General features: G+C 39.3%; 2 protein-coding genes across 2 annotated transcripts; both read right to left on the reverse strand.

The window, feature by feature from the left end:
* Positions 1–27,333: 27,333 nt before the first annotated feature.
* Positions 27,334–28,253, reverse strand: LOC132601587 (uncharacterized). The gene is made up of 3 exons (XM_060314669.1): positions 27,965–28,253; positions 27,678–27,884; positions 27,334–27,629 (listed from the first exon to the last, which is right to left on the reverse strand). Exons 1-3 carry the CDS (start codon positions 28,251–28,253, stop codon positions 27,334–27,336), a joined length of 792 nt encoding a protein of 263 aa, XP_060170652.1.
* Positions 28,254–28,433: 180 nt separating this feature from the next.
* Positions 28,434–29,036, reverse strand: LOC132601588 (uncharacterized). Its single transcript, XM_060314670.1, has one exon. The coding sequence runs from the start codon at positions 29,034–29,036 to the stop codon at positions 28,434–28,436; it is 603 nt and encodes a 200-aa protein (XP_060170653.1).
* Between the last annotated feature and the right edge of the window lie 43,053 nt (positions 29,037–72,089).

Genomic DNA, 72,089 nt, shown 5'->3' on the forward strand with positions numbered 1-72,089 from the left:
GTAGAAAATTCTGCGGTTCGTCAAATTGACACAGCCCAGCGTCAAATGGTAACAGTGACCCATATTTGACTGGGCAGTTCTACGGACCATTTTGACGGTCCGTAGGAATTTATACGGCCTGTCAAAATGGGCGCAGAATTGCCCGACGGGAGTTTAAGTTCCGCTTTATATAGTTCGTTCCACTTCATTTGCACATTATTTTACCAAACCAGATCCAAAGGCTCTCTAAAATCTCTCTCTTCCACTCTATAAACTAATCCAAGCCAAAATCCAAGAGAGATTAAATATCAATAAGCAAGAATCAAGATACCCATGTGCTAGAGGTCTTGCTAGGGTTAATAAGCTCCAAGAATTATTTGGATATTGAAGCTAGGGTTTTCATATAAGTTGATAGCTTGCTCCAAAGCTCATTCTTATGAGATAGAAGGTTATTTTTCATACTTATTACATATTATCAAGAATGTTTATTTGTTGAACAACTTGGGTAGAAGGAAAAAGTGGAAGATGAGTTCTAAATGTAGTTTTTATGAGGTTTTTGAGTAGTTAGATAACTTGAGTTATGATTCTTAGTGTAATATGGGTATAATATTGCTATGGAAAGTAATAATGGTGATGAAGACTCATTAAATAAAAATGTGCAAAAATGGGTATGAAGTTGCTAGCCTAAGTTGAACACGAGGATGAATTTTGAAGGCTAAATCGAATGTGAATACTTGATTATGATATTGTGGATATTATGGTGGTTGTATGGGAGTTGTTTGGTGATATAGTGGAAGTTGACGAAATAGGGGAAATGCTGTCCAATTTTCTCTAGCTTTAGTCATGTATGTTAAGCTATCGATTTTCTAATGATAGCATAACTCTAATGAAGGTAGAAACGTGAGCATTGAAGGAGAACGTGCAAGTGATAGAATAGTTGAACAGAAAGGTATGTAAGGCTAACCCTTATTTCATAAGGCATGGTTCTTTGGCCAAATATCTTATCTTCTATGAGCCTATGATATCGTCCAAATGATTCTGTCTTTAAAAGCTACTAAGCTCATGATTCTCGATATGTTACCATTGTACTAAATTCCTCATATGACGATTAATCCTCTAAGGATAGATGTAATGAACGATGATAGTAAGGATGCTAAAGATGCTTATGAGCTTTTATGTATATGTGTCTATGTATGACTATTCTGAAACCCCGAGCTTATATGGCTGGGTAGAATATATATGTATTGCGCGCACACCACTGCAGGTAGGTACGGATAGCCCTGAGCCTTGGTAGGGCCAGGTAAGTGTAACCCTGAGCCTTGGCAAGGCTAGGTATGTATAATCACCAAGCCTAGCTAAGGTCGAGTACGCGAAACACCGAACCTTCGTGGTCGGGTATGCTATGGAAATGATATATATATGAATATTAATATGTATGTGAATATGTATATAAATATGATTATGGATACAAAATGTAAATGAGTACGGATACGAGTATGGATACGGATATGGATGTATGTACACAATCACGCATTAGAAATGGAAAGTCCCTATGAAAAGCAAGTAAGTATCTATGACGTTGGATCTACCACCTCCCATCTTATGCTATTTCTTATGTTGCTTATTATGCTTCTATAGTGATGTTGATCATGCTTTACATACTCAGTACATTCTTCGTACTAACGTCGTTTTGTTTGTGGACGCTGTGTCATGCCCACAGGTGGCTAGGGAGACAGACTTGATCCATAGCTTTATTACTCAGGGACTACATAGTGGAACTCCATTTCATTCGGAGTTACAGCTTTTGGTATTTATTCATTTGTGTACATATTTATGAGCATAGCGGGGTACTGTCCCGCCTACATGATATGACATAATCTCCTTAGAGGCTCGTAGAAATGTGTATATGGTTAGATTTATTTGGCCTTGTCGGCTAGTCTTGGAAATGTGAAAGTATGATAAGAGGTGCCCGGGTTGGTTGGCATCGGGTGCCCGTCGCGGCCCTCCAGTTGGGTCGTGACAAAAGTGGTATCAGAGCATTTCTGTCTTAGGGTGTGTCTACGAGCCGTGTCCAGTAGAGTCTTGGTTATGGGTGTGTTGCGCGCCACACTTATAAATAGGAGGCTACAGGGCATTTAGGATGGTTACTCTTCTTTCATATCTAAGATCGTGCGATAGAGCTAAGTCATAGGAAATGAGATTCCTTATACTAACCCTTGATTTCAGCGGAAGAATAGTATCGACGGAAGGAAGCGAGTGATGATATTGGAAGTTACATAGGTAAGTCACTTCGTTGAGGCTACGTTATCAGAATATGTATTTATATTATAAAGGATTGGTTGTCATGAGGTAAGTCAGTGTAAGTACGACCGAGGAATTGCTTAAATGTATCTCTTAATGATAAATTCAGTTATAAGGTTTTGAATTAAACAAGTTGAATGAATTAGTACAAAGGTAAGCATCGGTAAGAAAGATGTGTGTCGAGTAAGGTAAGAATATTGAGGTATGATTGAGATGTAAAGCTGAAGAACGAAAGGGAAAGTAAATAGGAATGTATAACAAGGCAGATCGCTAAAGGATCAGGTATACCTCGAGGTGTGATATATGAGGTGAGTTTTGACATCTTTGTACTTTCACTTGAAATTGGGAGCCCTGTGTAGCTGAGGTATGTCATATGTATATATTAGCTCGGTGAGGCATTATTGGTATTTGCTGCGTGCAGGTTTTGGTATAGTAAGAAATATAGAGGAAACTCCGCCGAAATTTTCCTAGAATCTAAAGGAAATAAGATATAAACTTGTAATATGTCCTAATGGGAAAAGATGTTGTGCAAAAAGTAATGGCAGGACGTGACTAAGTTAGGAGTATCGTCAACAACTACAAGAGATGAGTTAAATACTATTGAATTGATAGTAATGGCAATTATAAGATCAACATTGATACGGTAAAGAGAAATGCTAGAGTAAATTAGGGCGACTGGTAATGCTAAGACACGGCATAGGAGAGGAATGGTAACTCTGATAGAGTGCGATACTGGAGTATTGATTGGATGGATAAGCACGAGTAAGATATGATAAGTTTATTAGCAAAATAAAGTAACAGCATGACTGAGGCAGGGGTATGAAATACGAAGGGGTATAACAAATGTGAATCCATTGGTAAAACAACTTATATGGTAAGTGTAATAGGGCTGATTAGAAAGAGTAACAGGTTGAGTATGCTTACTTCGCAAGGTTTATTCTATTTTACGAGCAAGCTTGCGAACGAGGTAAAGAAGGGGCACTCTATAGCGTTGATTATGATCAAGATATAATGAGAGACTGGCAAGAACTGTAATACAGTGTAAGTAAAGTATAGTGAGGAAACGACTAAAGATGTGACATGTTCTATATGAATAGAGAATGAATGCCAGTGTGAGACTAACAAGCAAGCCATGGGGCAGTAGATGAGAAAGCTTATAAGACCTTGTTAAGGGAAAATACAGCATAGAGGTTCCTCAATGACAGAAATGATAGCAAGCAATGACAAAAAGGGAAGTCTACTTGAAAAAGAAATTAGGGAAAAGTGCTATGGCAAAGTAGTAACAGTTGGTGATTTGTATAATCGAGTTCACGAGTGATATCTTTGGCTGAATGTAAAAGACCAAGATTATGGAAAGGTGAATAACGAAATAGAACGAATGTTAGGAGAAGGATTAGCATAATAAGGATGAGAGGGGATGATCAGAGTGAATAGAATAAGTTTTGGAAGCGAAGAACGAATTGTATAAAGGTAATATACTCTAAAGGACAAAGCGGTACTGAGTTAGGAATAGGATTCCTTGTGCGAACAATAAAGAATTAAATATAAAAAGGGAGGTAATAAGATAAATTGAGGAGGAAAGAATGTAAAGGAATAAGTACGGGTATAGAAAGAAAAATAAATATACGAAGTAAGCGTGCTTAAGAAGTAGTCGTATTATGAGAAAAGGAGGACTAATCTCCTACGAATATCCTATAACAAGTTAGAACGAGTAAAGTATATGAAGTAATGAGTTGAAAAAAATGTGGCAATGAATTACGAGTTTACCGTACGATGATAAAGCGATAGAGCAAAGCTATCATCAACGACAAATACAATATGATTATGATTGGTTTTGAAATCAATGTTGAGTGCAACACAAGAGTAAAACAGTATGAGGCATAAGGGGTATTAGTTGCGTATGAGACTTAGGCCCTGGAAAACAAAGATGACGTTACAATAAATTTTGAGCACCCAAGAAGAGAGCAAGTGACATTGCATGTATGGTATGGATAACTAGGCATACTACTATTGTGAGCATCCCTATGGGACAAAAGTTGTTAATTGGAACGGATTTAGACATTGACTCATAACTAACAGATGAGCTAAGTAAAATACATCCTTGTTCGGATTGCTATGTCGGTTGTATTGCTTGATTACAAAACTGCAAGATGAGTATGTTAAGACTTCACACATGAATTATCGTAGCTATAAATTATGGGAAATGGCATGAATAAGTTGTAGTATAGTAAGGATATATGAATTCAAGATTTGAAGGTGAGGCAACAGATTTGAGAATGGTACAAGTAAAACCCTTAAAAGGGGGGGGGGGGGGGGGGGGGAGGAAGTAAAGAGAATACGAGTGTAGAGATTGAAATGATGGACCCTAAGATGTGACAGATATAGACTCTAAAACAAAGAGTGAGAGTTACGCAGAAATGAGTCTAATAACTAGTAAATAAACAAACACAAATTGAGCAGGCATCCGAGACTGTACCGAAAATTATTCGTGAAAACCTTGAACAACATGACATTGGGAGAAAATAACTTGAGGAATATTGTAAAGGATAGCGATGCTATACTGGAATAAAGGCGAGGGAATTGACAGTAGATTCATTTGTTAATGATCTTGCGAGTTATAAGTGACAAATAAGAGGAGACATAAAGTTTTCTATAATAAGATATAAGATGTGATAATCAGAGGACTAATAAAGGAGAGAAAAGAGTATGACGGGATAAGTTACATCAGATAGACAAAAGAGTTTTGGTATATGTGAGATATGAAAAATAGAATGGACCAAAGGAAGGGAAGTTTACGAATAAGATTAGATGTTCGTACACGAATCACAACGGTTATGTAACCTGTAAGTATTTACATATCGAGAATGAAACCAATGGGGTACGTAGAAAGAAGAGTAGGGGGTGAACAAGAATAGTGTATTTGTGATACTCCGGGTCAGTTGAGGGAGAATATATGGTAAATTAAGTCGAAATGTTGAGTCGGAATTATCATTAAGGACAAATAGGACAATTACTCTGGATGTGATATAAGTATATGTTATATGTTTCCTACGATAGCCCTGAGGTGGGTTAGATTGCTTACGAATTCTATAGGACCATTGAATAAAGGGGGTTTTACCAGAAGAATATTGCGCCTTACAACTTTCATTTTTATATCATTGTGGTTATAGCGAATTTCTAACAACTTACCAAAGGGTTATGAAATTCTCAAAAATTATGAAGTCTTGAATGAGTCGACGAGGGACACCTACGACAAGACATCTCGGATTGAATTTAGGTAGACACTACAGATGTAAACCAATACCATTATCATGGTCACATGGAAGAAAGAAAGTGGGATAGATTTGCAAACCATGTAAGACTTAATATCATTATTGAGCAAGAAAAAGGATCGACAAGACTTAGAGTTCCAAGTGACAAAAACAAATTGGGTATTCTTAAAGGTGTCGCCAATGAAGGGTGTTATGATCTTTGGCAAAAAGGGGAAGCTTAGTCCCCGATACATTGGGCCTTATGAGATTGTGCGCAAAGTAGGGAACGTGGCTTACGAACTAGATCTACCCCCTGCTTTAGAGTCAGTTCACCCAGTTTTCCATGTCTCGATGCTTCGTAAATGTGTTCGAGATCCTACGAGGATCGTGCCAGTAAATGATGTTCAAGTGATAGAAAATTTGACTTATGAAGAAGTCCCCATTGCCATTTTAGATAGGCAAGTACGAAAGCTCAGAACCAAAGAGGTAGTTTCAGTTAAAGCTGAATGGAAAAAAATAATAATAGAGAGGATATGACTAAGGTAGCCGAAGAGAACATGAAGTCCAAGTACCCGCTTTTATTTTTACCTTCAGAAGAGATTCTGGCAGAGACGCCATTAACCTCAGGTATGTAATGCTTTTCTTGATGTTTACTTGGTCGTGTGTGTCCATGGTTATTGTCGTGTTGTTATAGCCCTGTGAGGCGATGTATTTTGGGATGCTGTGCAGGATGGTAGTGCCATATTATAGGGGAAACTTTTGCAAAAGTTTAGTAGAATCCCCAAGAGTCTTAGAGGACGAATGTTTCTAAGAGGGGGAAAATGTTACACCTGGTAGTTTTGTCCATGAGATTCGTTAGACGTTAGTTGTCCTAATCGCGGAAACTGGAGTTACCTTAGGATATATGAGATTACATGTTCCCATATTATGGTTATAGGGGTTTAAGCCCATGAAATGAGCTATGGAAGGATTTAAGGACAAACAAATAAAGGAATTGAGTTTGTGGGAACTTTGGTAAAACTTGGCAAAATTTTCGGACAGAATTTTGGTCCGAATTGGGGGGGGGGGGGGAATATCTTCTAGAATATGAGGAGTTTTGGTGCATTTATTTTGTCCAAATTGAATTTCATCGAGTCTAGTTTCCAATGCAACAAACCACTCGTCAATGTGATGTCTGAGTAAATAGTTATGGCTATTATACAACAGACTGTTTGAGCAAAAAATATTTGCGGACCATTTGACTGCCCGCAGGAATTTTGACGCCCCGCAGAACATTCTGCGGTCCGTCAAATTGACGCAGCCCAGCGTCAAATGGTTACAGTGACCATATTTGACTGGGTAGTTCTACGGACTATTTTGACGGTCCGTAGGAATTTATACGGCCCGTCAAAATGGGCGCAGAATTGCCTGACGGGAGTTTAAGTTCCGCTTTATATATTTCGTTCCACTTCATTTGGACATATTATTTTACCAAACCAGATCCAAAGGCTCTCTAAAAACCCTCTCTTCCACTCTATAAATTAATCCAAGCCAAAATCCAAGAGAGATTAAATATCAATAAGCAAAAATCAATATACCCATGTGCTAGAGGTCTTGCTAGGGTTAATAAGCTCCAAGAATTCTTTGGATATTGAAGCTAGGGTTTTCATATAAGTTGATAGCTTGCTCCAAAGCTCATTCTTATGAGATAAAAGGTTAGTTTTCATACTTATTACATATTATCAAGAATGTTTATTTGTTGAACAACTTGGGTAGAAGGAAAAAGTGGAAGATGAGTTCTAAATGTAGTTTTTATGAGGTTTTTGAGTAGTAAGCTAACTTGAGTTATAATTATTGGTGTAATATGGGTCTAATATTGAAGACTAATTATATAAAAATGTGCAAAAATGGGTATGAAATTGCTAGCATTAGTTGAACACGAGGATGAATTTTGAAGGCTAAATCGAATGTGAATACTTGATTATGATATTGTGGATATTATGGTGGCTGTATGGGAGTTGTTTTGTGATATAGTGGAAGTTGACGAAATGGGGGAAATGTTGTCCAATTTTCGCTAGCTTTAGTCATGTTTGCTAAGCTATCAATTTTGTAATGATAGTATAACTCTAATGATGGTAGAAACGTGAGCATTGAAGGAGAATGTGCAAGTGATAGAATTGTTGAACGGAAAGGTATGTAAGGCTAACCCTTATTTTATAAGGCATGGTTCTTTGGCCAAATATCTAATCTTCTATGACCCTATGATATTGTCCAAATGATGCTATCTTCAAAAGCTACTAAGCTCATGATTCTCGATATGTTACGATTGTACTAAATTCCTTATATGACGAGTAATCCTCTAAGGATAGATGTAATGAACGACGATACTAATGATGCTAAAGATGCTTATGAGCTTTTATGTATATGTGTCTATGTATGACTATTGTGAAACCCCGAGCTTATATGGCTGGGTAGAATATATATGTATTGCGCGCGCACCACTGCAGTTGGGTACGGATAACCCTGAGCCTTGGTAGGGCCAGGTATGTGTAACCCTGAGCCTTGGCAGGGCTAGGTATGTATGATCCCCAAGCCTAGCCATGGTCGGGTACGCGAAACACCGAACCTTCGTGGTCGGGTATGCTATGTAAATGATATATATATGAATATGAATATGTATATGAATATGTATATGAATATGATTACGGATACAAAATTTAAATGAGTACGGATACAGATATGGATATATGTACATAATCACTCATTAGAAATGGAAAGTCCCTATGAAAAACAAGTAAGTATCTATGACGTTGGATCTACTACCTCCCATCTTATGCTATTTCTTATGTTGCTTATTATGCTTCTATAGTGATGTTGATCATTCTTTACATACTCCGTACATTCTTCGTACAGACGTCCTTTTGTTTGTGGACACTGCGTCATGCCCGCAGGTGGCCAGGGAGACAGACTTGATCTATAGCTTTATTACTCAGGGACTACATAGCGGAGCTCGATTTCATTCGGAGTTACAGCTTTTGGTATTTATTCTTCTGTGTACATATTTATGGGCATGGCGGGGTACTGTCCCGCTTACATGATATGACATACTCTCCTTAGAGGCTCGTAGACATGTGTATATGGTTAGATGTATTTGGCCTTGTCGGCTAGTCTTGTGTATATCATTTTGTTAGCCTCGTCGGCTTATGTACATTGATATGGGCATTGTCATTGATGGTGATATATATATATATGTATCGTTGCCCAATGGGATTTGTATGAATAATGGATGGAGAGTATGAATTTGCTATGTGGCTCACCTAGATGTAAATGTGAAAGTATGATAAGAGGTGCCCAGGTGGGTTAGCACCGGTGCCTGTCGCGGCCCTCCAGTTGGGTCGTGACATGGCCCTACCAAGGATCAGTGTCATCCGTACCCAACTGCAGTGGTGTGCGCGCGATAGGTATCATACCTGGACATATAAGCTCAGTGTTACATAATAGTAATACATACTTAGACACATATACATAAGAGCCCATAAGTGTCATCAACATCATTACCATCATCGTTTTCATTACGTCTATCCTTGGAGGATCAACTATCATATAAGGGAAGTACTATTATCGCGAGAGTATTCACAATCATGAGCTTTGGTAATCTTAGAGATAGAGTCATTTAGAAGACATTATGGAGCTCATGAAAGGATATACTTAGCAAAGGAACCATACCTTAATGAAATAAGGGTTAGCCTTACATACCTCTTTGTCTTCTTAGCTATTTAATATTCACCGTCGAAGCTTGAATAATATACATTTAGAAGGATTCATACCATAGTCAAGCCTTAATGATACCCTTAAACCTAAACTATAATAATTTATCATTTAACGAAAATTGGGCAGCATTTCTCCTATTTCAGCGACTTCACTATACTACAATACAACTCCCTAACATCCACAATATCACAATCAAGTAATCACAGTACATTAAGCCTTCAATATTCACTCTAATATTAAACTCATACTAGAAACTTCATACAACGCTTCCTCATCACCATTATTACCTTCCATAACAAGATTATATCCATATCATACTAAGAATCATGACTCAAGTTAGCATACTACTAACAAACATCATAAAAACTACATTTAGACTTCATTATCTACTTCCTTCTTCTACCCAAGTTTTGCTACAACCAAGAATTCTCAATAACATGAAATAAGCATGGAAACTAACCTTTTTATCCCATAGGAACAAGCTTTGGAGCAACTATCAACTTGTACAAAAACCCTAGCTACAATGCCCAAGTATTTCTTGAAATCTACCAACCCTAGGAAGCCTTCTAACACATGAACACTTTGATTCTTGCTATTTGATCTTTGTAATCTCTTGGGTTTGAGTGAAATATGTTGGGAAGAGGGTTTTGGAGCTCTGGAGAGCTTTGAAGAAATATGAGAAATGAAAAATGGGCAAGGGTGGGCCTTGTATATAAAAAGAAAATCTGACCCGACCCGATTATACGACCAATTATACGGGCCGTATAATTTAACGGTCTGTATAATTAGACCGTATAATCTTCCTAGGTTGCACCTACTCTGGAACAAATCTACGGACCAATATGGTCCGTACAACTGGGAATTTTTTCGAATTCCATTCTCGTCGACTCGTTCGACTTTCAATCCTCGTGGAATCTTCTTGGCACTTATATAACACTTCATTAACCATAAAATAGGCCCTATAGCAGCTCCTCAAGATATTTCTAAATAAATATTAGCTCAATTATAGTGGGAACCTTCCGAACACGACTTACGTTACACTTCCTTCAACAAACTAAACTTCTCATATTCGTATGACTCGAAATCTCAGAGTATGCACCTTAAGCTATCTAATACTTCCCTTAATCTCATAAGGATTTCATAATAATCCTAAGCTCACACTAGCCTATCCACAAGGCAACACATCCGGAATTTTCGAGGTGTAACATTCTTCCCCCCTTAGGAACATTCGTCCTCGAATGTTAGGTTCTTGGGGATTCTATAAAAAATTCGCCAGAGTTTCCCCTATAATATGGTACTGCCATCCTAAATAGCAGCCTAAAATACATCGCCTCATAGGGCTACAAAAACAACCTCAATAACCATGGCCACGCACGACTAGGAAAACACGACATACCTGAGGATAATGGCGTCTCTGCTTGAGTCTCCTCTGAAGGTGAAAATAAATGCAGGTACCTGAACTTCATGTCATCTTCGGCTTCCCAAGTCATTTGCTCCCTATTATTATTCTTCCATAAAACTTTAACTGAAGCTACCTCTTTGGTTCTGAGCTTCTGTACTTGCCTGTCTAAAATGGCAGTTGGGACTTCTTCATAAGACAATTGTTTGGTAAATTGGACATTATCTATTGGTACAATTCTAGAAGGATATCCAATGCACTTACAAAGCATCGATACATGGAAAACTAGGTGAACTGACTCCAAATCCGGAGGTAGATCTAATTCATTAGCCACTCGGGCTACCTTGCGTACAATCTCATAAGGCCCAATGTACCGAGGGCTAAGCTTGCCCTTCTTGCCAAATATCATGACGCCCTTCATTGGCGACGCCTTCAAAAATACTCAATCTTTCACTTGTAACTCTAAGTTTCTTCAACAATTATCTACATAGGACTTCTGATGACTCTGAGGTGTTAATAATCGATCATGTATAAGCTTGAATTTCTCTATAGCTTGCTGGACCAAGTCCGACCCTATCAATCTGGCCTCTCCTACTTCGAACCACCCAATTGGGGATCTACACCTTCGCCCATATAAAGCCTCATACTGGGCCATCCGAATGCTAGAATTATAGCTATTATTATGAGCAAATTCAATAAGTGGTAAGTGATCATCCCAACTACCTCCAAAATCCAATATGCATGCCCGTAGCATATCCTCAAGGGTCTGAATGGTATGTTCAGCTTGTTCACCAGTCTGTGGATGGAATGTCGTGCTAAGACTCACCTGAGTCCCTGAACCTTCTTGGAAAGATTTCAAAAAATTGGTTGTAAACTCAGTCCCTCATCAGAGATAATAGATACTGGAACATCGTGAAGTCGCACTATATCTCTAACATAAAGCTTTGCATAATCTCCCGCTACATATGTAGTTCTGACCGGTAAGAAATGAGCGGACTTCGTGTGTCTATCCATAATCACCCATATAGAATCATACTTACGTCGAGAACGGGGTAAGCCTGTAATGAAGTCCATGTTAATTACTTCCCATTTCCAAGCTGGAATTTCTATAGCTTGCAACAATCCACCCGGCTTTTGGTGCTCAATTTTCACTTGCTGACAGTTAGGACATTGAGCTACAAATTCCGTTATATCTTTCTTCATCCCATTCCACCAATATATAGATTTAAGATCATAGTACATTTTCATTGCTCCTGGGTGAACAGAATAACGGGAACAATGAGCTTCTCTTAATATTTGGTGGCGTAATACTCCAACATCAGGAACACATAACTTGCCCCGGCATCAGAGAACTCTATCTCCAGAAATCTCAAATAAGGACTTCTCCTTCTGAGGGAGTGTATTTCTGTAATGAATTAGCATAGGATGTTCGTATTGTCGTTCCTTCACTTATACTACTAGTGACGAGACCGCTGAGTTTTAAATGATAGCTCCCACACTACCTGAGTCCACCACTCGAACTCCTAGGCTAGATAATTGCTGGAGCTCATGAGCTATCTCTCTTTTCTCTAGTGGAACATCGCATAAACTCCCCATGAATCTACGACTAAGAGCATCAGCCACCACATTTGCCTTCCTGGGATGATATAGGATGTCAACATCATAGTCTTTCAACAATTCCAACCACCGCAGTTGCCGTAAAGTCAATTCTTTCTGCTTGGACATATACTGAAGGCTCTTATGATATGTATAAATATCAACGTGGACACCATACAAATAATATCTCCACATCTTCAATGCATGAATCGCTGCAGCCAATTCAAGATCATGGGTCAGATAATGTTTCTCATGTTTCCGTAACTGTCTTGAATTTTACGCAATCACCTTACCATGTTGCATCAACAAATAGCCTAACCCAACGCCTGAAGCATCACAATAGACAACATAACCTTCCGATCCCTTTGGAAGTGTCAGGACTGGGGTAGAAGTTAATCTATCCTTTAGCTCTTGGAAACTACGTTCACAAGCATCTGTCCATTGAAATTTAGCTAACTTCTGGGTTAACTCCATGAGCGGTGCAGAAATGAAAGAAAAGCCTTCTGCAAATCTCCGGTAATAATCTGGTAAGCCCAGAAAACTATGAACTTCTGTAGGGGTTGTGGGCCTTGGCCAAGTTTTCACGGCCTCAATCTTTTAGGTATCTACCGAATACCATCAGCTAAAATAATATGCCCCAAAAAGATCACTGAGTTCAACCAAAATTCACACTTAGAAAATATGGCAAACAACTCTCGAGTTTGAAGAACTCTAAGAACAGTACGCAAATGATCCACATATTCTGCCTCGGACCAAGAATACACAAAGATATCGTCGATGAATACAATCACAAATAAATCTAGGAAGGGCCTAAACACATTGTTCATCAAGTCCATAAATACTGTCGACGCATTAGTTAGCCCAAATGACATTACCCGGAACTCAAAATGGCCATATATTGTTCTGAAAGTTGTCTTAGGGATATCCTTCTCCTTGACTCGCACTGGATGATACCCCGACCTCAAATCTGTCTTTGAAACCCATTTGGCGCCTTGTAATTGATCAAATAAGTCATCAATCCTTGGGAGTGCATATTTGTTCTTGATCGTCACTTTATTCAGTTGTCGATAGTCAATGTACATTCGCAAGAAGCCATCTTTCTTTCGCACAAACAACACTGGTGGTCCCCACGGGGAAGAACTAGGCCTAATAAAGCCTTTCTCAAGCAAGTCCTTCAATTGCTGCTTCAACTCTTTCAATTCTGCGGGAGCCACTCTGTAAGGAGGAATAGATATAGGCTTTGTATCCGGTAGCACATCTATAGCGAAATCAATCTCCCGCTCTGGAGGGAGGCCTGGAAGTTCTTCCGGGAATACATCCAGAAACTCATTCACCACGGGACAGACCGAAGAGTTGGCTTTCAGCTTCTACATCTTGAACCCGAATCAGATGGTAAATACAACCTTTTGTGATCATTTTCCTTTCCTTTAGATAGGAAATAAACCTACCTTTCGGGGACACAATATATCCTTTCCATTCTAAAACTGGTTCTCTCGAAAACTGGAAGCGAACCATTCTCATTCTACAATCAACATTGGCATAACACGAAGCCAACTAATCCATGCCCATGATAACATCAAAGTCCACTATTTTTACTCATGTAAATAAACCATAGTACGATGGTCACAAATCACAACTACACAGTTTCTATATACTCGACTAGCTATTACCGGCTCACCAACATGCATAGATACCTTAAAAGGTTTAATTGACTCTGGTTTGACCCCAAACCGACCAGCAATATATGGAGTAACATATGAAAATATGGATCCCGGATCTATCAAAGCATATACATCATGGGAAAATACCGATAATATACCTGTGAAGACATCGGGGGAAGACTCAAGATCCTGGCATCCAGCCAAAGCATAAATACAGTGCTGAGGACCACTAAAATTGGGGGCTCTCCCTCTACCTCTACCATAGCTGACTGGCGCCTGTGACCCTGGCCCCATAGGGCGTATAGATGATGAAGACCTGACTGCTGATCCTAAAGGCTGGGACCTACCCCTGCTACCAACCGAGGGGCAATCACGCATGATATGGCTTGGCCGACCGCATGCATAGCAAACCTCTGAGCCTTGTCGAAACTGGCCCCAATGTAACTTCCCGTACTGGGAGCATCGTGGCACCGGTGGCCTTGCCTGACCCGAATCACCTCTAAACTGAGAACCTGAAGCCCTGAAGATCGTACTCGGCCCGAAATATGTTGATTTATCAAATCTCTAGCCTGTAAACTGTGGAGGTACACTAGTCATAGAATAGCTTGAATGCCTAGAAAACTGCTGTCTTGGCCCCCCTCTAAACTCACTCGTCGAGCCCGAAGATCTAGCCCTCTTGCTATACCCTCTATCATGCTCAAGCTCACTTCTTTGCTGTTGTTGGCTTTCCTCCAAGTTTTGGGCGTGGGATTGAATGAGTGAAATATCCATGTTGTCCTGAAGGGTCGCAGTCAAGCATCTATCCATCAAATGTGGCCCTAGGCCTCTCACAATCGGTATACTCAGTCACCCATATCCGCTACCATGGCCAGAGCATATCTAGCCGAAGAATTGAAGCGGAGACTATACTCTAAGGCACTCATACGTCCTTGCCTAAGATTCAAGAACTTATCAGCTCTAGCCCGCTGAACTCTGGAGGCATGTAATGTTGGAGGAAGGCAGCCACAAATTCTTGCCATACCAGGGGAGGTGCATTGACTACCCGTGAAGCCATCCAAACCGTATACCAATGAACCGCGACAACCCAGTGTCTATAGGATGCTAACTCTACCGATTCAAAGTCTGAAGCATGCATTAATCGAAGTGTCCTCAACATCTCATCAATAAAGTTTTGAGGGTCCTCATTCGGATTTGACCCGAAGAATTCCAGAAGGTTCAAGCTAATGAAATCACAGGCCCTTGCACTAACAGCCCTATCACCTTGACCTTTACCTTGCTGCTGAGTCTGGGCGGCAACCAACAGAGTAAGTAAATGAATGACCTCTTTTACATCTTGTCCTGAAGCATCCGGTAGAGGAGCTGAGGGTGCTGGAGCTGGGGTTGAGGCTCCCCCATGCTCCTCAGAAATAGGCACTGAGTGGGAGGACTGAGATTGAGCCGCATTCTGGGACTCACCCTCCTCTATATCCGTTGGCGGTGCTCTTTCAGCCCTCTTTTCTGCCACTGTCTTGCCCTTTTGAGCTGTTGTAGCTTTTCTCTTTACGGCATTTCTGAAATACATAACACACGGTTAAGGAAAGAGAAGTCCTTATATCATGGCTCTATCGCACGATCTTATGAAGAAAGAAGGTCATTCATTCCTAAAATGCCCACAGCCTCCTGTTTTTAAGTGTAGTGCGCAACATACCCATAACCAAGACTCTACTGGACACGGCTCGTAGACTCACTTTAGGACAGAACCTGGCTCTGATACCACTTTTGTCACGACCCAACCGGAGGGCCATGACGGGCACCCGGTGCTAACCCACCCGGGCCCCTTTTGACGTACATTTTCATTCATATCTAGGTGAGTCATATGGCTTACTCGTAATTTACATACATCAATAGTGCTAATCCCATTGGGAAACAACATATTTATATCATCATCAATAATGATGCCCATATCCATATACACAAGCTAACGAGGCTATCAAATGATATACAAAATATGCGCCGACAAGGCTGCAAGACATCTAACCATACACAACTGTCTACGAGCCTCTAAGAAGAGTATGTAACATTATATAGGCGGGAAAGGACCCCGCCATGCCCATATGTATGTACACAAAAGAATAATACCCAAAAGTTGTAGCTCCGAATGAAATGGAGCTCCTCTATGTAGTCCCTGAAAATAAATCTATAGATCAAGCCTGTCTCCCTGTCCACCTGCGGGCATGACGCATCATCCACAAACGAAAAGGACGTCAGTACGAATAATTTATTGAGTATGTAAAGCATAAACAACATCATAGAAGAAACATAATAGACAACACAATAAATAACATAAGATGGGAGAAATAGGAGGTAATAGAGTCATTTGTACCTCTAGTAGCCTTCATTATATCTACTTACTTGTCTTTCATAGGGACCTTCCATTTCTAACGCTTACTCATGTACATACATACATACATACATACATATATATATACATATACATATATATATATATATATATATATATCATACCCGACCATGAAGGTTCGGTGTTTCACATACCCGGCCATGACAAGGCTCAGTGATTATACATACTTGGCCCTACCAAGGCTCAGTGATTATACATACTTGGCGCGCGATAGGTATCATACCCGGTCATATAAGCTCGGTGTTACATAATAGTCATACATACTTGGACATGTATACATAAGAGCCCATAAGTATAATCAACATCATTACCATCATCATTTTCGTTACGTCTATCCTTGGAGGATCAACTATCATATAAGGGAGGTACTATTATCGCGAGAGTATTGAGAATCACGAGCCTTGGTAATCTTTGAGATAGAGTCATTTAGAAGACATTATCGAGCTCACGAAAGGATATACTTAGCAAAGGAACCATGCCTTAATGAAAGAAGGGTTAGCCTTATATATCTCTTTGTCTTCTTAGCTATTTAACGTTCACCGTCGAAGGTTGAATAATCTACATTTAGAAGGATTCATACCATAGTTAAGCCTTAGTGATACCCTTAAACCTAAACTAGAATAATTCATGATTTAACGAAAACTGGGCAGCATTTTCCCTATTCCATCGACTTCCACTATACTACAATACAACTCTCAAACATCCACAATATCACAATCAAGTAATCACATTGCATTAAGCCTTCAATATTCAGTCTCATATTCAACTCAAACTAGCAACTTCATACCAACTTTTGCACATTTTTATACAATGCTTCCTCATCACTATTATTACCTTCCATGACAAGATTAAATCCATATCATACTAAGAATCATGACTCAAGTTAGCTTACTACTCACCAACATCATAAAAACTACAGTTAGACTTCATTCTCTACTTCCTTCTTCTAGCCAAGTTTTGCAAAAACCAAGCATTCTCAATAACATTAAATAAGCGTGGAAACTAACCCTTTTATCGCATACGAACAAGCTTTGGAGCAGATATCAACTTATGCAAAAACCCTAGCTAAAATGCCCAAGTATTTCTTGAAATCTACCAACCCTAGGAAGCCTTCTAACACATGAACACTTTGATTCTTGCTAGTTGATCTTTGTAATCTCTTGGGTTTGAGTGAAATATGTTGGGAAAAGGGTTTTGGAGCCTTGGAGAGCTTGGAAGAAATGTGGGGAATGAAAAATGAGTAAGGGTCGGCCTTGTATATAAAAAGAAAATCTGACCCGACCCGATTATACGGCCAATTACACGGGCTGCATAATTTATATGGTCCGTATAATTAGACCGTATAATCTTCCCAAGTTTCACCTTACTCTAGAATAAATCTAAGGACCATTATACGGGCAGTATAATTTATATAGTCCGTACAAATGGTTGTACAACTGGGAATTGTTTTGAATTCCATTCTCGTCGACTCGTTTGACTTCCAATCCTCGTGGAACCTTCTTGGCACTTATATAACACTTCATTAACCATACAATAGGCCCTATAGCAGCCCCTCAAGATATTTCTAAATAAATATTATCTCAATTATAGCGGAAACCTTCCGAACACGACTTACGTTTCACTTCCTTCAACAAACTAAACTTCACATATTCGTATGACTCGAAATCTCATAGTATGCACCTTAAGCTATCTAATACTTCCCTTAATCTCATAAGGATTTCATAATCATCCTAAGATCACACTAGCCTATCCACAAGGCAACACATTCAGAATTTTCGAGGTGTAACAAAAAGAGATCCTTCCTGAATACATCCCGATAATGGAGGAGTTCGAGGAGGAATAAATAGAATCAGACCCATAGGAACCTACCTGGCCATCAAGGGAAGTAGCCTCCACTGCACCACTTAGCACAAAAAAAAGAAGGAAATTCTGTTGTGCCATCAAGTCCTAAGGGAGAACCGGAGGAACGAATAATGTATGTCCGACCAATCTCGCTCGAATGATGGGCTATTGCGCGTATCGCCTAAGCACATAACGACCGAAGAGATGATGATCAAGTTTCGAAGCAAAGGGATAGTCAATATCAACTTTGACAGGTTTCCTTCATGTGCTCCGGTCTTCACGCACAAGAGATGCCCTTATCACCGGGATCAAGCAGGGCACACAATTAATGAAGGTTTGGACTTCAAGAAAAGACTCATCAAGCTGATAGATAAGTAAAGCATCACCAAGATATGGGGCCCATAGTAACCTTTGGTCCATGACAATATCTCCCCAACCGAAGGGATTACGCTGAACACTTATATTTGGCGTTATGACTTTACGGTATTTAAGGACTCTTATATATGCTTCTCCTAGATGTTGATTAGTATCGGGAAGATTAGCCCTATTAGAACCGGAAGGGCTAAAGCTGAAGGAGTTGGCCGCCACAAAATGTGTCTATACCATTCTGGAGCTTTGGGGCATGACATAGAAGAGTGTGACGCATTCAAGTTTGAGGTGGAGAATTTAGTCCACAAAGGCACTATTTGGTTGGTGCTTCCGCCTCAGTATTATAATTTAGGGCCTTTAGGGCCGGAAAAGGGTTGAACGGACAAACAACCAGTTTTGACCTCAACAGAAAGGTCACCTTTTGGGTAGTTTTAGTGAATCCCATTTTTTCTACTTAATGCGGATTTGTCCACACCTATTTTGTGTAAACAGAACTGCGCCGAACTGATGTCCCGAGGAGGGATACACAAGAAGCCCCTATCGGGCCTGATCACAATTAGGTTTTAAGGTAGGGAGTCTTATCTTATTTAAACCAAACTACGAAAGGGCTTTATATGGTGCGGAGGGATACATAGGTAGTCTACGTAAGACTCGGTCCCTATATATTATAGATGTTATATTTCCCTCGCTAAACAAAGCCTAAGTACCCAAGACCTATTACAAGAGATCAATTGAGCATTTAAATCAAACATATGATTATTTATGTGCTAAGTGTTTGTTTTAGATTGTCATCTATGTGTGATATCTTGATTATCTTTCTATTACCTAACGAAACTAACTTTGTTTGCCTTTGAGTTGTTCTTTTCTTATAGAAAGAGAGGTTGATTCGGGTTCACACTGGCATACTTCACAAGATCCAAAGCTGCAATAGCATTCCTATCCTGACAAGATAATGACAAAGAAACGATGGTTGGTACATCAGATAATGAAACTATCCCTACAGACATTACTCTCAGAGAATTTCCTCTATGTGAATTGCCTAAGTCATCACTTACTGAAGACGTCATGAAAATAATGTTAGAGAAAATCACCCATTTTCAAGAGGAAGTGGTGCGAAACAAAGTTGCTAATGCTGCTCGAGAGGCCCCCGCTGAAGAACGAAGGCATCTACCATTTTTTCCATCTCTGAACTCATCGTTACTTGATTATTTTCTCACCCAGTCCACTGTGACTACCATCCCATTCACCCCAATTCACGAGGGTCACTTGGTACTTCTCGAGCTGAAGATGACCGAAATGCTGGAGCGAACTATGAAAACCGCTCACACAGGCACGGGCCTAAGTTATGATGACTTGTGTATGCATCCAAATTTGGATTTACTCGAAGGCTTCAAGGTTTCGCGTTTTGAGCTATTTAACGAGATGGGTAATCTAAAAGCGCAACTACGGGCCTACTGTGACCAACTAGTCGGTGTCCGAGACAACTAAGAGCTTATCATGAGGCTGTTCAGCAGAAGTTTGACCGGGGAATCCTAAGAATGGTTCACGGCGCAAGACATATGATGTTGGTTTACATGGGAAGACATGGCTACAACTTTCATGGAAATATTTTGCTTTAACATGGTGTCACGACCCATTTCGGGGTCATGCGGGCACGTACCTTTCCCACCTCAGTAGGTGAACCCTCTTATTGATTATACATCAATTAAGTAAAGGCGATTCATTTAAATCAATAGATACTTAGAAATTCAGCGGAAACTTCATAATATATGCAATAAGCTCAAGATTTAATATAATTACAACGATGTAACAAATGCAAACTCGATCCAACTTCCCATGACCAAGTATAGACTAGTACAAGAGCGACTAATTATTTAAGATTACCACTACATTCTAAGACTCAATGTCCGTCCCGAAATGAAATGGGAGGAGGCCTTCAAGATAAGAGCACCGCGTCTTTCCACATATGCTTCGATCAATCACCTGAAACAATCTACACCCCAAAAAGGGTGTAGCAAGTGCAATATAAGTACAAACCACGTGTACTGAGTAAGTATCATAGGCCGACAATGGTTAGTAACACATATCAGTAAAAGAATTCATAGATAAACATGATAACAACCCAATCAAGTCATACAACTATCTACCACACACTGTATATCCATACCCTTAAGCATTAATTCCACTCTAATAATTCACCAGTCAAGCTCACAACGATATCAGAACTCACATATCATTAAATCGATCATTTTAATCTAGTAGTCAACTCATCATTAAGACACCCGTTATCCTACATCACATAGAGACCAAACATATAACTAATCTTACGGACGGTCTATAGGATACCTCAACAAGTTAAAACAATAAATATAGATCCAAGTACGCGCCATTGTCTATGTAAAGCATCTAATCCCAAATGTGCTAAATCTGAATAAAGCAATCTTAATCCAATCATCAAAACTTATATAGAATTCGGTCACAATAATTGGTACATTTTATCCTCCCATTTATCCAGTAAATTTTCACTAATAAAGGCATAACACAAGTAATCACATACTACGGGAAATTTTCATCCTTAGGCACAAATAAGTTCCGTCCGCTATTCCTAAATCACACAAATCCACCGATGTTCAAGAACAACCGCATTAAACAACTTAAGGAATCTATAGGACACAAGCCCGATCAAACAAGTCACACAACAATACTATCCTAGGATTCCATCCCAAATCTATAATTTCCTACACATGCATTCTCCGTTCCTTCTAATACAAAAATATGGGAAACTAACCGGAGTCTACCGAAGGGAAGCCATAACCGACCTAGTAGCCGAACAAGTGCCACGAACCCACACATTGCCTTGCCTTTGGAAGCATCTCTAAATAATCAAACTCTATCACATATGAATTCTATGTAAGAAACCATGAATAAGATATCCATATTGGCTACTTTCTATTCGGGTCAAATTCCAACCCTTAATTTAAGAAAAATGGGCCCCAAGGGCGAAACGGGAATTTTATGACAAAAATATAATATTTAATACTAAAAGTTCAAAGCCCAATAATTTAATCATAGGAATAATCAATTAATTCTTAAAATCATCATTTATATGAAAACCCCCAAATTTGGGTTTAAGAACCCTAACTTTAGAAGAAACGACCTCTTAAAAAGGGTAAAATGGGAATCTCAAGGAACAAATTCAAGAAAAAAATGTGAATGATGGTAAATCAATATTAGGAACTCAGTCAAACATGATTTGAACCCATAAAAACTGATTTGGAAACAAAAGAACCCTAGGTTTTGCATACAGATTTTTTGAAGAGGAAGGGTTTTACAAAGTCAATATGATGGATTAATTAATGGAACCTATTAAGCATGAGATTTAGACCTTACCCATAGGAATAATCTTGAGAAATAATCAAGAATCCATTCATCCCCAAGCTTTCAAGAGAGAAGGTATCTCAAATGAGGTCCAAATCCGACATAGTCTCTGTTTTTTCCTTTATTTGCATGCCAACATGACCGCAAAATGCCGATTAGATGGCACCATTGGATTCCTCATGATATTTCCTTGAAATTTGTCTTTTGAATCGCCTCATTTGGACTTAAAATGAGGGACATATGAGGGTTTTAATATTGGACCCGACATTAGGCTTTAGCGGAAACCACTACCACTACAGCGGTGCCACTACGGTGGTAAGGGGTCCGCTGTAGCAGTCACCAGACACTAGATGCCTCGATTTTTCAATTTGTTGCCCCGAAACTCCAAAAACTCATCCGGAACTAGGGGTGGGCGTTCGGTTCGGTATTTTGGTTTCGGTTTTTTTAAAGTGGAAAGCGAACACCGCACCGAATTAGTTCAGTTTGGTACGGTGTTTTGAAGTTCGGTTCGGTTCGGTTTCAGTTTTCTAATTCGGTTTTTTGATATTGGTTAAGCAATAGTCACCCGTTAATAATATTAAAACTTTTCCATATCAATTTACACTAGACATTTAGAGGTATCGAAATCGAAAATAAACCACATGGAACTCAAAAGCAACAGCAACAATACAGCCTTACTGCCTTAGAAGTAGATATCAAGGGAATTCTACCTTATTTAAATTTGAACTCCACGTAGTAGCATCATACATTACCAACTCATATTTTGCAGAAATCACCACTAACCAAATACAATTAACACCTCTCTAGAATTTAAACAGTAGAACAATTACTTCTTTAGTTTAATTTTATTCTCTATTTCTCTGTTAAAATCATGAAGCATGATAGCATTCGAAAAATACAACACTTAAATATTACAGTATACGAATAAATGAAAAACTCAGAAGAATAATTTGATGCTTACTCACCCGTTAAAGCAACATATCATAACACTATCCTAGCACAGTGAAACTTGAGGTCTCTTGCCAATTCTGGTAGATGTTAAGACAGTATTCCACAGTAAACATAAAGTGATAGTGCTTAACAACAACTTATTGCTAGTTTCAATTATAGGCTAATGTCTACAACCTTGGCTACCAAATGATTCATGATCAACACTGACCATAAGTTTGACTATCTAATTTCCTTGAACTTACGCACTCATATCATTATATGAATCTAATATCATTATATATTGATATAAAAAAATGTATTAAATATTCGGTTAAACCGAAAATCCGAAACCGAACACCACATTTGTTATTTAAAAAAACCGGAACCGAACCGAAACACCGAAAATCGAAAAACCGAATCCATTCGGTTCGGTTCGGTTTTTCGATTTTCGGTATTTATGCCCACCCCTATCCAGAACCCCATTTTGACAAACAAAATATGTACATATAGGTAACAAACTCATTCGTGCGCTCGAAACTTCCATCCAGGGTCCCGTCGACCAAGCCAACCCCCGAGCGGCCAAAAACCAACTTTCCAACCCGATTTTCGATAATCATCCGAGGTCCGATTTTAACAAACAAAATATGCACTCATATGTAAAAACACGCTATGAACGCACCCGTGACCTCAGATTTCCCAACGGAGATACCGTTGACTAAGTCAACTCACAAACCTCAATAGCCATTCCCAAACCAAGTCCTAAAATGCACCCGAGTGTATTGGGAGCCGAACCAGTCCCACCAATGTGTCATAAATCAGTCTATGAACCTCTCAGAATCAATGAATCTCTGAATAAGGTTCATTTCTCAGAAGTCGATCTTCGGTCAAATGGAGGAGGAAGAAGAACTCACAGTAACGACAAAACAGGTCGTTACATCAGATACAAATTGAACAATCGCTCGTCCTCGAGCGAGGAACGAGGATAGGATAAGGCTTGCAATAACCAAGGAAATAATTTCACAACCAACACGAAGCCTGGTATAGCAAGAACAAACCAAACCACAACTACTTACCACAAAAGTCAAAACCCTTTTGATATTAGCCGAGAACCCCAAAATCCATGTAGCCATACTCGAAATGCTTTTTGCAATGAGTACCAAAATAACCATAACCATACAAGAACCTTCTCACCCAGAATACCATGCCTCTGAAATGAACCACAAACCTCGTAGCCATTATTCGAACAATGCCAACCCTCCGACATAACCAAGTCGTAGCACATTCTGAATTGATAAGATATTCTAATCGCGCTAATTCTTTCATCTCATGTAAGTCGTTCATCAAGTCACAACTCCTTAGAAATACACAACAAACTAGGACCCTGACTTACTCCTTCAAAGGAGAAATCCCAAACCTTCCAGAAAACTATAAACTGTTGCATCAAAACTCGTCTTATCTTTTTTTTTAATTAAAGCCACCATAAGAGATGGAAATTTATTAATAAAATCAAACTGTACAAGAGGAAAACCAACTAGAGATGGAAATTTATTAAGAAAATAGAAATGCTAAAACTATGCTAATCCTAATAACACCACAAGAGGAAAACCAACTAGTTCTAAGGCCTTGTCTTGCATCCATTTTTCATATCTACAAGTCTCACAGATGGAATGAATCAAGAACTCATGAAGTAGAACTTCAGGCTTTTGGTTATAATAAGACTCTTCCAATAGAGTTTTTATAGTACTTGCACAGCTTCACCATAAACCATGCTCACAGATCAGCACAAGTCTGCATAGATTGCTGAAAATTCCTCATGTATACTAATCCATCAAAATGATTGCACCTTGTCTAGCAATGCATCTTCTGTCTAGCACTTCTTGTATCCATTGTAGTAGTACTGAACCAGTCTTCAAACTCCAAATCAATCCAATATCAGTCTAATAAACAATCCAACTAGATATAGTACATCCTTCAGTAGATTGAACATAACATTAATACCACACACTGAAGACTGCACTATATTCAGTTTATTCCCTCCCTAAGTTTTCAAAACTGATCCTTTGTTCTTATTCTAATGTTTGGAGTTTGAGTTTTTTTCCATGTTGATTATCCTTCTACCTGTTGCTGGAACTTCCTGAAAATTATGAAATTGCATGGTACCTGCAAAATAAAAAACAAGGTCAGTGAAAAAATCTGCAAGGCTATTTCCTTCTCTTAGCATATGAGCCACACCAATCTGCTTTCCTTCTCTCAGCCTTTGAATTCTTTTAACTACCAATGATATCCTCCATGGCACTTACCATATTCCATCTAGTATCTTTTGCATTGTTAAAGAATCAGTTTCTACTATCAAAGGTAATAGCTGATAATCTACATAATATTGTATTCCATCTTCAATTGCAACTGCTTCAGCTATTATATTAGTAGTATCCTCCAATATTTTCCCTGCTGCATACACTAGATCTTCATTATGATCTCTAATACAGAAAGCTGCTAAACGTGGGCTTGGATTACCCCTTGAGGCACCATCAGTATTTCACTTGTATTTCCCCCTTTCTGGTGGTAACCAGGTTACTTCCCTGTGAATAACTGTCATTCTCAGGTTCTCTAAATATTGGACAAAGAAAGGCCACCTTTTTGGAAACTGCTTCATGCCAGGAAAGAGGCTTTATGCCAATAACAATATACCTCTGTTGATCTCATAGATAACCTTGTTCACAGTGATTGTAGCTCCATGCCTCCTTGTATTTCTACCCTTCCAAAGTTGCTAAAAAATTAAAGCTGGAACTGCTTGATATAAGGTCTTCAAATTAGCTTTAACAGGAGAGTTCCACCATTTCAGGATTGCATGTTTTACCTGAATTAGAGGTCTTGAAATTCCAGCTGCATCACAATAATATTTCCAAACTTTCGTAGCAAATAGACCAGTTAAGAATGAATGATCCATTGTTTCTTGATGACTGTGACAACAACAACATCTTGAAGCTACAGAAATATGCATCCTTTGCAATACCTCATCAATAGGTACGTTATAAAACCAAACTCTCCAAATGAGAAGAGATATTTTAGAGGGCATACCTATGATCCAAAACCTTGAACAATAAGACGAAACCTGCCGTTTTTGCCTTTTGTATTCCCATGCACTACTTACTGTGAATTTACCAGAACTTGTAAGCATCTAATGAGGTTTGTCAATTTCCTGAGGTTCAATCAGATTTCCAAGCTTACTATTGATAAGCTGCACCATTTCTTCATAAACAAATGTTGTACTTTTGCAATATCCCAATGATCTCCTTCCATTATCTCTGCTTGAATTTCTACACTGTCATCCTTGTAAGCTTGAAACTGAAGTTGGTCATTCAAAGCACCTATCTTCAACCAGTTATCATACCATATTGATGTAGAACCTTGATGAGGTTCCCACCAGATATGATGCTCCATATTATTCCTAGCTTCTAACATATACTTCCATGTCTGAGTACCACTCTTCCATTGAACAAGAGTTGGTCTAACCTTCTTACAGTATTTATTCCACATAAAGTTTGACCATAAAGAGTTACTTGTTCTAAACCTTCACCAAAGCTTTGCGAAACGAGCTTTTGAAATATCATTCAATGATTTGAATCCTAAACCACCTTCCACTTAATTTGTTCCATTCGGACCAATGTTTACATTTACCATCTTCCTTTGTTTGCTAGAAAAATCTATTAAATAGTTTATGCAACTCTTTGATGACACATTTGAGAGGAACCATTGCTGATAATAGATATACAGGAATGTTTTGCAGTACACTGTTAATCAGTACAGCTTTCCCACCAAATGAGAGTAATTTTCCTTTCCATGCTTGCAATTTATCTCTAACTTTCTTCATCACATCTCTATAGAATATCTTCTGTTTTTTAGCATGAAACACTGGACATCCAAGGTAGGTAAAAGGAAATTCACCTTTTGACAATTCTGTGATCTGCTGGACTTCATGCACCAGTTCACTAGATATTTTCTTATAGATGTAGAAAGCACTCTTATGAACATTAATCTTTTGACCAGAAACATCTTCATACTCATGCAGAATCTTCATAATCATTTGAATTGACCATTTGTCAGTAGAGGCAAAAACTATTGTGTCATCAACATATGACAAATGATTCAGATTAGAGCTCTATTTAGGCAATCCATAGCCCATGTACATCCCTTCATCAAACAAGCTATTTAAAGCTCTTGATAATACTTCAGCAGCCAAGATGAATAAAGAATGTGATAGTGGATCACCTTGCTTTACTCCTTTGTAGAATGAAAAAAACTAGTAGCCTGACCATTAATGAGGATTGAATACCAGTTATTGGCTAGAATTCTCCAAATCATATCCACAAACACATTTTAAAATCCCATCCTCTTCATCACCTGAATCAAATACTTCCAAGAGACCCTATTATTTGCCTTTGCCATGTCTAGTTTAAGGATCACATTTGCTGGCCTTCACCTCTTTCTAATATCTGCAACAACCTCTTGAGTAAGTAACACATTTTCTATAATATTCCTTCCTTTTACAAAACCAGATTGGTTCTGAGAGATTAAGGAATGCAGAATAGATTCCAATCTGTCATGAATAACTCTAGTAATGATCATGTTGATGAAGTTGCTTAACCTCATAGGTCTGAGATCAGAAAAGTTGTTAATAATTTCCTTCTTTGGTAGTAACACCAAGTTAGTGTGAGTGACAGATTTTGGAAGAGTTTGACCATCAAAGAAAGCCTTAAATACATTGTATACATCTGCACCAACAATATCCCAATATTTCTAATAGAAGATTCTTGATAAACCATCAGGGCCATATGCACTATCACCTGCTAACTCAAATACAGCTTTATGCACTTCCTCCAAAGATGGCATAGAACATAATAAATCATTTTGATCCTTTGTAACAACTTCCTGCACATGCTCTAAGATGCTGTAGTCTGATGATGTTAGCTCAGAAGAGAATTGTTGCTGATAGAAATCTATAACTGCTGCTGAAATCTGATCCCTATCTTCCAACCATGCACCTTCATCATTCTATATTCTAAGTTGCATTCTCTTCCTTCTTCCATTAACCAAGCTGTGAAAAGACCTTGTATTTCTATCTCCTTCTGTTTGTATTTAACACCAACATTTTGTTTCCAAAACTCTTCTTCAAAATGCATATATCTTTTGAATTCAACTTGAGCTTGTTGAAAAACCATTCTATTAACTTCAAAGGGATCCTCTTCAAACAACTGCTCTTTGATCTTAACAATATCCTCTCTAATAGTTAATTGCTTAAAGATATCACCAAAAGTCTCTTTACTCCATACTGATAGAGCAACTTTCAACTTCCTCATTTTCAACTTGAAAGTAATAAAAGCATCTCCAACAAACATAGTACTCCAATGTTGTTCCACTGTATGCAAGAAAGACTCATGATCTACTCAAAATTTTAGGAATCTGAAAGGCTTGGAGAATTGCTGAACTTGTTCTCCTGCTGTAAGCATAAGAGGTGTATGATCTAATCCAGTTGTGGATAGGTGCTCCATTTGTAGATTACAAAACCATTCTTGCAATTAATTATTGACTAAAATCCTATCCAATCTTCTGAATATGCAATCTTCCTCAGCTCTACCATTCCGCCAAGTAAAAGGACTGCCCCTAAAATCAATATCCTGCCGGTCACAAGAATTTTTGCAAAATGCAAAATCCTCAACCTCAGTTTGGTGAACAGGTAATCCACCTATATTCTCTTCTTCATGTAAAATTACATTGAAATTTCCACCTACCAACCACGGAGAATTCATGCTGCTTGATAGAGAATAGATATTATGCCATAGTTCCAATCTATCCACAGCATCACACTTTGCATAAACTAAGGTAGTAATTAATATTTTGCCACTGTCTAGGAAAGTAAGCTTGAGAGTAACCTGTTGATCAGAGTTCATCAATACTTCCACCTCAATGCCATCTTTAACAAAAAACCATATTTTCCCATTGCAGTTAAAGCCAGCCACCTGCATACCCAATCTCTTTTTATATTTGTCAATGTGTCTAGAATCTTGAAAAGGCTCCATGAATGCTATCAAGAATAATTTATGATGTCTATGCAACATCTGAACTCTATGAAAAGCATTCTGAGTATTCACAGATCTTGTGTTCCAAAAGAATGCTTTCATCATTAGGAACTTAACTTAGAACTTGCACCTCTCTTTGGCAGAATCCTGGATGGTTGTTCAACTGTTTTCTTACTTGTACCTGTGTTTCTTTTAGAAGTTGATCTAGTAACCACCAATTCAGCATCAAGCTTTCCCTTCCTCCCTTCCTTATTACCTTTAGAATCCTCATGTGAAGATAATCCTACACACTCCTCCAATATTAGATTACTCTCAGCTTGCTTAACATCTAAACTGATTGCATCTTGCAATTTAGTAAAACAACATTTATTCTCCAAATCCTGCAGTTTATGTGACACCAGATCATGTAATTCTTTGTTAGGAGAAGATTTCTTCTATGTAGATACAACATTAGAATTATCCTTCAGAATTGGATCTTGAGCAGAAGCCTCATGATCCATAGAAACATTCTTACTTGGAAAGCAACCAATAACCATTTTAACTGCATTCTCTAAGCTAATTGAGTACTTTCCAATCTCACCTTGAACATTCTCATTAGATACATCATTAACATTCATATTACCAGCTTGAATAGATTTAGACATCTGATTCACCTGGAGAACTTCAGAGACCTCCTCTTTATCATGATGCCTGTTAATTACATCAGAATTTTGAGGAATATCTTCATCTTCATCTCTAACACCCCTATTTTGTTCTCCTAGTTGCTGACCACCTGTATCTACAAGTGCTGGTGTACTGTTAACTTGTACTTGATTTTTATTAACCAACTTATACACCCCATCACCATAGCCATGCAAAACTTCCAAATCACCTTTATTCTGATCAACTTCATCTTTGCCCCCATATTGGTCTATGGGTTCAGACACTCCTTCTACAACATCAGGATCTTCATCCATACTTCTATGCACCATTGCAGACTCATGCACATCATTAGATATTAACTCCATCTCTTATTGCTCAGTGAATTCCACCAACCCACTGTTATTCTCCAAAACTCCATTGTTCTCTTGCTTTTGATAGTCATGAGACTCTTTTGAATCATAATCAAGAAGATCCACCTGAAATTCTGCTCTGCCATCCACCTGTTGATGATTATTAATATCTTTTTGAACAAGGTCACAATTATTCTGTTGTGTTTTGTCAAAAGCTACTACACTTTGATTATCAGCTTCATTATTTTGCACCTTATCAACTTCATTATCATCAATTTCACCCTCTTCCAGAGAAATGATCCTATTTTTAGCCTGGACATTTTCCTGAGACAAAATTGCAGCTTTTACACCATCATGCACATTATTAACTTGATTATGATCCTTCATATCATCAACAATTGGAACTGCAACCCTTTGCTCTACAGAAACATCATCCTCTACCACATCCTCCACAGTACTTTTATTGCCATTGTTCAACTTACTAACTTCAGTATCATCTACTCCTTGGTTCAAGACCTCAAATTTATTTGACACAGTAACTTCTTTAGTTCCATCATACTTCCCAGTTAGAATCACTTTGTTCTTGTCCTGTCCTTTGCTTCTAGGATATGTTACCATAGTGCCACCAAATAAGACTTTTGGTAGAGATTGTTGCATTGGTTGTTTCCACCCCCTATAGCCTCTATATCTTCTTTGTTGAAAGTGCTCTTGTTTACTTGTTCCAGGCTCCTCTACTACAACTATAGCCTTTCCATTGTTCTGAACCACTTCTTCTTTGTCTTCCACCTATTGTTGATCATTTTCTAGCAGTTCTGGATGAAGCACCCAACAATCTTCATTTGAATGACTTTGCAACAAACACTTTGTGCAATACTTTGGTAGATAGTCATACTAAATATTAACTTGAATAGACCTGATATCCCTTGTAACAACATCTTCAATCTCCATCCACACAGACTTAGGCAAATCTGCAAACAAATCTACTTGCACTTTCACTCTTGCACTATTTGGCCTAGTTTTATTGATAGTAGTAGCATCAAGTTGAATTGGTTTGCCCACAGCTGATGCCAATGTAAATAAAGATTCCTTAACAAAAAAGGTAGGACGAAGGTTTGGAAACGAGATCCAAGCCATAGCAATTGAAGTCTCCTTTTCAATACTAAACTTAGAATCATAAATCAAAGGTCTTATTTGATAAAAGTTACCATCCTTTGATTTCAACCAAAAAACACTTTTTGATATACAATCTTCTCTTAAATCACATCTTATTAATACATGTCTATCTCTCAATAAGCCTACATGACAGTTACCCTTTGCACCACACTGTTGAGGTATAAAAGTTCTAAGTTCATCTAACTCGGGCCATCCATACGAAAACTTACCAACAATGGCATTTTGTAGGTTTTCAATCATCTCCATTCGTAAGACTTCGGAGGAGGACCATCTTACAATGTGTTTACCATCTAGAATCTCCACCTTCTTCGTAGGAATGGGTTCACACGTCTGCATGGGAGTTTCAACAGCTTCATGTATAAGAGTATGGAGATATTTTGGTTCAATGTTCATAGTAGTTGCTAGTTTTGGATGTTGAGGATTGCCGGACGTAGAGAGAGGAGGGAAATCATGAAGAGAGAGAGGCTGACCAACCACCAGAGGCGGCGGCTGGCCAGTGGCCGGAGTGGCCATAGAAAGTTTAGGGTTTTCAAACTAGGGTTTGCATGGGAGGAGAGAGGAGAAAGCTTTTTTTCGTGATTCCTAATTATGCCCTCTTATCCACAAATTGCTTAGCCAATTTTTTTTTCCAGTCTTCTTAACTCTTCGAATCACTTATCTAGGAGTCTATCATCGAACGCTGCATAGGTTACACTCTTTCAAACCCAAAGATCATAACAGAGCCTATTACAAACCTATAGTCCTTTCGAACGTAACCATGCCCATTGCGAACCTTTGCACACACCGAAATAGATGACCCCAAAGGACTTATCGCCAAGTCTACTACTAACAAAACTCAGAAATCAATAATTTCCTAGCGAATCCTGGAAACTGATTTCCGTAAGATCCATACATTCCCTCTATGAACTACCACTCGACTTACTCATCTCAAATCAATTCACATCGACCCATAATGAACGTATCTTTTTAGGAATTTTTTCAACAAACACTCAAATGGATTCCCAGATTCGAAGCCAAACTCATTCTTATCGCGCATAGTAAACCATAGTTAATTTCTCTCAATTCTAAAAGTTGAGTCTTATTCGAATCGTCCTCAAGGAACCTGATAACAAAATCTCGGGAACACAACCTCTAGTTTCTCAAACGCATATACAACCCGAATTTTTCCGATACTAAGAACATGCAGTCCCATAAATCACTTCTAGTCCATTAAGTCCAAAGTCGTTCTATCAATATTACTCATTTATAGACCTCTTAGTACAACTCAATAGTATTCTTTAGCCGAACTCACCGCTTTCACAGTTTATACAAAAGATCCATCACAAGGGTATCACGACTGATTCACGATTTTGGTAGAAGTGTCGCCTCAAATTCGAACCTATGAATTCTAATCCTCAAAATCAATAGTGAGATATCCTATCTTAATCATTCTGACTTCATAACACATTTAAGCCACTTTCATTACCGCTCGGAAATCACTCAAACCATCACGCTTCCGCTGCGCCACTCTAAGGAACATTACAATACTAGCCTAAACTGGCTATGCCAACATTCCACTAGTCCTCTACATACCGCATCACAAATTACGACACAATCATGAACTTATCTAATTCATGCTAGACCACAATGCCATGAAGTCATACAACCCCGCAACTAATCGAAACAATCAAGGTGGTAGATTCACACGCATACCCTGTACATTAAAGTTTCCTTCAACGCATCAAACTTCAAACCCAATGTTCTCTATGTCTAACGAAGTTCGCATGTGGTCCACAACGACCCACTTACCTTACCAAGATTCCATCATTTCATCTTTTTATCTTGAATTTCAAAGATCCACCTTTTTGAATAAGTCAAATGCTAATGTCTAATCTATGAATAAGAATACCATTATAGTTGAACTTAACCACGTCTATCCACATAAAAAACTATACCTTGGATCCAAAAACTCCTTATCATTCTAATATCAAACACAACCATAATCCACTAAGTCTGCCAGATACCAATTGTTCCCACCTTAGTACTCAAAATTCCCAATCCACCTCTTGTTTATCATGACTCAGTCCCATTTATGCATCGTACTAATACCCATTAATCTTAAGAACTCTAATCCTTTACACTTTTCTCATCAAGGACGTCCTTTATGAACTTACTCTCAACTCCTCTCATCTACTACACACAATCACTATACTCATCGAATCTCATGATCCCTAGCGAACTCACACTCGTTCTTGCATATCAACTCTCAAGATTTCAACCATTTAGAAACAATTTACCTGCCATAAGCTCACTTGTGCTACGCTTACCATCATACCCTTATCGAAGTTGAAACCTTTTGCTAACAATCAATCCTCTCATAAGTAAATCCTCCTTACTACGCCTAATTATACGAACCATTTTCGAGCAACCAACACTTAGAAACATGGCGACCTTTCGACTAATGTCACCAACTCTCAAATTCTTAAGGAACCAATACCATGAGACAGTCTTAACACACATTTTCTTAATAGAACCGCAAAACCAAGCTGACATAAACTAGAACACGCATTTGCAATGAGATGATCCCTCTCATACCATACCGCAGCATAACATACGAAATTGATCACACCAGACTTAGTACGAGTTTTGCCAGTCGAGAGAATGACAAGGACACATATATACCAATTGGAATCAACCAGATACTAATCTGACCCAAGTAGCACGATTGGAAAGAAATAAGTGAATTTCCTAGATGCCTCATAGCCTCTCGCGGATGGGTATAGACATCTCCGTACCATTCCACGAGACTCTACTACACATTGCTGTTTTACATAGTAGATCGGTAACCTAGGCTCTGATACCAACTTGTCACGACCCATTTCATCGTCGCGCAGGCACCTACCTTTCCCACCTCAGTAGGCGAACTCTCTCATTGATTATACATCAATTAAGTAAAGGCAATTTATTTAAATCAATAGATACTTAGAAATTCAGCGGAAACTTCATCATATATGCAATAAACTCAAGATTTAATATAATTATAATGATGTAACAAATACAGACTCGATTCAACTTCCCATGACCTAGTCTAGACTAGTACAAGAGCGATTAATGATTTCAAATTACCACTACATTCTAAGACTCAATCTCCGTCCCGAAATGAAATGGGAGGAGGCCTTCCAGATAGGCACCGCGTATTTTCACATATGCTTCGATCAATCACCTAAAACAATCTACACCCCAAAAAGGGTGTAGCAAGTGCAATATCAGTACAAACCACGCATACGGAGTAAGTATCATAGGCCGACAATGGTTAGTAACATATATCAGTAAGAGAATTCACAGATACACATGATAACAACCCAATCAAGTCATACGGCTATCTATCACACACTGTATATCCATACCCTTAAGCATTAATTCCACTCAAATAATACACCAGTCAAGCTGACAACGATATCGAAACTCACATATCATTAAATTGATCATTTCAGTCTAGTAGTCAACTCATCATTAAGACCCGTTATACAACATCACATAAAGACCAAACATATAACTAATCTTACGGATGGTCTATAGGATACCTCAATAAGCTCAATCAATAAATCAAGATCCAAGTACATGTCATTGTATAAGTAAAGAATCTAATCCCAAATGTGCCAAGTCTGAATAAAGCAATCTGAATCCAATCATCATAACTTTCTTAGAATTCAGTCACAATCGTTGGTACATTTTATCCTCCCATTTACCTATTAGATTTCACTAATAATGGCGTAACATAAGTAATCACATACTACGGGAAATTTTCATCATTAGGCACAAATAAGTTCCGTCTGCTACTCCCAAATCACACAAATCCACTGATGTTCAAGAACAGCCACATTAAACAACCTAAAGAATCTACAGGCCACAAGCCCAAACAAACAAGACACACAACAAAACAATCCTAGGATTCCATCCCAAAATCTCTGATTTCCTACACATTCATTCTCCGCTCCTTCTAACACAAAAATATGGAAAACTAAACGGAGTCTACCGAAGGGAAGCCATAACCTACCTGGCAGCCGAACAGGTGCCATGAACCCACACGTTGCCTAGTCATTCGAAGTATCTCCAAATAATCAAACTCTATCGCATATGAATACTATGTAAAAACCATGAATAATGATATCCATATTGTCTACTTTCTATTCGGGTCAAATTCCAACCCTTAATTTAGGAAAAACTGGTCCTAAGGCAGCATCTTCCTCCATAAACCCTACAAACCCTAACCCTAACAGCCATGAAAAGCATGCAGAAATGATGACAATTACTAAGAAATTTGCAACAATAGTGAATAAAGATGGTAATGACACCATGCAGATGATGGAAAATGTCATTGAGCCTATTCCGATCAAATCAGTCGAGATAGTTGAAGGAGAACACATGGTGGAGTGGATAGAAACAGAAGTTAATCGTATGAACATAATTGAGAAACTCCAATATATTCTAATTGGTAAGTTCTCATATGGCTAGCTGGAACTTGAAGAATTGAGAACTTAGATCCTATTGCAGTGTGGGATCAAAGGAGACTGTCGTATTGGATTGTTTACAAATAGACATATTCTTATGAGGTTTGAAAGGTTTGAAGATTACCTACAAATGATGGCTAAGACGGATCATTACATTAAGTCGAGAGATGGAGGAATGTACCAGATGAGGCCTTTGTTATATGATACTAGATTCAAAATTGATGAGGAAACTACAATGGCGTTGGCTTGGATATCCTTTCCAAATCTACTGCCAACTTTTTTTTTAAGAACTCTTTATTCTCTCTAGCATCAGCAGTTGGTAAACCATTGTATCTGGATATGGCCACTATTAATAAAACTCGACAAAATTATGCTAGAGTTAAAGTTATAGTAGATCTTACTGCTAATCTCCCAAAAGTAGTTAACATGAAGATCACAGATAAGAAATTTGGTTTTTCTAGGATTGTCAAGGTACAACTTCAGTATGATGTATTACCCTAATACTGCACAAGGTGTAAGTTGTAGGGTCATAATGAAGAAGGTTGAAGGATTTTACATCAAGAACTGAGAGTGGTACATGTAGAAAAGAAAACAAGGGCAAGACTGCAGAACCTCAAAATGCTCACCCAAATAAGAGTCATTATAGGAATTTTAGAAGACCAGGGGAGAGATATAGTGGAGGCCTTGAAGATTGGAATACTATCAAAGATAAGAGGGTGTTAACAAAAGAAAAGAATCTAGACAAATTTATAAATGGGAGACCTATAAATGGGAATTTAGCAGAAGTTCAAACTCAAAATGCTTTTGAAGCTTTGCAGAATGAAGGGGTTGTGGAATAAGGAGTAGAACCTGTGGAGGATGAACTGACACTACAAGTAGAGGATGTGGAAGCTAACACTGTGGGGTCGAACGCTAATACAGTGGAAGATAGTTCTCTTGCAACTGAAGACAATGAGAAGGAGGACAAGGTTGAAAATTTTTATATAGTGCAACAACTTAATGCAGCAGATCAAGTTCAAGAAGTTTTGCCACCTATAGGTACATCCAATATAGAAGAAGGAGTAGACAAAGAGGGGGAGATCATAGTACATAGAGAGGAAGCTGAGGACAAAAGGGAAACTGGAAAACTTCATAGTAATCTAGAGGAGGTGGTAGTAGATCATAATGGTATATTAAAAGTTAGTAATAATACTCCTTCTAATAAATGGGGGGATAGGGTGGATGAGGAAAAGACTATGGGAGGAGATGTGGTGAATGGAGATAGTGTTCGCATAGACGATCTAGGTGGAGGTGGAATCTATTCACCTCAACCAACTACTGAAAATGCTATTGTTCTCAGTAGTCCATTGGCTCAGCATTGAAGACTGATTCCCCTATGCAGAGATTACATGTATTGTTTCCAATAATGCTGGAAATGTTGAAAGTCATTTGGAGGATAAAGAGAATTGTCACATTAATGAGGATGATCTAGAGGAGTCTGTTGAGCAGAAGCTTGAGCAGGTATACAAACAAGTAAATGTTTCTCTAATATCAAAGGTCAATGGTGAAAGGAAAGGCAAGAAATAGATAGAAGGAAAGAAACCATTAGGTGCAGAGCCACAACAACCTACCATGGTTGTGCCAAAGAGATCTGCCAGTATTAAGTCAAAGTTTTAAATGTTGATTAAAACATTCATTTGGAATATTAGATCAGTGCAGACACAACAAGCTTTTCACAGACTTGAAATGCTACATTAACATCACAGGTTTATGTTAGTTGCCTTAATAGAGCCTTTTCAACATGTTAAACAGATACAAAAATTGAAAAGGAGGTTAGGGATGCATCAGGCTGGTGCAAACTGTAGTGGAAAGATTTGGTTTTTTGTAAAGGAGAATGTAGATGTGGAAATTTTATCTGATACTGCATAGCAGATCACCTTGAAAATGTTTCTTCAGAAGCATAATAGATCTTTTATAACAACTTTGGTCTATGCTAAATGTGATAAAGTAGAAAGAATGCCTCTTTGGGATAGTATTTATCAGTTAGCCGGCTCCTATAACATGCCTTGGCTGGTAGGGGGAGATGCTAATGTAGTGATGAATTAATAGGAGAAAATAGGTAGAGTCCCTGTAGTCCCATATGACTATTAGGATTTTTCCATTTGTATCAACTCATGTGATTTATTTGAAACAAGTTTTAAAGGCAGTCCTTTTACATGGTGGAATGGCAGGGCTGGGGTTGATTGTATATTTGAAAGATTGGACAGAATCTTCTTTAACTCACAGTTTCAACAATGGTTTGGTCACATTGAAATGGAGCATTTATCCAGGACTCGATCTGATCATGCCCCACTTCTTATCACTTTAGGTGAGGAAGTTCAGACTTTCATAAAACCATTCAGGTTTTGAAATTTTGGACTAAGCATAAAGATATCTTGGACATAGTAAGGCTGAATTGGTTTGAGGAGAGTATTGACAATCCATTTTTAGTTTTTAAACAGAAGGTCAAGATAGTAAAAAGGGGTTTATCTGCTTGGAGTTGACTGGCTTTTGAAGTTATCTTCAAACAACTTATCATTAGGGAAGATATAGTGAGAATTAAGGAACAACTGTTTGAAGATGATCCTTCTGCAGAAAATAGAATAGTCTTGCAGCTTGCTTAGGCTAAACTGAAGAAGTATTTACATTATGAGGAAGAGTTTTGGAGACAAAAAGCAGGATACACTTGGTTCTCTGAAGGTGATAGAAACACCAAGTTTTTTCATAATTTAGTAAATGGAAGGAGAAAAAGGTTACAGGTGAATAGAATTCAAATATCTAATGGTGAGTGGATAGAAGATAAGGAGCAGCTTGCAGCAGAAGAACTTAATTTCTTTCAACAACAATTCTCTCAAGAGGAGGAGGCTCTAGATCTTGGCATGCTGAAGCATATTCCACAGATGGTCTCTTCTGAAAGCAATGATTTGCTTTGTGCACTTCCATCCCCGGAAGAAGTAAAGAATGCTGTTTTTGAACTTAAAGGATAGAGTGCTTGTGATCCTGATGGATTATCATGAACTTTCTTTCATTCTTGTTGGGACGTTGTTGGAATAGATGTATTCAGAATGGTTTAGGCTTTCTATGAAGGTCATACTCTCCCAAAATCAGTAACTCATACTAATTTGGTGTTGATCCCTAAGAAATCAGAAGTTCACACTTTTGGGGATCTCAAACCAATTAGCTTGAGTAACTTCATAAACAAGGTCATTTCAAGAGTGGTTCATGGAAGACTGGATAAGATTCTACCAGGTTTGATCTCTAGCAACCAGTCTGGTTTTATGAAGGGAAGAATCATTATTGACAATGTGTTGCTCACTCAAGAAATTGTCACAGATATTAGAAAGAGAGGTAAACCTGCAAATGTGGTAATTAAGTTAGATATGGCTAAGGCATATGATAGAGTGTCCTAGCTATATTTAACTAGGGTGCTGAGAAGAATTGTGGATCAGATATGGAGGCTGTTGGCAAATAACTGCTATTCAGTTTTGTTGAATTGCCAATCTTATGGTTTTTTCCACTCTACAAGAGGGGTGAAGCAAGGTGATCGATTGTCACCTGCTCTATTTATACTTTCAGCAGAAGTGCTATCTAAAGCACTTAATTCTTTATTTGAGCATGATCAGTATAAGTGCTTTGGTACGCCTAAATGGAGTGCAAACCTCAATCAACTTGCTTATGCAGATGATACCATAATCTTTTCATCAGTTGATAAACTATCATTGGAACTGACTATGAATGTCTTGAGAGATTATGAAAAGTTGTCAGGTCAATTGATAAATAGAGAGAAAAGTTTCTTTTACATACATCAGAAATCAGTGGTGCAGTTATGTCAAGAAGTTGAGCAGGTAACTGGTTTTACAAGAGGCATGTTTCCCTTCAAATATCTTGGTTGTCCTATCTTCCACTATAGAAAAAGGAAAGTTTATTATAATGATCTAATTAAGAGGGTGAAAGATAGGCTGCAAAACTGGAAAGGAAGGTTGTTATCATTTGGAGGGAAGGTAGTTCTTATCAACAGTGTTTTACAAAGTATGCCAATGTACCTTCTATCTGCAATGGCACCTACTAAGTACACACTAAATGAACTGCATAAAATCTTTGCAACATTTTATTGGAGTAATAAGGAAAAAGGCAAGAGTAGAAACTGGTCAGCTTGGCTGAAAGTGTGTGTTCCTAAACAGGAGGGAGGATTGGGATTTAGGTCCCTTTTTGATGTATCAAAATCTTTATTCACTAAGATATGATGGAGATTCAGAACTTCTGGTACCCTGTGGTCAACATTCATGTGGTATAAGTACTGTATGAAACATATTCCAACTAGGGTTCAATGGAAAGAAGGCTCACAATTATGGAAGAAGATGCTAGAATCAAGAGATGCTATAGAAGGGGAGATCTGGTGGGAACCAAGAAATGGTTCTGCTAACTTTTGGTTTAACAACTGGACTAAACTTGTGTCACGACCCAACTAGGGGCCGTGACGAGTACCCGATACTTGTGCCGAGCACCCCTTATCTCGTATCATATCCTTATTACTAAGTGGGTCGTATGACCTATACCATTTTTTTTTCTTCTTTATTACTTAACATTAACATTAGTAGCTTAGTTGTAAACATATGCGAACAAACTTTACTAGCACATTATACATCGACGAAGACCCTCAAAAGTACAAAACATCTAATTGTACATGTCTGTCTACGAGCCTCTAAACATAATACATAGCAGCACAAAAAGGACCGGATACTGCCGAGTCCGGACATGTACACAAAAGTAGTACCAATAAGCTGGAGCCCCGAAAGAACTGGAGCACTCTCAATATACCACTGGTGGAGCTCCTAAGGATCAAGTCCGCCAACCTGCTTACCTGCGCGGCATGAAACGCAGCGTCCACAAGAAGGGACGTCAGTACGAATAGTGTACCGAATATGTAAGGCATAAATAGTAAAATAAGATCATACTAGAAAGCATAAAACATAGCATAGAGGAGGAGGGATACAATTTGTACCTCTGTTTGCCTCTTAAGGCAGATACTTATGCAATTTAACTTTTACCTCTAGAATTAACATATAGTCATCTCAAGTACACTGCCCGACCGCGTAGGTACGGTGTAATACTGCCCGACCCCATAGGTACGGTGTAGTACTGCCCGACCATAGAGGTACGGTGTAACTTTATCTGAGCATACCATGGGGTAAAGGAATAAGCTGTACATCTGAATGCCCCTTAGGGTGGATGCCATGCATGCTAGCTTTAAAAATAATATGTAAAAATCTGTAAGTAAACTGCCCGACCATATAGGTCCGGTGTAATGCTGCCCGTCCCAATAGGAACGGTGTATATACTGCCCGTCCATGTAGGAACGGTGTGTGAGCCCGCGTCCAGGCCTCCCGCGTCTGGGGTATAAGCTGCCCACTATAGTGGTGTGTATATCTGCCCGGCCGCCCGTTAGACGGCACGGTGTCATAAAATAAATCATACATAAGTATAAAGCATGCATGAGAGCCCAAGTGAAAGCTACAACTCTATCGGAGTGACATAAGGTCGGAAACCTCCGATTGCATTATGGGATAATCATCATGACTTTGCCTCTCCTTGAAGGGACTAGTATTATAAGGCGAGACTATCAACGAAGAATAGCGTTAAGGGAAAACATAGGACAAAGTCATAATCATCATAGATATACTCTCTTCCTTAACATCATCGTTATCATTATTATCATAGAAATACTCTCCTTAGAATAGTTGTAACACTTTTCGGGTAATAACTAAACATTAGAGAAGAATCCGGGAACAATAGGCCCACCTCGGGTCAAATGAGGCGGCGTACTAAATTTTCATATGTTACATGTCATGACGTTACTTGTTAGGGTTTTAAGGTAACCAGGTCCTCTTTATGCAAGTTCTAGAGGTTTAGGAAGGTCTTTCAACATTTTGTACAATTTCTAGTTCAATTCCTCTGAAAGAAAAAGGGGAAACTTTAGGTGCGGTTTCCGGAGAATAGGGTTACTCCTGAGGCTCATATCCAACTTATTATGTCTAAGACATGCCATAGAAGGAAGGATGAAGCCTTACATACCTCTTTCCGCCCCTTTTGCTACTCCAAATTCAAGTCGCAAATCCGCCAAAATCTACAAATTGGTCACATTTACCAAACTTTGGTTAGAGCATTTGGAATTGGAATCTTAAAGTAACATTTGTCTACCGAAATTTCGGTAGCACTTCCCCTGTAAATACTCCATCCCACCAATTTCAACTTGGCCAATTTCAATCATCAACAATCCTGGGAATTCAACCCGGCCAAATTATCAATAACAAAGCCAACAACCATACTAATAATTTTGATAACCGACCCAAAGTACATTCTAACAATTCAATCAATATACAATTCCCTTCAAGACCTTCCAACTTTAATAAAACAATTACGACCTAATAGTTCATACACCAACAACATCATACTAGTCTCATTATCTTCCATGCATTCAAGAACAATATTTTCAATTTACATAATCTCTAAAGCAAGTCTCCAACTACCATAATTTCTCTAAGATCATTAAGCTTTTCATTAGCAATCTAGAATCCACAATCACCACAATTTCACTCCTTAACCATTAAATCCTTATTTTACATCATGGAACTTACCATAACAACAATTACAATACTAAGTAAAATTAATTCACCACACCTTTCCACAACCTACACCATTCGGCCAACACACCCCATATACATATTTTCATGAATCTCCATATGTTCTATATTTTCTATACTTTATAACAATAACCAACACACAACATAACACAACACAACACACAACACATACACACTCACGACTTGGCTATGAAAGTCACGGCCACACACACACACCTACATAACACATACATTTCATCCATCTTTATACTCTACAACACACTTAAGCATCTATAATATATAAGAAAAAGCTCAAATCTTACCTCTTTTACTTTGAATCTTCACTTGGCTACACTTGCAAACTTGCCAAGATTTGTGTTTCCCATGCTCCAAAGAACTCTTCACTAGGTTAAGAACCCTTCAAGGAATTGTTTAGCTAGAAGAGGGTGATTTTTGGATGAAAATTTCCCAAGGTGCTTGTGGGCATGGAGGTGGCCGAATGGCACTTCCAATTTTTCTCCTTTTTCTCTTGTCCTAGCTTTCTTGAAATTTCTAGAGGTTGAATGAAAAAGATGACTTGGTCATCTTTTTATTTTGACCCCTTAATATTCCATGTGGGCTTAAGCCCACCAAGAAGTGGACGGCCAAACATGGCCCAATGACCAAGCCCACTCTTTTTTTTTTTTGAGTTCTAGAATTCATGAAAAATTATTTTCCAAATTCCAAATTTGTCCTTCGTCTTCCTCCACATTTCCACGAGTCATATTGCGACTTTCCTTTTATGCCCTTGACCTTTCTTAATATTTCCGCTTCTAAATTCTTTATAAGCAACTCATATGCTTAACAAAATAAAAGTAAGACCTTGCTTGTCATCTCCCCGCAATTACCTTGAATTATCCGATTGTACAAAAATGCGGGATATAACATCCTCCCCCCCCCCCCCCTTTAGAAAATTCGTCCTCGAATGTTAAACTGGCCTCATAGTGTTTTATAATACTTCGAGGAGGTCTCCTTTGTAGATGTTTCACATATCACTCAACGTATCCGTTTTAGGAGTTTAGGTTGCCTTTATGTCGTAAGTCAACTGAGCTAGCCCCGAACGTTTGCCCTGCGTTAATAAGTCCCCTTTATTGGATCTTGAATCGTCATAGTCCCTTTTTGGTCTAACATGTTCTCCCCCCCCCCCCCCCTTTATTAAGGGGGTCTACATACGCCTATGCCCCTTTAAATAATCGCCGCCTTCTACGATCTTATGCAATTGTAATTCCTTCTTCGTGGAGTCTGCCGCGTCTATCCCTTGACTAGACATGTTTCCGTATATCACCGTATTAGGGCTTTCTAGCCTTAACTAGTGTGGGTTCGGCATCGGTCTTACCCTGTGACATTTGTACTTATATCCTTCATCATGTCTTTTGAATTTCATCCAGCTTGCGCATGCTATGTATCGCGACACTACTTGTTAGGGTTCTTCAGCCACCAACAAGATGTCACGTATATATATATATATATACATTTCCGCCACTAATTTACTTACAGCTATTCCGAAAAGCTAATCAAACTTTCCCTGATCTTGGATACCCTTCGTGTCATGCTTTCTCCCCTTCTGCTAGTCTAGTCCGCCTCTGCCTGCAGGACTTCTGTAGGGTTCCTAACCACTCCACACACTCTAATTTACATTGGGATACCTAATTTCACATTCGTCTCTTGTTCCCATATTTATGAAAATTTCAGCACATTTCCCAGGGGGCCACCCATCATGGAATTGCTCCCACCTGAGCACGCTTAACCTCGAAACTTTAACTTATTTTTGTGTCTTAGTATTAGTATTTTACCCCCATTCTCCTGGACTATCTTCATCACATCACTAGGGGCGGTTTGGGGTTTTGACAACTTCCGAGACGCCCTCGTAACGTATTTTCCTTTTTCAATTACTATTTTAGCCTCTGCAGTCACTATTACTCACCTTTTTCCTACGTATACAGCTACTCTTCGTTCCGAATTCCCAATTTCCCATAAGTTCAGTAATATAAGAGCGGTACATGATAAGGTAGAGTCTAGATCAATTTACACACACGTATAATAGAAAAATATCAATAGTGTACCTTTAGCCGCGTCTGGGGAAGGTTCAGGATCCTGCCGTCCTGTCAATGCATATATACGGTGCGGGGGACCGGCCGAACTAGGTGTCTCTCCTCTACCTCGGCCACGGCCTGCTGGGGCCTGGGAAGATTGTCCAGGAGGGCGCACGGACGATGATGAACCGGCTACCGATCCCATAGGCTGACTCGCACCTCTACCTCGCATCGAGGGGCAGTCACGCATCATATGCCCCGTCTGTCCACAAGAATAACAAGCATTCGAACCCAGACGACACTGTCCCGAATGCATCCTACCACACCGGTTACACTGTGGTGGGGGCGGCCTCGTCTGACCAGATCCACTGCCGTACTGGGGGCTCGAAATCCTGGACTGCTCCTGTGTCTGACCCCCTCTATACTCACTGCTGGCTCCAAAAGATCTGGCCCTTTTTCTGGAGCTCCTATCCACATGACGCTCGCTCTTCTGCAACGGATGTTGTTCCTCCAGGTTCTGGGCGTGGGCCTGAATACGAGCAATGGTCATCCCGTCCTGGAGTGAAGCTGTCAAACATTCCTTAATTAAGTGTGGCCCAAATCCACTCACAAACCGGTGTACGTGATCCCCCATATCAGCTATCATGGCTGGGGCGTACCTGGCCAACGAGTTAAAGTGAAGACTATATTCTCGGACACTCATATTTCCCTGTTTAAGATTCAAAAACATATCAGCTCGAGCCCGTCGAACCTCCGGCGGTAAGAAATGCCGTAGAAATGCCTCCGTAAACTCCTGCCAGACTGGGGGAGGGGCATTTGCTCCCCTAGAGGATATCCAGCTGTTATACCACAATACTGCTACATCCCGCAACCTGTACGATGCCAATTCCACTGACTCTGTATCTGAAGCATGTATTATTCTCAGTGTTCTTAACATCTCATCTATGAAATTCTGCGGGTCTTCCTCTGGTTTCGAGCCATAGAACTCCGGAGGTTTCAGGGTGATGAAGTCGCGAGCCCTTGCACTCACCGCCCTGTCCCCTAGGTCTACATCTTGCCGCTGAGCCTGTACGGAAACTAACTGGGTTAATAACTGGATGGCCACTGCCATCTGATGGCCCGGGGCTGCTGGCGGTGGTACTGGAGGTGCTGGGGCTGGAGCTGGAACTCCTTCCTGCTCTGCTGATACCGAGGAAGTAGGAGAAGTCCGAGGGGGAGCTTCATTATAAGACTCATCTCCTTCTAGCTCCCGTTCAACTCTGTTTCCGGCCACCCTTCTGCCCTTCTGGGCCGCCGGAGCCTTCTTCTTCTTCGGCATTACTGAAACCATAACATAGGATTAGGAAAATAACATAGAAGCCTGGTAGCATAGCTCTATCGCACGATCTAGAGTACAAAGAAGGTCATGTTTCCTAAATGCCCTGCAGCCTCCTGTTTATAAGTGTGGCGCGCTACACACCCATAAACAAGACTCTACTGGACACGGCTCGTAGACAAACCCCTAGGACCGAACTGCTCTGATACCACTTCTGTCACGACCCAACTAGGGGCCGTGACGAGTACCCCTTATCTCGTATCATATCCTTATTACTAAGTGGGTCGTATGACCTATACCATTTTTTTTTCTTCTTTATTACTTAACATTAACATTAGTAGCTTAGTTGTAAACATATGCGAACAAACTTTACTAGCACATTATACATCGACGAAGACCCTCAAAAGTACAAAACATCTAACTGTACATGTCTTTCTACGAGCCTCTAAACATAATACATAGCAGCACAAAAAGGACTGGATACTGCCGAGTCCGGACATGTACACAAAAGTAGTACCAATAAGCTTGAGCCCCGAAAGAACTGGAGCACTCTCAATATACCACTGGTGGAGTTCCTAAGGATCAAGTCCGCCAACCTGCTTACCTGCGCGGCATGAACCGCAGCGTCCACAAGAAGGGACGTCAGTACGAATAGTGTACCGAGTATGTAAGGCATGAATAGTAAAATAAGATCATAGTAGAAAGCATAAAACATAGCATAGAGGAGGAGGGATACAATATGTACCTCTGTTTGCCTCTTAAGGCAGATACTTATGCAATTTAACTTTTACCTCTAGAATTAACATATAGTCATCTCAAGTACACTGCCCGACCGCGTAGGTACGGTGTAATACTGCCCGACCCCATAGGTACGGTGTAGTACTGCCCGACCATAGAGGTACGGTGTAACTTTATCTGAGCATGCCATGGGGTAAAGGAATAAGCTGTACATCTGAATGCCCCTTAGGGTGGATGCCATGCATGTTAGCTTTAAAAATAATATGTAAAAATCTGTAAGTAAACTGCCCGACCATATAGGTGCGGTGTAATGCTGCCCGTCCCAATAGTAATAGTGTATATACTGCCCGTCCATGTAGGAACGGTGTGTGAGCCCGCGTCCAGGCCTCCCGCGTCCGGGGTATAAGCTGCCCACTATAGTGGTGTGTATATCTGCCCGGCCGCCCGTTGGATGGCACGGTGTCATAAAATAAATCATACATAAGTATAAAGCATGCATGAGAGCCCAAGTTAAAGCTACAACTCTATCAGAGTGACATAAGGTCGGAAACCTCCGATTGCATTATGGGATAATCATCATGACTTTGCCTCGCCTTGAAGGGACTAGTATTATAAAGTGAGACTATCAACGAAGAATAGCGTTAAGGGAAATCATAGGACAAAGTCATAATCATCATAGATATACTCTCTTCCTTAACATCATCGTTATCATTATTATCATAGAAATACTCTCCTTAGAATAGTTGTAACACTTATCGGGTAGTAACTGAACATGAGAGAAGAATACGGGAACAATGGGCCCACCTCGGGTCAAATGAGGCGGCGTACTAAATTTTCATATGTTACATGTCATGACGTTACTTGTGAGGGTTTTAAGGTAATCGGGTCCTCTTTATGCAAGTTCTAGAGGTTTAGGAAGGTCTTTCAACATTTTGTACAATTTCTAGTTCAATTCCTCTGAAAGAAAAAGGGGAAACTTTAGGTGCGGTTTCCGGAGAATAGGGTTACTCCCGAGGCTCATATCCAACTTATTATGTCTAATACATTCCATAGAAGGAAGGATGAAGCCTTACATACCTCTTTCCGCCCCTTTTGCTACTCCAAATTCAAGTCGCAAATCCGCCAAAATCTACAAATTGGTCACATTTACCAAACTTTGGTTAGAGCATTTGGAATTGGAATCATAAAGTAACATTTGTCTACCGAAATTTCGGCAGCACTTCCCCTGTAAATACTCCATCCCACCAAGTTCAACTTGGCCAATTTCAATCATCAACAATCTCGGGAATTCAACCCGGCCAAATTATCAATAACAAAGCCAACAACCATACTAACAATTTCGATAACCGACCCAAAGTACATTCTAACAATTCAATCAATATACAATTCCCTTCAAGACCTTCCAACTTTAATAAAACAATAACGACCTAATAGTTCATACACCAACAACATCATACTAGTCTCATTATCTTCCATGCATTCAAGAACAATATTTTCAATTTACATAATCTCTAAAGCAAGTCTCCAACTACCATAATTTCTCTAAGATCATTAAGCTTTTCATTAGCAATCTAGAATCCACAATCAACACAATTTCACTCCTTAACCATTGAATCCTTATTTTACATCATGGAACTTACCATAACAACAATTACAATACTAAGTAAAATTAATTCACCATACCTTTCCACAACCTACACCATTCGGCCAACACACCCCATATACATATTTTCATGGATCTCCATATTTTCTATACTTTATAACAATAACCAACACACAACATAACACAACACAACACACAACACATACACACACACGGCTTGGCTATGAAAGTCACGGCCACACACACACACCTTCATAACACGTACATTTCATCCATCTTTATACTCTACAACACACTTAAGCATCTATAATATATAAGAAAAAGCTCAAATCTTACCTCTTTTACTTTGAATCTTCACTTGGCTACACTTGCAAACTTGCCAAGATTTGTGTTTCCCTTGCTCCAAAGAACTCTTCACTAGGTTAAGAACCCTTCAAGGAATTGTTTAGCTAGAAGAGGGTGATTTTTGGATGAAAATTTCCCAAGGTGCTTGTGGGCATGGAGGTGGCCGAATGGCCCTTCCAATTTTTCTCCTTTTTCTCTTGTCCTAGCTTTCTTGAAATTTCTAGAGGTTGAATGAAAAAGATGACTTGGTCATCTTTTTATTTTGACCCCTTAAAATTCCATGTGGGCTTAAGCCCACCAAGAAGTGGACGGCCAAACATGGCCCAATGACCAAGCCCACTTTTTTTTTGTGAGTTCTAGAATTCATGAAAAATTATTTTCCAAATTCCAAATCTGTCCTTCGTCTTCCTCCACATTTCCACGAGTCATATTGTGACTTTCATTTTATGCCCTTGACCTTTCTTAATATTTCCGCTTCTAAATTCTTTATAAGCAACTCATATGCTTAACAAAATAAAAGTAAGACCTTGCTTGTCATCTCCCCGCAATTACCTTGAATTATCCGATTGTACAAAAATGCGGGATATAAAAACTTGGTTCTCTTGCCCAGCTTATGCAAGCTAATTTCCCTATGGATGACAGTGTTCAGGAGTTTGAAGATTTTATGGATAATGGGACTTGGAATTATCAGACATTGCAAGAAACTGTGCCAGAAGATATTATTGATCATATAAAAAAGGAGATGCACATTGACACTCCCTCAGAAAATATGGATAAGGCCTGGTGGATGCTCACTAGTAGTGGTAAATACACTGTTAGTAGTGTATGGGAAGTAATAAGACAAAGAGGTGCCTCAAACTGGTGTTATAAGCAATTATGTACAAAAGGTTTGCCTTTCAAGATTGCTTTCTTCTTGTGGAGACTGTGGAAGCAGAAGTTACCTGTTGATGATGTACTTTCAAAGATGGGGATATCTATTGTGTCTATATGTAGGTGTTGTGCTCAGCCCCGCCAAGAAACAATGAACCATATGTTTGCGACAGGTCAATATGCTGCAGATATATGGAAGATGTTCTCAATAGCAGCAAGTGTGAAAGACCCTTTTATCCAAGTTAATCAAACTATCAAGAAATAGTGGGACACAAAGTGTTCTTCAAATCTGAAACCATTATACGAAGCAGGTCCTGTAATAATATGTTGGCAACTTTGGAAAAGAAGAAACACAGTTTTGCATGGTGGTAACATGTCTAGGCATAGGGTCATATATGAGATTAATCTTAATCTCATTCAACTGGCCAAAACTACATATTCATGGATGACAAATTCGCCAAACTCTTGGCCTTAGGTGGTACAACATTTGGAACGCTATAGGCCTCAGATACAGTACATACTGGTTCAATAGATTAGCCCTCCTACAGGATGGTTCAAATGTAATAGTGATGGTGCCTCCAGGGGAAATCCTAGTCCGAGTGCATCTATATTTTGTGAGAGAAATCATGAAGGAGAGTTCGGTCACGGCCCAGCTAGGGGCCGTGACGGGTACCCGGGGCTAACTACCGAGCACCACTCGTTCTACTGCTCATCATACTCAAATCATAAGAAAAATCATTCTTCATTTGAGAGCATAGATACTTTTATAGACATAAGCCTTTCGGCCATCAAAATAATATATGTATATGCATAATAGCAACCTTGTGAGACCATGTAACCCACACTGCGTATCTACGAGCCTCTACTAGAGTACTAGACATATAGACGGGACAGGACCCCGTCGTGCCCAAAATACACATATGTACACAAAAGAATAATCAAGGCACCTCCGGGACAATGGAGTGCTCTCAAATCAGCTACTAGCTCCTACGATTTTGGATCAAGCTCACCTCCCTGTCTACCTGTGAGCATGAACACAACGTCCAAAGGAAACGGACGTCAGTACAAACATTGTACCGGGTATGAGAGGCATAAACAATAACAATACGTCAATGAGGTAAAGGAAGTATCAATAAGGAGAAACTGTATATGACCGTCACTTATAAAAGAAATAACACATGCTGACTTACTCATAATCATCATCATATCATATATGTATAATTGTACAAGCTGCCCAACCATATAGGTAAGGCGTGATAATCATTAGCTTGCGTCCAGGCCTCCCGCGTCCGGGGTACCATCTCATGCCGCCCACTAGTGGTGTCTGCCCATGTCACCTAGGCATGGTGTATACGCTGCCCGCCTTAGCGGTGTTTGCCCGGCCATATAGGCGCGGTGTGATAGCATCTTGTACATATCATAGGCTTATAATATTCTCATCATACTATTATCATAGTGCATGCATAGTAACTTAAAGATAGCTATACTTGATCGAGGTGACATAAGGTCGTAAACCCCCGATTCCATTATGGGCATTTATAAGTACTCTTCCTCACCTTGAAGGAAATAATATATAAGGTGAGTGTATACAATAAATGACATCATTAACTATATAGGAACGTCATATCGTAAACTCTAGAATCTTTATACTTAACTCATCATCATCATTATTGGGCTCGTAACATATCTCTTATTTCATATAGCTATTCATGAACATAGACTCTTAGTTTTCCGGAATGTAAGAGAATCATGAAGAGGAAGGAAAAGCCATGCTATAGGATTCATGCCATAGAAAGAAAGGACTAGCCTCACATACCTTTTCTGTTTAACTAATCTATTGCTAGCTTGTTCTCCTTCAATGCCCACGTTTTTACCTTCAAGAGAATTTGCATTAACATTAGTTAATCGATTACTTGAACGTACTTACTAAAGCTAAATAAAATTGGGAAGCATTTCCTTTGTTTTTACTACTTTCCTCATATCATATTTCAACTCCCAACGTCAACAATAACATTCATAATATCATCATCATTATTCAATTCCCACAATTTACTCTTATGGTCATCCATAGTCATGATCATACTACAACGTTACATTCATTCTCATCTAATGTTTCTCTCATACTCCTAACATCATTCATAACGTGATTACTATCTCAACATATCAATATTCATGATTCATATTAATCTACTATTCACAATTCACACTAATCTCATCTTTTGTAATCCATTTTCCATTTTCTTCCATAATCCAAGCGTTTCAAATTTTCCATACCTTAAACAACATGGAATAATCATGAAACTCAGCTTTGAATGCATAGGAACGGGTTTTAGTTGGCGATACTTTACTTGGAGAAAACCCTAGCTTCACTCCCAAGAGAATTCTTGACTTGGAGGAACCCTAGTGAGCTTCTTGCACTTGATTCACTTGAATTCTTAATATTGATCTTTGCTTTCCTTTGAATTCTTGTATATGAAGTGTGTATGGAACCCTCTAGAAGCTTGGAGAGAAGTGGTGAAGTGAGAAGAATGAATAAAATGAAGTGGGATCACATTTAAATACTTGGAATAACTCAGCCCATCGGGACTTATACGGACCACTTATACGGTCCGTATAACATTTCACGGGCCGTATAAGTGTCAGTGGTTCATCACTATGGAACACATAGTTGATGTTGGGTCCGTATAACATTCCACGAGCCATAAAAAGTGGTCGTGTAACTCACAGTTTTTCCGAAGTTGTTCTCGTCGTTTCGTTTGATCTTCAATCCTTATACAACCTTCTTAATACTTGTTTAATACTTCATTAATGATCTAAACATCCCTATAACTCGCCCTCAAGGCCTTGCCAAACAATTCTTAACGCAATAATTTATGAAACCTTTCCTAAACCTCACTTATACTCCACTTATCCTTATCAATCCTTATTCCATCAATTCATATAACTTCAAGATCTTAACGTACGCATTCTAAGACCACCAAATATTCGTCTTATAGTCTTAAGAACTTCCTGTTACCCTCAAGCTCGCATTGGTTCATTCACTATGCGTCGACATGAAATTTACAAGGTGTAACAAGTTCATTCATACTACTGCTAGAAGGATTGCAGATCCAACTTGTCTGTGTGCAGAGGCAAAAGCAATGGATGATGGCATCATATTTTGTGTAACACAGCAGCATCTACCACTGATATTGGAGACTGATTCACTTGGTCTAATGAAAATAGTAAAAGGGGACTGGGAATTTCCATGGAGTATTAGTGTGGAGGTGCGGAAGATTAGAGAATGGAGGAAGAAGGGACTGATACAAGTTAGACATGTGCTGAGAGAGGGAAACCAGCTTGCTAATTTTTTAACTAACTATGTTTTTTATTTTGTAGGTACTTTAACTTTGAGCTATTTACTGATTTATCAACTGCAGCTAGGAGACTTGTAAACATGGATAAAATGCATTTGCCAAGCTTCAAATTTAAAACAGTAATTCCTAGGGAGCCAGATTAAAGCATGCAATTCATAAGTTCAAATGCAGCAACACTGAAAGTTGCAGATCATTGTTGATATGAATATCAAGGTGGAGGTATTTCAAGATCAAGTTTATCTGCTCTTGAGTCTGTTGCTAAGCAAATTCTATCCAATGTGTGGTATTAACTTCATGTTCAGCCTGTTGGAAGAATCTCCTTAGTGACAGAGGATAAGTACAGGTAAACTGTCATATTCAAACATTTTCATATCCAAGTTCAGGAGACTTAGATTATATAAAGCTTTGGCTAGCATAATAGGACCGATTTTGCACAGTTGCAAGTTGGAAGGATACTTCTTTTGGCATTTGATTTCATAGCACCTAGTAAGAGCTTGAGGTGACTGAAAGGAATCAAGCCAAGGCTTGGAATGGTCATGCATACATTAGGCTAGATATAGCTACTTAGGATGTTTTACCTTTGATTTCTAGGCACTTTTGGCCTTGTAATCTTTTTTTCTTTTTGCCTTTTTGCTTTCTTTACAATTTTTGTACAGAACTTTATTTTTATAAAATTCACAACTATGCCTTGTGCTAATTGTTTTATTTTAAAAAAAAGGGGGGCAAAGCAGGGATTTTATGACCAAAATACAAAATTCAATACTAAAAGGTCATTACTTTAATCATAGGAATAGTCAATTAATTCTCAAAATCATCATTTATATGAAAACCCTCAAATTTGGGTCTAAGAACCCTAACTTTAGAAGAAACGGCCTCTTGAAAAGGGTAAAATGGGAATATCAAGGCACAAATTCAAGAAAAAAATATGAATGATGTTAAATCAATATTAGGAACTAACGCAAACATGATTTGAACCCATAAAAATTGATTTGGAAACAAACCCCAATTTTGAGTTGAAGAACCCTAGGTTTTGCATAGAGATTTTTGGAAGAGGAAGGGTTTTACAAAGCCAAAATGATGGATTAATTAATGGAAATTATTAATCATGAGATTTATCCCTTACCCATAGGAACAATCTTGAGAAATAATCAAGAATCCATTCATCCCCAAGCTTCCAAGAGAGAAGGTATCCCAAATGAGGTCCAAATCCGACATAGGCTCTGTTTTTCCTTGATTTTCATGCCCGGATGACCTAAAAATGCAGATTGGATGCACCATTGGATTCCTCATGAAATTTTCTTGAATATTGGCTTTTGAATCACCTCATTTGGACTTAAAATGAGGGAGATATGAGGGTTTTAATATTGGACCCGACATCAGTCTTCAGCGGAACCGCTATAGCAGAAACCACTACTGCTACAGAGGTCAAACCGCTGCAGCGGTCCTAAGGACGCTGTAGCAGTTCCACTATAGTAGTAAGGGGTCCTCTGTAGCGGTCACTAGACACCAAATGCCCCGATTTTTTGCACCGGAACTTCGAAAACTCATCCGGAACCCAATTTTGACAAACAAAATATGTAGATATAGGTACAAATGCGCTACGAACTCATTCGTGCACTCGAAATTTCCATCCGAGGTCCGGTCGACCAAGTCAACCCACGAACGGCCAAAAACCAACTTTCCATCCCGATTTTCGATAATTATCCGAGGTCCGATTTCAACAAACAAAATATACACCCACATGTAAAAACACGCTACGAATGCACCCGTTACCTCGGATTTCCCAACGAAGATACCGTTGACTAAGTCAACTCCTAAACCTCAATAGCCATTCCCAAACCAAGTCCTAAAATGTACCCAAGTGCATTGGGAGCCGAACCAGTCCCACCAATGCGTCATAAATCAATCTATGAACCTCTCAGAATCGATGGATCTCCAAATAAGGTTCATTTCTCAGAAGTTGATCTTCGGTAAAATAGAGGAGGAAGAAGAACTAACGGTAATGACAAATTAGGTCGTTACATATGGAAACAGTACCGGGCAGGTATTATTTGGAAAAGGACAAACAGAAATCCGCTGAGAACTTCTGTGTGTATGCAAGTAGGTGGAGAACAGAAGCTACCCAGGTACAACCCCCAATGGGTGAGGAAAAACTAGTGTCGGTCTTCATCCATTTGCAAAAAATGGATTTCTATGACACGATTCTTTCAATGGCCGAAAGACCATTCTACGACCTAATCAAAATGGGAGAAGCCATAGAAGATGGTCTCAAAACAGGCCGAATCGTAAGTATGACCGGAAAGTCCGCTGGGTCAAGCTTGATCGGGTTTATAAAGAAGAAAAAGGAAGACGTAGACAGCATATCCCACACTCTTAGCCCAAAATGCAAAAGAAGGGAAGAATTCTCGATATAAGCATATGCTTCAGCTCCCTCAAACACTTACATACCTGCTCCTTACAGTACAGTGCCCATATATTACGGGCAGCCGACCTTCTAATCACCACCTCCAATCACCTCTCCCGAATTATCAACTCCACAGCCAAATTACCAAAATCCCCCACCGCTTACCGTCCTCCACAAAATAACCAACCTAATACGTACCAAAATCAACCACGGCCAAAATACCTATAATTGTCACGACCCGTTTGGGGGCCATGACGGTTACCCGGAGCTAACTACCGAGCACCACTCATTATGCTAGTCATCATAATCATCCTGGACACATAAAATTCCCAAGGCAATACATAAATATACATAAGCCCTCACGGCTGCAAAAAGATATACAAGAATATACACTAAAGCATCTATAAGACAACAACTACCCACGCATCCGTATCTACGAGCCTCTACTAGAATACTAAGACATAAGGACGGGACAGGACACTGTCATACACAAATATATACACAAAATAATATCACCATAAGTAGCACCTCCGGAGTAGTGGAGTGCTCCTATAAATTTGTAGTGTAGCTCCTATAAATCCGGGCCGCCTCCCCGCCTACCTGTGGACATGAACACAGCGTCCAAATAGAAAAGGACGTCTGCATGAAAAATGTACTGAGGATGTAATGCATGAATAATAATAGCCTCTTAGGGCGAATACTATGCCTGCTTAACTTTTAAAGGAAAACACATATTATGCATATCAACTATACCGTCATCGTTAACCCGCGTCCGGGTAACTATCGCACGCCACCCGCCTTAGCGGTGTTATGTCCGGCCAACTAGGCACGGTGTAATCCTAAGCCGCCCGCCTTAGCGGTGTCATGTCCGGCCAGCTAGGCATGCTGTAATCATAAGCCGCCCACCTTAGCGGTGTCATGTCCGGCAAACTAGGTACGATGTAATAATAAGCCGCCCGCCTTAGCGGTGTCATGTCCGGTCAACTAGGCACGGTGTAATCATAAGCCTTCTGCCTTAGCGGTGTCATGTCTGGCAAACTAAGCACGGTGTAATCTCATCATTATATGCTTATCATAATGCATACATTAGAAATTAATTAAATACTACAACTCTATTGGGGTAACTTAAGGTCGAGAACCCCTGATTCCATTATGGAGTATTCATGATCATCATGTCTCACCTTGAAGGAACTAGCATTATAAGGCGAGCGAATCAACAATGAATAGCATCAAGGAATCATATCAATATCATTAGCATCATAATAGCATCATATCATTATCACGGAACATATCTCACCTCTATCTCTTGGGAAACTATTAATACTCTTTAACTTTCATCTTTTGGAATGTAAGAAGGTTATGGAAATTACCGGGAAGAAGTCACCATATATATATATATATAAGAATCATGCCTTTGGAAAAGAAGGGACTAGCCTCACACACTTTCACGTCTCTCCAACTTTATCAATTAAACGCTTTCCTCCAATGTTCATGATTCTACATTCAAGAGAATTCGTAATAGGATTAGATAATCGGAAACATACTTAAGATTTAGCAAAATCTAACGAAAATTGGGCAATATATCCTTTGTTTATACTACTTCTCCATATAATATAACAACTCCCAAATGTCGATAATAACACCCACGATATTACAATCGATAAACTTCATCAAGTTAAACATTATTCCATTCCCAACATTCCCTTTCAAAGTCACCCATAATCATAATTGCAACACAACTTCATATTCATTCTCATATAACACTCCTTTAACAGCATTTGCATCATTCACAACAAGATTACACTCATGGTATGTCAAGAACTATGACTCAAGTCAAGTTACCATTCAAGAATTCCACTATTTCCATATTTGAACTTCATACTCTACTTTCTTCCATAATCCAAGCCTTTTAACTACCCAATATTCTTAGTGACATGAATTAAATGTGAAACTCACCTTTGGTCACATAGGAATGGGCTTTGGATGAAAATACTCCACCTGAGAGAAAACCCTACTTCAATACCAAAAAGATTCTTGGTTTCCACAAGCCCTATTGAACATCCTTGCACTTGATTCTAATAATTTCTTGCTGCTTACTCCTCAATTCCTCTTGGATTTGTGATAATATAATATGGAGAGTATTCTAGAATTTTCAGGACTTGGAGAGGGTGAAATCTGAAAATGATGACCAAAGGCTGAATATTTATAGCTGGGACTGGAATATTCCAGAGAGGCGGTTCGATGGCCGGGTCGACGGTGCATCGAATTGCGCCTAAACATATTAGCTTGAAAAAACCTATTGATGAGGCATTTTGATGGTCCGTCAACATGTCGACGGCCCGTCGACGCTATCTGGTGTCTGTACGTTTCCCCGATTCGGTTCAGATCCCGTCAATTTGATTCGTTAAACTTCTAACCCCATAAATTGCCAGGAATACCTGCTGGTACATTTGTACACAGAGTAAGGCACTTTCTACCTTAAATTTCTCCAACGAGCTTCCGTCTCTCCTCAAATGTCTTTGCAATCTTAATTAGAATCATTAAGTATCGCTTCTTACTTATAGGGAATCATTCACACCCTTGACTTGCCTTAGTCTATTCACCGCACAACAACTCAAAATTTCAAGGTGTAACGCTCTCCCCCTTAGGAACATTCGTCCTCGAATGTTAGGTTCTTAGGGATTCTACAGAAATTTCGCTTTCCCCTGTAATATGGCACTAACACCCTGTCACAGCAACCCAAAATAACATCGCCACAAGGGCTATAATATCATAACAAGAAACATGGCCACACACGACCCAAAACAATAAAAGGAAACAGCTAATACTTGAAAACAATGGCGTTTCGTTTTGAACCTCCTCTGGGGTGGAAATAAATGTCGATACCTGGACTTTATATCTTCTTACACTTCTCAATTCACCTCTTTTATGTCGTCGTCCATTCATACTATCCCAAAACCAATTGAGAGGGCAGTAAGAAATTCTTTCTAAGTCATTTAATAATGTTTCAAAATCTGACTTCAAGATGAAATTTCCACAATCCACTAATTTGATATCCTCCCATTCTTGAAAGCTTCATACGGCCATCTGGATATATCATTTCTAGATCATCTTCACAGGTCTTTAAAGGTCTAAGGTAGGTGCTTCTAGCATGCCTTGGAAAGTAAAAAATGAGCTTTATCCGCTTATCCATCTCAGAATTGGGGGGGGGGGGGGGGGGGGGTTACTAGAATGACCTATCTTCCCCAGATCTTTCGGAATGCATCGATCTTCAGGTACCAGTAAAGGACCAAGCATTTTAGCCTAAAAAATTTCCATAGATAGTTTATATGATTCTTTACAATTGCAACACCCATCTCAGCTTTAGGCTCCTTCTCATTCTTGACTAGTGGCATGAAATTGTTTTACACAAGTTTACTCCCTATTATTTTCTTCACCACTACCTCTCGCTTTCAGTTTCTCATTTAAATCCATCTTACTGCATTTATCTCGTGATGCAGCCTTAATTCCTTCATGTTGGGTACTCTAAGCTTGGAATTCTCGTGTCACCCATACACTTTCTCTTCGAAATGATCATACATATTTGCTTCTCTTCATTGTAGATTGCTACTGTCTAGTATTCACATGCTTTCAAATAGTTCATCTCTTTTTCAATCTTCTTCTAGTGTCAACTCTGCATCTTTCCATTGGCAAGACATTACAAAATTCTGAGTCAATTATTTTTTCCCTCAAGGCTTTCCCTGTACAATGCTTCCCCAATCGTTATGCGACATTGGAACTTCGCATCCATGTGTCTTGCTTGCGTTGGATATTCCGTTTGACTTCCTATCATAGTCCATTATTCACTTCTCTCTCTAATCCAAATCTTACTCTCATCATCTATATCTCCTCACTATGAAATCATTCGCATGAGTTCTTATTGAATGGAAATACTATTTTGTCCTTGTCTATTTTACGCTTGAACTGAAGCTGCAATGCTGACGTGACGTATCTTCTGGAGGCTAATACCGCTTTTCTGTCATATGCCCATCCTTAACTCTACCTCATAACCCACCTTATTGTTGTACAACTGCCATGTTGAATTCTCCGTCCGTCTTTCATTCTATGGCCCATATCTTGTATTATCTCATTCATACGCCCTCGGTGGCCACGTTGCCCCAGAAAATCGAAGACTACTTCTTTGATGGTCTCTTGTTAGTTACCGTTTTGTTGCCATGGCTATTAAACCATGAGGGAATTGCCTTTACCTCAATGTTTCTTTCATTGCTTCTATCAATACCCATAGACCATCCTGTATGTTCACCATTTCCATCGATGTAGCTCATAACTACTCTATACTATCTATACCGAATTGTCTACCAACTTTCCCTCTCCAGACTCACCATTCCTCAAATGATTTCATTCATAGGACAATAACCCTAAACCTATTTCAGAGTACCATTGGCTTCTCTTTCTTTTCTTCTTTTTTTCTCTCAGAACACCATCTTTTGATGAAACTGTAACTTAAGGTTCAACGTCAATCCCAATACACTCTTCTCCGATCAGTTCACACTGCTATAGGAGTATTGTACTTTGTTGTCCCAACATATTAATAACGGGGTGACACATGGTACCTTTAGAATTGTTTGTATGGATGTTGTGTAAACGCGCTCTCCACGCATAGGATATCTTACTCGACACTTGGTGCCATAATTCTCATCGTAACTTAATTAGCCACACTGTCTATATAGCATGATTCAGAATTTCTATCACTTCACGACTCCTGATTACATTCCAACTTAATGTTAGAATATTCACAGGGTTTAGTTCTCTTCCCCCTTCTATTTATCAGGTTATAACGCTCCTTAGATTGGTAATAAAGTGTTAAACAAGTGTCAAGAAGGTTCCATAAGGATTGGAGATCAAATGAGCGACGAAAATAATTTTTGAGAAATGGGATTATACGACCGCTTATACGGTCCGTATAAGGGTCCGTATAACACCCAATAGAAATGTTGTTTCTATGACGGTGAAGTACAGTCACTTATACAGACCGTATAATGTTGTACGGACCGTATAAGTGTCTGTGGAAGTCCCGACGGGCTGAGTTAAGTTCAAGTATAAAATGATGTTCCCACTTCATTATTTTCACTTCCCACTCTTCTCCACTTCTCTCCAAGTCTCTAGAACATTCCATATATTTCATTTTCAAGAATACAAAGGAAATCAAAGGTTCATATCATAAATTCAAGTGAATCAAGGGCAAGAAGCTCATTAGGGTTCATCCAAGGCAAGAAATCCCGTTGGAAGTGGAACTAGGGTTTTCCTCAAGTGGATTATTGCCATCCAAAACTCATTCCTACACAATCAGAGGAAAGTTTTATGATCATTCCATGTTGTTTAAAGTATTGAGAGGTTGAAAGACTTGGATTATGGAAGGAAGTAGGAAATGGGTTATAAACATGAGAATAGTGGCATTGTTGAGTAGTAGATTAATATGAATCACGATTCTTGATATGTTGTGATTATAATTATGTTATGAATGATATTAAGAACATAGGGGAAACATTCGATGAGGATGAATATAATGTTGTATTATGATCATGATTATGGATAACCTTGAGAGGGAGTTGTGGGAGTTGGATAATGATGAACTTGAAAATAGTTATTGATTAAGATATTATGAATGTTATCATTGATGATTGGGAGTTGATATATGATATGGAGAAAGTTGTATAAACAAAGGAGATGCTGCCCAATTTTCTATAGCTTTAGTTCAAGCGTGTTTACATTATCGATTATCTAATATTAGTATGAACTCTCTTGAAGGTAGAAACGTGAATAATGGAGAGGAACGTTCAAGTGATAGAGTAGCTAAACAAAAAGGTATGTGAGACTAGTCCGTTCCTTTCTAAGGCATGAATCTTTTGACAGGATTTTCCCTTATTCTCCATGACCTTCTTACATTCTGGAAATTATGAGTCTATGTTCATCAAGAGCCTCATATGAGATAAAGATAAGAGATACGTTCTTAGTATGATAATGATGATGATGTGCTTAAGTCTAAAGATTCTAATGTTTATGATATGATGCTTTTACAAGCGAATGATCCTAATTATGATTAATTGATGTCGTTCTTTGAGCTACACTCACCTTATATGCTAATTCCTTCAAGATGAGGCAAAATGCTTATGAAACTCCATAATGGAATCAGGGGTTCACGACCTTATGTCACCCCGACAAAGTATACTTATCTTTGAGTTCCTAGGCATGCATTATGATGAGTACATGATGATGATATTACACCAAGCCTATATGGCCGGGCAGACACCGCTAAGGCGGCCAGCGTATGCACCATGTCTAAATGGCATGGGCAGGCACCACTAGTGGGCGACATGAGATGGTTACCCCGGATGCTGGAGGCCTGGACGCGGGCTAATGAATATCACACCGTACCTATATAGTCGGGCAGCTTATATATGTATATGTATACATGACATAATGATGTTTATGAAGTAAGTTAGCATGCATTATTTCCTTCTTAAGTGACAGTCAGTTACAGGTTGTTCTCCATTTGATGTCTCCATATTTATTGATATGTCGTTATTGCTTATGCCTTACATACTCAGTACAATGTTCGTACTGACGTCCTTTTCTTTGGACGCTATGTTTATGCCCACAGGTAGATAGGGAGGCGACCCAGATTCATAGGAGCTGACCTGCAGATTTACGAAAGTACTGCATTATTCCGGAGGTGTTATTTGATTTATTATTGTCACACCCCAATATTGATAGGGTATGATGGGCACCCGACCCCATTCTTAGAGCCGAGCGAACCCCGTTGGTTCTCGTTATGTTCATAATCTCACTTGACTCTTAAATCATAAAATTAAATGCAGAATGAAAGCCTTTCAAAAACATCTCCTTTCGTCTTTCTCAACTCAAGGAAAATCTGTAATCATATGACGTTTGTAACATAATGCATAATGACACATCGGCTTGTAGACCCGCTTGCAAGGATGACATACTATATACGTGACTCTGTCTGCAAAGTCTCTAACATAAATAAATATATCATAACATAGATACTCTGACTCGGCAATCCAGCTGGAACATCTTCTAACAATATCCTCTACTCATATGTATACACCTGCGTGGCATGAAACGCAGCGTCCACAAGAAGGGACGTCAGTACGAGCAATGTACTGAGTATGTAAGGCATGAATAATAACATAGTAAGGGATGTAAAGTATGAATAATAACATAATGGAAACATAGAGCATATCGTAAGATAAAAGAGTAACCTGTACATATGAATGCCTTTTTGGCGGTGCCATGCATGCTTAGTGCTGCGGAACGTGCAGCCCGATCCACGTATATACATATATACATATATCCATAGTAATACATTCTTTGAAAACATTTCCTTTTCATATATATAGAAAATGGAACATATCATATTGCCGAGGCGTCGGCTCTGATCCATTTAGCCACATATGTCCCGCGTCCGGGCATCCCGCGTCCGAGATGATATCATGTCACATACAGATACATGTATCGTGTGCATATCTCAGCGACTATAGCGCTCTGGCCCTTTTTCCCATCTTCCCCGTATACATATACATATACATATTTCATATAAGCAACATGCATGAGAGCCCAAAGAAAGTCGTGTATCTCTCGGAGGGACGTAAGGTCGGTAACCTCCGATTTTATTATGGAATAATCATGATCGTCGTGTCTCACCTTGAAGGGACAATTATTATAAGGCGAGACTATTGATGAATAATAGCATTAGGAAGAACATAAAATAAAATCATAATCTCATGAGGCATCAATTCATATACTTTGGAAGATTTAGAAATAAAGTTACCATCAATGAATAAATCGAGAAATCAATAAATAGCCCAACATTCTCATATTGTCGTTGCAATCGTAAACTTGGAACCTTTAAACATAAAACCTTTCTCATCATAGTCGTCATAGAAAAATATTCTCATCTTTGGCATCCTCGTTGTCAGTGTAAAACATATCCATTGTTGTTGTCATAAAAGCTTACAAAACCATAAAATGTTTTTAAAAAAATACGGACATTTTGGAAAACATTGACGGGTTATCGGGAAAGTAATCATGCCTTGGGACCATGACTTCTAACTTTTGAAGACAAGGAAGATATGGAAACATTTATAAATTCATAACGTAGGAATCATGCCTTTGAAAGAAAGGGACGAGCCTTAACATACCTGTTCGACCTCCTATTAGCTACGCTTATTCGTCCAAGCTCGCAAGTCTACATTTAAGAGGAGTTATACTAACGTTAGACTCTTTATTGCACACTTGTTCCCGGTTTCAAATCAAACTATTCCACATTCTGCCGAAAATCCGGCAGCATCTCCCCTGTTTATATGCCTAGCCCAAAATTACAATTCAGCAACCAATCAACAACAACAACAATACCAACATCACAACACTATTATTCATACCAATATATTCCATAAACATCCCACACGATGTTTTTCAACATACAACAACAATATGCACTTCCTTTCGTCCCAATCGAGGAGTATAATCTCATCAACACACTAAAAACATTATATACCATCCTTACATGTATAAATCAGTCCATCCACATGGCCACAACACGTTCAAAACATCCCATAAACACAACAACTACAACACAACACTTTATGACCCTTCCTCCATAACTATTTTCGTTTTTAAAGCTTGCTAGACCTTCAAATAAACTCAACAAAAGAGATGGGATGAATAACATACCTTATACTTGAAGAAACTCAGCCACATCAACTTCCTCCAATGCAAAACTTAGGTAGAAGCAAGAACAGTCACCTTTCACGGGCTAGTTTGGCGTAATCTTGTTAAATTCTCGATTTATCGGACTATAATTTTTAGGGGAGGTGTGGAGAATTTTCTAGGATATTTGAGAATGTTATTATGCTGAAAAAAATGAGGTTGATGGGGGTATTTATACCCCTGTTAGGTCGGTTTCACCGACCTCCTCATGTGGGGCCCGCGGAGCCATTTTGGCCCATTTTGGCAGCTTACGGTCTTGATCTTAAAATGGCCATAACCTTTGATCCCGACATCGTGTGAGGGCCCACGACCTATGGTTGTAAAGATAATTCAATTATCTACAACTTTAATTCTTTGTGTTTTTCCAAATTCCAAACGTATAATATTGTTTTTGCTCCTCGAAGTTGGATCATCCGAAAACGTTTCCTTAAACCGTCCTTTTAGAGGGCTTATGCCCATTTTTGGCTTATGGGTCCTTCTTAATACTTGCTCAACTTTCCATGTACTACCCATATATCTCTTCATATGTCATTTATAAAATCCCTACATGTGGGCCCCACCTTAACTTATGGTTACGAGGGCTATCATCAAGTAACTTGTTAATTGATTTACTCCATACGATCTCCAAATGTCACATATATATTCTTATATTCAGATAATATAATCTCCATCCCTAATCCTTGTATAACTTTTCTCTCCCCTGAGCTCATAGTAAGCCGTCGACAGTCTCGGTAATGCAAAATGTTTCGGGGTGTAACAATTATTTTGTGTACATATTTGGGCACGGCGGGGTACTGTCCTGTCCTTATGTCTAGTACGCTAGTAGAGGCTCGTAGATACGTATGTGTGGGTGATATGGTCTCATGATTTCCCTCATTGTATGTATATACTATTTTGATAGCTGAAGGACTTATGTTGCTTGAACTTGAAAAAAAAATGGTTTTCCTTATGATTAGATGTGTGAGGACAATAAATGTATGCAGGATAAGTTTGATGAGTATTAGAATGAGTGGTACTCGGTAGTTAGCTCCGGGTACCCGTCATGGCCCCTCATCGGGTCATGACAAAAGTGGTATCAGAGCAGTTCAGTCCAAGAAAGTGTCTACGAGCCGTGTCTAGTAGAGTCTTGTTTATGGTGTATTGCGCGCCACATCTATAAACAAGAGGCTACAAGGCATTTAGGAAAAAAATGACCATTCTTCTCCTTACTAAATCGTGCGATAGAGCCACGTTATAAGGTTTTCTCCTCCCTAATTGTGCATTATGATTTCAGTGATGCCACCAAAGAGAAAAGCTACAGCCGCCCCAAAGGGCAAGGCTACGACAGAAAGGCGGATAGAAATGGAGCTTCCAACTAATGTAGAGGAAGGTGAATCACATAATGAGGCTCCATCAAACACCTCTCATACTCCACCTATTATAGAAGAACAAGAGGGGGATTCAGTTCCAGCTCCTATGCCTCCAGTCCCTCCACCGGCTGCTTCGGGTCAACAAATGACCGATGCTATTCATCTATTGACACAGTTAGTTATCTCTCAGGCACAGCGACAGAGTGCAGGTTCAGGTGACAGGGCGACTAGCACTCGAGCCTGGGATTTCATGAGCTTAAACCCTCCAGAGTTTTTCGGGTCAAGGCTGGATGAAGGCCCACAAGGTTTTATTGATGAGATGTTGAGAACGTTGAAAATTATTCATGCTTCCGAAACTAAATTTTTGGAGTTGGCATCTTATAGACTCCGGGATGTGGTGGTTCTTTAGTATAATAATAGGATATCTTCAAGAAAAAAAATGCACCTCCCCGGATTTGGCAAGAATTTGTAGATGCCTTCATCTGCCACTACTTGCCACCCGAGGTTCATCGAGCTGGAGCGGATAAATTCTTAAATTTGAAGCAAGGAAATATGAGTGCCCGGGAGTATAGCCTTCACTTTAACTCATTGGCTAGATATGCTCCGACCATGGTGGCCGATATGGGGGATAGAGTGCACAGGTTCGTGAGAGGCCTAACGCTACATTTTTTTGAAGATTGCTTGACAACTTCATTACAGGAGAGGATGGATATTTCCCGTATTCAGGCCCACACCCAGAATTTAGAAGAGCAGCAACATCCGCAAAGGGGTGAGCGCGATATTAATAGAGGGTAGAGTAAGAAAGCCAGATCTGTAGGTGTCGGTAGCGACTATAGAGGAGGATCAAGGCAGTCACATTCCAGATATTCAGGCCGGTCAGTGACTAGTGCACCTCCTCAGTTTGTAGGAAGGAGATTTGATCGCTCCATTCATTCAGGACAAAGTCAGAGTTCGAGAGCCTCATTCTCAGTTTGGGGGTGATTTTAGCCAGAAGAGACCACCACTACCGCGATGTAGCCAGTGCGGTAAGTTGCATTTTGGTCAGTGTCACCGAGGTTCAGATGCTTGCTATGCCTGTGGCCAGGTTGGACATATGGTGCGAGATTGCCCCTCGATGAGTGGTAGAGTTGGGGTTCAGCCCACAGGATCAGCTGCTGGTTCTTCTTCTGTGCGCCCGATAGGGCAGACTCCCTAGATTCCAGTAGGTCGAGGTAGAGGCAGAGGGGGAGCATTCAGTTCAGGGGTCACCCAGCCCGGTATCTATGCTTTTGCCGGACGATAAGATCTTGATTCCTCCCCGGATGTGGTTACAGGTATACTATTTATATTCTCTCATGAGATTTATGTATTGATAGATCCAGGTTCTACGCTATCTTACATTACTCCTTATATTGCTGGTCGTATTGGGGTGAGACCCGTGCCAATTAAACCTTTTGAGGTATCTACCCCGGTTGGTGATCCCGTGATAGCTAGACAAGTATATAAGAATTGTATAATTGTGTTATGTGATCGTCAGATTAAAGTTGACCTAGTTGAGCTAGAAATGCCATATTTTGATGTGATTATGGGTATGGATTGGTTAGCCTCTTTTTATGCCAATGTCGATTGCTGAATGAAACTAGTTCGATTTCAGTTTTCGGGAAAGCCCGTGCTTGAATGGAAAGGCAATACAGCGTCTCCTAGAGGTAGGTGTATTTCCTACCTTAAGGCAACGAAGATGATAGCTAAATGCTATATTTATCACCTAGTCCGAGTTCGTGACACCAAAGCAAAGCCGCCGACTTTTTAATCCATCTCGGTAGTGAAAGAATTTTCGGATGTATTTCCAGATGAAATTCCAGGCCTTCCTCCAGAAAGAGAGATTGATTTTGCTATTGATGTACTACCAGACACCAAGCCTATTTCTATTCTTCCTTACCAAATGGCTCCTGCCGAGTTAAAAGAGCTAAAGGCACAACTGAAGGATTTGCTTGAAAAGGGGTTTATTAGGCCCAGTTCATCACCGTGAGGAGCACCTATAATATTTGTGAGAAAGAAAGATAGTTCCCTATGAATGTGTATTGATTATATGTAGCTAAATAAGGTGACGATAAAGAATAAATATCCACTACCAAGAATCGATGATTTGTTTGACCAATTACAGGGTGCCAAGTGGTTTTCCAAAATAGACTTGAGGTCAGGTTAACACCAAGTGAGAGTTAAAGAAGAAGATATTCCTAAAACCGCTTTCAAAACAAGATATGGCCATTATGAATTTCGGGTAATGTCATTTGGGTTGACTAATGCTCCGGCGGTGTTTATGAATTTGATGAATAATGTATTCCGGCCACTCTTAGATCTGTTCATGATCATGTTTATTGACGATATTCTGGTATACTCTTGGATAGAATACGAGCATGCAGACCATTTGCTTATCGTCCTAGGGATTCTTCGGACTCGTGAATTGTATGCAAAAGTTTCAAAATGCGAGTTTTGGTTAAATTCTGTGACTTTTCTGGGCCATGTTATTTCAGCTGATGGCATTCGGGTTGATTCTCAGAAAATTGAAGCTGTGAAGACTTGGCCAAGGCCCACAACACCTACAGAAGTTCGTTGTTTCCTGGGATTGGTAGGTTACTATAGAAGATTTGTGGTAGGGGTTTCCTCCATTTCAGCCCCATTGAAAAACCTAACTCAGAAATTAGCGAAATTTCAATGGACTGATGCTTGTGAACACAATTTCCAAGAATTGAAGGACAGACTGAATTCGGCCCCAGTCTTGACACTTCCAGAAGGGCCAAACGGTTATGTTGTATATTGTGATGCCTCTGGCATTGGGTTAGGATGCGTATTGATGCAGCACGGTAAAGTCACTGCCTATGTTTCAAGGCAGTTGCTGAAACGCGAGAAGAATTATCCGACCTATGACCTTGAGTTGGCTGTGGTTATCCATGCACTAAAGATGTGGAGACACTACTTGTATGGTGTACATATCGATATCTATACAGATCAAAAGAGTCTTCAATATATTTTTAAGAAAAAGGAGTTAAATCTACGACAGAGACGGTGGTTAGAGCTACTGAAAGATTATGATGTGAGTATTCTATACCATCCCGGAAAGGCGAATGTAGTGGCTGATGCACTTAGCCGCAAATCAATGGGTTGTTTATGTGAGGTTCCTTTGGAGAAGAAAGAACTAATCCTTGAGCGCCACCAACTAGATAATCTTGGAGTTCGCTTAATTGACTCAGGCAGTGCAGGAATTGGTATTGATAATCCAACTGTTTCATCCTTAGATATAGAGGTGAAAGAGCGTCAATATGAAGATCCTCAGTTGAGCCATTATAGAGATATAGTTCATGAGAAATAAAAGTCACCATTTGAAATTTCTATAGATAGAGTTCTTAGATACCGAGACAAGCTATGTGTACCAAATGTTGCAAAGTTATGTCGTCAAATTCTAGAAAAAGCTCATTATTCTTGGTATTCTATTCACCCAGGAGCGACGAAGATGTACCATGATCTCAAGAAAGATATAGCAAATTTTGTGGCTCAATGTCCAAATTTTCAACAAGTGAAAATTGAGCATCAAAGGCCAGGAGGATTATTGCAAGCAATGAAAATTCCAACTTGGAAGTGGGAAGCAATAAACATGGATTTCATTGTAGGGTTACCTCATTCCCGAAGCAAGTATGATTCCATATGGGTGATCGTGGATAGACTCACGAAAGCTGATCATTTTCTTGCAGTCAAAACCATATACTCTGCAGAAGATTATGGAAGGTTATACCTTAAGGAGATTGTGAGACTTCATGGTGTTTCGATATCTATTATCACGGACAGAGGGGCACAATTTACAGCCAAATTCTGGAAGTCTTTTTAAAAAGGTTTGGGTACTCAGGTAAAGCTTAGCACAGCATTTCTTCCACAAATGGACGGGCAAGCCGAATGCACTATTCAGACCTTGGAAGATGTGTTACGGGCATGTGTGCTAGATTTCGGTGGTAGTTAGGATGACCACTTACCTCTTATTGAGTTTGCATACAACAATAGTTATCATTCCAGTATTCAAATGGCCCCATATGAAGCTCTATATGGAAGAAGGTGCAGATCCCCAATTGGGGGGTTTGAAGTCGGGGAAACACAACTGATAGGTCCAGAATTGATTAAACAAGCGGTGGAAAAGGGCCAGATTATCCGAGATCGATTGTTGACAGCCCAAAGTTACCAGAAATCCTATGCGGACAACCGTTGGCGAGACTTAGAATTTCAAGTTGATGATTGGGTATTTCTGAAGGTATCACCGATGAAAGGCATGATGAGATTTGGTAAGAAACGAAAATTGAGTCCTCAATACATTGGCCCTTACAAGATTGTCCGGAAAGTGGGTCAAGTAGCTTATGAATTGGACTTACCCTCAGAACATTAATCTGTCACGACCCAACCCCGTAGGCCGTGACTAGTGCCCGATCTGGGCACTCAAACGCATTCTAGTATATGGCAGAAGCCGACAAGGCTTTATTTCAAATTTAGATAATTTCCAGAAAAATTTCGGCAGAGTTTCCTTTGTTTTACGGACTATCCCATATACCCTGCATGCAGAAAATACCAACAAAGGCCACACAGGGCCAACAAAGCAACATTTAAATATATGCGGACTGGCCGCCGAGGCGAATGGGATCGCCCAAATACAACATAAGCACACATCTGTACAGAAAGACCCCAACCCACACACATGTCCACAGACCTCTAAACAGACCGATAGAATCATATGACGGGACAGGGCCCCGCCGTACCCATGAACGAGAATATACATATATAGAAGTGACAGACTATACCAAAAGATGGCTCTGAATAAAAGAGCGCTCCAAATGGCAGAAAAGATATCCTAGACGGACGGATCTGCAAACCTGTCGTCAGTACCTGCGCGGCATGAAAACGCAGCCCCCGAAGAAAGGGGGTCAGTACGAAATATGTACTAAATATGTAAAGCCTGAATTACAGAAACAGAGTCATAACTGGTACAGAACATACAGAAAGCGAGCAGAAAATCCAAAGTATCAAATACGTATTTTCAAAACATGCAGAGTGTATACAGAAACATATGTCATATCAAATCCGGCCCCTGCCAAGGGACTCGGCAGACAGAACGTGGCCACCCTCCCGACGCTGGTGCCACAACACAGAAGAATCAGAATGGGGCATAACCCTGTCACATAATATATCATATCAGATGGCCATAGCAAATCATATCAGAACAAGCGTACATGGCACAACATACTCCACAAACCCATGTACGCGTATACCTGCCCCCTCACATTGAGGCACGGCGAACAATGCAAAGGATCACGCTTGACAACATATCCTGGCCCGGGCTCAGTGTGGGAAACATTGGGGCATCCACGAGTGGAGTAGTGAGAGACTAATGCAGTTAAAATATCATAAATGTTTCCATAGACTCGATGAGGCATATCAAAAACAAACCAATCCAATGAAGTCGGAAGAGATCTTAATAAATGAGTTTCGGATATCATAGTGAATTACAGAGTATAACCTTTCTGAAGTCGTTCCGAGTGTCAAAAAAATTTATCAGACTTAATGGAATATTTAAAACATTGTTTGTTAAGTAATTAGAATGGTAGTCCAAAACATTTCTTTCAAAAATCACTCAAAAGTAAGACTAGAGTACAATAAGGGCAAAACCGGGAATAGCGGGCCCACCTCAGGACAAGCAAGGCGGTGGGCTCAAATTACATATTTTAAGCTTATGGGGTCACCTACAAAGGTTCCACGGACGTTCTATAGCTTTCCAAGTAGTTTAGGGAAATTTTGCATGATTATCAAGAATACAAACCAAAAGGGCTCAATCTTACTGAAGGAAAAAGCGAGATTTTCAATTGCGGATTCCGATGGGCAGAAAGTCTTTCGAGGCCCGAATCCGATTCTAATACACATAGGCATGCCAAAAGAAGGATCGGGGTAGCTTTACATACCTTTTGAGCTTTTTAAGCCTATCCAAGCTCACTTCCCGTTTCCTCAAAAATCTGCAAATGGTTTACCAATTATGAGTTATGGATGCCATAAATTCAACTTAATGCATACTTGCCTACCGAAATTTCGGCAGCACTTCCCCTATACATATAGCACCCCCGAGAATTCAACTCGGCTCAAAACCATCACAACAACCCAAACAACAACATCCACATCAACAACAAACATTAGAGACACAATATCGTTCAACTAGCCATCATTCTAACAAAGTGACATAACCTTCACTCCAACCTAAATCTTTAAACTAATATCAATGATTTCACATTCATTATCAATCAAGATCATCACAATATAGTTTTAGAAACATTTCATATCGTTTCCTCAAGTTATACTCACGATATACATAATATACAACTTTCCGCCAAAGTCATAACTTATTCAAAACATCTAATCTTTGGCACACATATTCACAACATGCTTCCAACTTCCAAATTCATCAATGATCATCACAATTAACAACCAAATAACTTCATTTTCCTAATGTCGGAAAATCATACTAAAACGACATAAGCTTCTACATTCCATTTCAATACAAACTTATATCATTTTATCTTCATTTACATTGCAAGCATCACAATAACAGAACTAACACATTAAACAAAATTAATTCATTAGCATCCTACCAACATCATACCACACGGCCAAACCCCTATATTTCAACTTCAACCAAATTTATTCAACTCTCATTCTCCATATGAATTCCATCATACACACAACTAGAATACAACATAAATTTCAACTCATTTCACTTACACATTAACACACACACACGACCACATTCTATATTCCATACCCACTTTGCAAACTTCCATTTTTCCATACAATCAACTCATTTCTACATACTACAACACAAACAATACTTCATAACACAATAATAAGGGATAAATTCTTACCTTTTCACTCAATCTTCTTCACTTGAATATAGGGTCAACTTGAAGAAACAAGACTTCTTCCTTCCAAACCAACTACACCAAGTTGCAAAGGGACTTT

This window comes from Lycium barbarum, chromosome 7, assembly GCF_019175385.1.
Source record: "Lycium barbarum isolate Lr01 chromosome 7, ASM1917538v2, whole genome shotgun sequence".
Classification (NCBI taxonomy): Eukaryota; Viridiplantae; Streptophyta; class Magnoliopsida; order Solanales; family Solanaceae; genus Lycium; species Lycium barbarum.

Bases quoted from the DNA above. Each gene is read 5' to 3' on its own strand.
- LOC132601588 (XM_060314670.1), bottom strand. From the start codon at position 29,036: ATGAAAGCATTCTTTTGGAACACAAGATCTGTGAATACTCAGAATGCT.
- LOC132601587 (XM_060314669.1), bottom strand. From the start codon at position 28,253: ATGTTTGTTGGAGATGCTTTTATTACTTTCAAGTTGAAAATGAGGAAG. The intron at 27,885-27,964 runs GTCTTTTCACAG...CATGGTTGGAAG, and splicing joins GAAGGAGATAGAAATACAAG to ATAGGGATCAGATTTCAGCA. The intron at 27,630-27,677 runs GTTTATCAAGAA...TTGTTGGTGCAG, and splicing joins TAGTGCATATGGCCCTGATG to ATGTATACAATGTATTTAAG.